The sequence below is a fragment of the Aulostomus chinensis genome, chromosome 12 (genome assembly GCF_037954235.1).
Source record: "Aulostomus chinensis isolate RoL2024-O1b breed Wild chromosome 12, RoL_Achi_v1.0, whole genome shotgun sequence".
Taxonomy (NCBI): Eukaryota; Metazoa; Chordata; class Actinopteri; order Syngnathiformes; family Aulostomidae; genus Aulostomus; species Aulostomus chinensis.
Genome location: NC_141331.1, coordinates 16,440,144 through 16,499,092, shown reverse-complemented (window position 1 = coordinate 16,499,092; position 58,949 = coordinate 16,440,144). Strand labels below are relative to the sequence as shown.

The window sequence follows — 58,949 nt, the reverse complement described above, 5'->3', positions numbered from 1 at the left end:
AAAGTTGAACATTTTCTAGGTTTCAGTGACCACAAAATACAGAAAACCCCCAAAGAAGAATAGACACTCCACTCTTCATCACACTGCAAGGATTTTGTATCATTAGGGGGGAAAAAAACAAAAAACAACAACAACAAAAAACAGTGCTTCCCTAACGTGACGATCAAAGTGATAAGAGCTGAGCTGCAGGTTGGTTTTTCTTGTCCTGTCTTGCTATTTCCCTGCTCTTCTGTCTTCATTCTTCTATGTCTGAGATGGGCCAGGGGGCAAAATGTAGCCCGTTGTAAAGTTCCATCGGCCGGAACATGTAATTAATAAATGAACCAATAAATAAAACAATTAAATTACAATAAGGCTAATAATCAAATACATACATATATATATATATATATATATATATATATATATATATATATATATATATATAATACAGTCAATTGCTCTTGATGTTGTTTTGTTTTCTCATTTCATAATGTGAGCCGAGAGGCTGAGACAAGAGCGAGGTAAGAAGAACATGTATGAGAGATGGATAAAAGGCATCTTAACAACATAGTATGCATTTGCTCTTGAGCCGTAGCCCACCAAGCACAGACGCTACGGCGCTACTGATTTAAAACTTGAATCAGGTGACGTCACTGTGACTACCTCCGCTCCTTCACAAGGCTTGTGGCTGAAGCACGCCCCCTGCTGGGCCACAGCTGAAGCTACCTGCGAGTGCGCCCTGCCTCCATGCTGCCTCTCTCTCTCTATCTCTCCACCACAATGGCCAGGCTCGAGTGAGGAGGGAGCGGAGAGAAGACGCGCCTCTCAGCTGCGCAACGGCGGCGATACACCGACACGCAGGAGACGGAATATGACACACTTCTGGTGGAAAGGTGGGTGCATGATTTGATTCTTTACACCTAGAACAGCTTTAGACACGATATCACACAGGAATTATTTATGAAGTTCAATACTGCTGTCGTGGAAAATGGTTTCCAGTTCCTACTAAACATAGCCGGTATTAAAATGTGCGGACTAACATGCTTTTTAACGCTCGTGTATATGCGCAGCCTGTGTGCTCATTGTAATAGAGAATGCATGTATGAAGTGGGTTAAAGGCGTACCTGAAATGAGAGTATAATAAAGCTCACCACTGGCTGTGTGTGGCTGGTGGGTGTAATCGAGGGCGTTTCAGATCAGGGTGCCTCTGCAAGATGATGCTTTGTATCGCAGCTGTCTGGAGAATGAACACTAACACAGGGATTCACCTACACCAGAACGGCCATCTATTATTGAGCAGAGAGCTTTAAGGACCGGTTGGCGAGTAATGAGTCACCCCTCGGAAGAGATCAGCCGTAAATCTACAAATCAATTCTTTCTTCATTAGTTTGAATTCATCATAGCAGACAGGAAGGTGTGTTCAAGGTGGAGCTGGATCACTTTAGTGGCCTGCAAAGCTCCAATAGCAGAGTGCACTGCAGAGCAGAGCAGAGTAGTGTATGCATGCACGGACATAAAAGCATTCCTCTTAAAGTAGGAATGTATCTCCTCTCCTCTCCCCTCCTCTCCCCTCCTCTCCCCTCATCTCCCGCTCTACTGTACTTTACTTCCACATGAGCTGATCGGAGGGAACTAAGTTTGCATTCCAGGGAGCTGTGTCAGGTTTCTAGCTCTCTCACTGTGCGAGAGGGAGTTGCTGTGACTCTCGCTCCATATCACAGGTTTGCTCCGTGTCTCTCTGCCAGGACTCAGATATCAAAGCACATTGACTATAAAGGAAAACAGACAGGATATTAGGTTGTAATGTCATCATCTATCCAAGTCGGCTGAATTAAAAATAAAGAGTGCTGTGGGAGTTTAATCTCAGTAGATCTTTTTGGAGTCTTTGCTTTGTGTAATTTTAGTTCATCAGTTGATAATGTTAATCACCAGCTGTTCCTCTGGGTTATCTGAAGTCCACGGAGGGATTATTATCACTGTACATACACACAGTCAAGCACCTTTTTTTTCAGAGAGGTTTTACCCATTGGATGATGCTACTAATGTGTACTTTGACAGTGTAAATACAAAATAAAAGAAGCACTCAAACACAACAGTCTGCCAGCTGCTGTGGCTGGTAGATTATGGCATAATGACACAGTGGCGGCGGGGCATAGATGAAGGAAGGAAGGCACCGCCAGGGCTGATGGGAGTTAGGGAGGTACGCAGATGCCATGGTAACCAGCATGCACTGCAAATGAGGAATGAGGCTGATCTGTAACCATTGAGGGTGCCAGCACTGCATCAGGAACACTAATGGAGTGTAGAAGCCTCCCTCTCTTGATGTCCAGGGTCGAGACCAAATGTTGCTGCACACACACACGCACACGCAAACACACACACGCAAACACACACACGCACGCACGCACGCACACAAACACACACACACGCACGCACAAACACACACACACGCACGCACACAAACACACACACGCACAAACACACGCACACACGCTTTCTGCGTTTTGTTATTATTTGATGAGCAAGAGGACAACTACAAAGAAGTTGCAGATATGTCCGAAGTTGCAGATCATAATTCTTCCACTCGTCAGTGTTCTCTCAGCGGAATAAGACGAAAAAAAAGAGTCACACACCCATGAGCCTGTCCATGCGTAATTACTGCAGTTCCCGCTGTGCAACAGCCTCCATCCACTAAACAAACACATTAATTAGTGTTTGTTTTGCATTAGTGTCACTTTCCCCCCTCAAGAATCTCTTCTCGGTGCAGCCAACCAGAAAAGTCTGCAGCCATGCAAGAGATTCATCAGTGGAGAATACAGTATTTTCCATGAAGCCCCTCCCTCCCTCAGGAATACTTGGATGAATTGACATTGAGCAACCAGGAAGCTGCACATCTCTGGCGCTGGCTGTTATTCCAGCATGCTTTATTCATATTTATCCTTTGGTTTGTAATTGATAGTTTTTCTTTCCCCGTGGCTGCGATTTTCCACATGGCCTGGTTCACTATGCCTCTTCATGCTCGTCTCGTGGATGAGTGGTTCTCATCTTGGCCCACATACCACCGCCACGCGTCCAGAGATCAGCACTCAGGGAGTTAACAGCTTTTATACAAATCAGTGGCGTATTCATTTAACCGTACGGGTGCCGGGTGAGACACCATTGTTTGCTCCTCGTGTTCTCTCACTTTCTACCCCCCCACTCCCCACCCCACCCTCACATGAGTGTATTACACACATTTACTCTCAGCAGGGGTGATTGATTGTTATTGCTGAATGAAGCCCCCCCCCCCCCCCCCCCTCCCCTTTGCTTCTGGTGTTACCCAGGCAACAGTGGACACTCCAGATGTGGGTCGAGGTGAAAGATGTTTAAAATTTCATGCCACAAAAACAGTTTCGATGCCGTGAGTGTGTTCAAGTATGTTCCAGTTATGTTCTAGTCCATCATTTATTTACGTCCCGCTGCTCCGCCATGTTCACTATCACGTTATCCTGGTGTAAATGGCAGCAGTAGTGGACGGTGATGGAGGCTCAGGTCAACTGGTGATCCTATAGACAGGAAGTGCTAATATTATATGATATAATATTATCTTACGAGGCTTGATGGAAAATCTGCAGCGTCTAATATTCTTAGAAGGGCAGTGGATGTAGGAAAATAATGTAATCCATCCATATCATCTTGATGGAAATCAGCCGTTACGTCGTTTTTCCGAGCACGATCGTCACGCTGTATCCTCATTTGCTGAATTGGTTTTTCTGTGTGTCTCTGGACCACCGGGCACAGAGATAACAAATAGCTTATAAACGACGCAGGGAGAATAATCCCTGGTACTAAAATAGGACTGGGCTGGAGGATGCTGATGGGCCGCTGGTTGTCAAGACAACAGTTAGGAGACAGACAGTTCTAGATTGAGGTCTGAATGAACGGTCATGCATGGAGACGCACAGAGAACCTCCTCAAACAGCATCCATTAGAGGCCAGGAAGTGATCTCATGATAACTCAAATGCCAGTGACAGAAAGAGGAATAAATCAGCCATGTTGCTTCACATGTCTGAATTAGTACAAAGGTCACATGGTTGCTGTGCTTTTTTTATATTCATGTGACAGGAATGTTTATATTTTCTGCAATTAAAAACAAACTTTGTCAGGCAATCACATAAATCCCTGTTCAGAACTAACTATCTTTCATCTACAATAAACGAATACTTTATTTAATCCAAAGGAAAAGAACATTTCTCTCATGTATTATATTCAAAATAAAAGCACGTTTTAATTTACATAACTTCAATTTCATCGTCTTGTCTTCCCATCTTATATGTTTCATTTTATGTTTTTATCTAATATGTAATATCTTATTATATTGTATGTTTTATTGTATATGATTTGGTTACATGTGAAATGTAGGTTTTATCATTTTCAAGCACGTTGAGTTAATACTTGTAGAATAAAAAGTTCTGGGCGGCACGGTGGTGCAGTGGTCAGCGCTGTCGCCTCACAGCTAGAAGGTTCCAGGTTCGAGTCCCGGCTCCAGCACAGGATCTTTCTGTGTGAGTCTCCATGTTCTCCCTGTTCCTGTGTGGGTTCTCTCTGGTTCTCTCTGGTCCAGCTTCCTCCCACAGTCCAAAGACATCAAGAGAGGACGAGGCTGATTGATACTCTAAATTGACCGTAGGTGTGACTGTGAGTGTGAATGGTTGTCTGTCTCAAGGTGTTGGTCTTGTGATGGACTGGTGACCTGTCCAGGGTGAACCCCGCCTCTCGCCTGTTGACACTGGGATAGGCTCCAGCCCCCCCGCGACCCTTAATGTAGGAATAAGCGGAAGACGGATGGATGGATGGATAAAAAGTTCTTAATAAATAAACTTGACTTGACAGGAGAGACCTGCAGTGACAGCCTCATAAAAACACTCATTAACCAGAGGGAACACATTCCAAACGTTGCCTTTACACAGTGGTGTTGTGGATTTAAGTTTTGTCAGATGGCTCAGAAGTTTGTGTTTTGTCTTCATGTTGCCACTTTTAATAATCGCCGCTGTTTCTGAACAGATGTTATCTACTTTTCTCTTTTGAGATGTGAAAACAAACTGGTGTGCGCCATCCACTGGCTTCTCCTTTGTGTATTTTCACTCAGCGGGCTCCAAATGCAAAGTTGACATCCAGAACGTACAGGTTTGATTGGTTGAGTCGCGGTACATGAGATGATTGAAAAACCCTCAACTGTTCTGTGAGTGTCCTGGAATGCTGAACCGGTGCTGCCCATGCTAGAATAATTATAATAGAATAGAGAAGAATATATATATATAATAGAAATCAGAGTCTTAGAATTCTCCAAAAGTCATTGGTTACAGGTTGGGGCCTGGGTAGGACCTCACCTTTTTTGGATGCTCTTGTCCTTTAGCTCAACCATTACATTACCTCTGCCACGACGATATGATGTCATCAGATCCTAGAAATTCGATCATCACAACAAATTTCACAAAAAAATCCATCTTTATTTGTTGTTTGTTTATTTGTTATTTGTTGTGCTGCCAAAATAGAGGACGAACAACCATCAGGGTTCATATTATTTTGGAGGCCCAAAGGCAAAATATTGACTGTTAATAACAGTTACATTCCTCATGAAACTTAATTTTCACAAAAATGCAGTTGAATGATATAATGTGACAACTGGTGGATAAATCAGAGCCAAGCAGAAAGAATGCATCCAGTCTGCGAGGAGTCGTCTGCAATAATGAGATTGATGACGAGGCTAATAGCTTGATCAGTGGTGGCTCTGTCCCTATTTGCAAAAGCAGTGCAGGATAAGCTTTATCACCATCATCCTGGAAGAGTCTAAAAGTGTACATAATGCATTAATTGGGACCTAAATAAGGCCCCCCCCCCATCTCTCCATCTCTCAGGTCAATGTGGCTACCAACGCAGCTCTCTGGGGTTGTAGTCAGTAGTCGCACATTCCTGGGGTCTTTTATTGGCCTGTCTCTATAGCAACGCCTTCCTCCTCTTGAGGACTGCTGCCAACCTATCCTCTCCACCACAAGACCAATCTCTCCTCTCAACGGCCTTGGAATGGACACTGAGTCGACCCACTCGGGCTACTCCAGCCGCTCAGGGAGGTCCAACCGCCACGGGTAGGTGACCTGTATGCTCCCTCATCGCTCTCTCTCTCTCTCTCTCTGTCTCGCTCTCCATATGTTTCTGCCAGCTCACGTGGTTAATATCTCATTCTCAGGCTCATTCTATGGTGAATAGGTTGTCTTCACAGCGCGTCTTTGAGCCGGCCACATGTTGTGGTTGCGGTCAAATGAATTAGATGAGAGACTAAGAGACGGGAGAACAAGGGGGAGATTGAGTCGGACAGAGATTGTGGATTAGGGTCGTCACAGCTGAGTGGTTCTAACCTATTTCACTAATTCACTTGGTCTAGTTTGCAGAAAGAATCATTCGCTTCCCACCTTGTGCATTCATCATTCGTTTGTAGCCATCGCAGGGTTGAAATGTGCCATCACCAAAAAGAATGACCGCTATTTCTCTGTGGATCAATTCATTTTTTGGCTTGAATCTACAGTTGGACCAACTGTAAATCTCTTGGTTGATACCCGTATTGAAAAGAATAATTTGGTAGATAAACTATGTTTTGTTTGATTTTCTACGAGTTTGGTTGTGTATTTCTTTTAAAGTAAATATTCACAGCCCCTTAGTGCCAATGAAATGAAGAAGTCTTAACAGTTAAAACAGCAAAGCAAACAATATCACTCTGCATCCTTTGTGATGCCTTCAAATGTCTTAACTTGTGTGACAGTAAGGCCACAACACAGACGTATTTAGTTTAACTCTCCAAAAAACTTGAGAGACCAAAACTGAATTTCCTCTCCTTTCAATCAATTAATCAATCAAAAACAAATCCTTTTAAAACTGCTTATCTTCTTATTTAGCTGGATGGTTTTCTTGTCTACATGAACATAGATCTGAAAGGTTGAGTCAAAACTACATTTTTGAATTGATGGATAATTTATTGGCAGCTGTTTTGATAGCTGAATCACTGTCAAAAAGGCAAATATAGATTTAATGGTCTTCTGATTTAATTATGAGAGAAAAACTAAGTAAAGAGGGCATTTTAAAAACATTTTAAAGGCGAGGCACTTTAATTTATATTTACACACCAGCAGGGAACTTAGAGTGATTTACAGATCACAAAAGAAATCAAACAAACTAACAAATAACAAAAAAAAAGAAGAAGAATTAAAACTGAAAACAACAAAATAAGGGAGGGGGGACGTAGAAAGATAACCCCTAAACAGCAGCAAAAAAAAACACAATAAGCAAAATATGGATTTAAATGATTTTGATTAATTAATAGATAATGAGTAAGGTTTTGAATGATGATCTTTTTTTTTTTACATGATCTTTCTTCATCTTCACTTTTTTCACTCTTCGTCCAGGGATCGTAGCCGTGAGCGTCACAAGGCCAGCAGCAGTAAAGACAGCAGTCGCTCTGAGAGGTCTGTCGTCATCAATCCCCCCGACACGCCGTCCCAGGAATCCCCTGTTCACAACGGAGAACCACTGCCAGGAGAACCAACAGCGGCAACAGAGCCTGGAGAAGAAGGCCAGGTACTGATTCCATGAACATTTTGTAGAACCCATGAGAGCACTGGGACAAAATGTTATTGTTGTTTTTTCAGATACCTATAATACCTTCAGGCTCTCAGCTGTAATCACAATCCTCATCTGGAATAAATCGGAAGACCCAGTAATCCATCTGTGAACCGGGTGCCGTGGCCTTTTAAACTCGTCCTCACACAGTTGGCAGCCCATTGCTGCTGTGCCTGACACACAATGGTGTCAAGGGATCAAACAGGCCAGAGGATTAGCGTTCCTCTGCTATAGTGTGTGTGTGTGTGTGTGTGTGTGTGTGTGTGTGTGTGTGTGTGTGTGTGTGTGTGTGTGTGTGTGTGTATGCATGCGCGCGTGTGTGTGTGTGAGTGATACTGGGTATAACTGTCATGCATAATAGCTTTGAATGCAAGTAAATTGGTGCCTGTCTGTTATGGCTTTCAGTCATGTAGTTAAGCCTAATGGATGTCTACAGGGACTTCAGTTCAACGAGCTTCCATAATATCCAGGATGGATACAGATGGGTCGTACATTAGAGGAGAAACCGACGTAAAGTCTCTCAGTCAGGTGATCGGCCGCTATGCAGGGATGAACGCCATTCCTCCAAAAGATATCCCCTCATATTTGGTGTGTTGGTGCTGGACAACATTCAGTCAAAACGACCTCCCAGAGGTCTTCAGTTGGATTGAGATCTGGAAGCGTTAGATTATTCAGCTGTATTTCTGTCTCTATCATGTCTTCGGTTGACCTGATTCTGACAGAGGGTCTAGGTTTGGTCTGCTGCAGCAGGGAAAATTAAATGATTGAGTGGAAGAGTGCATGCAAATGAGCAGTATGTTAAGGCTGTTAATTAACTCCGAGCCCGCCACCCAGCTTCGAGAGGCTAAGATCAACTGCTCCAGTTTCCATGTAAGTGGCATTTGTGTGACCTTGGGAAAGTAGTAACCTCTACATGCTCTTTCCTGACCTCTAATCACTTTACTTTTCTGCTTAAAACGAATATCTTCAAACTGATTCTGCGCATACATACAGAATCTATGGTGACAATGGTTTGTATGTAGGATGAAGGAAGAAAAACTGTGTCTGTTGCCTGCAGAAGATCTACTTTCCCTGAATAATAGCTTCATTTAATGTGATTAGGGTTCATCCAGACTTTCTGACCATCTCTGAGAGGCCTGACCTATTTTGCCATATCTGCCTCCCAGAGAAAAACCACATTCCAGGATGTCATGTGATTGTCAGCTAGTAGCTTCCGTCCATTGTCCGCCTTGTAAGGTAATCTACTATTGTGTGCCATTAACCCTGCAGACAAACGTGTCCAAATGGCACAACAGCAACGCCATTAGCGCCACCAAGTCCGCTCCAGACAGTGTTTTTGGAGCCGTGCTTGTAGGGTGGTAGAACTGTTGTAACACTAACAGGCTCCGGTGCTTGGTGACATTCTCACAGATTAGTCACAGCGTCCAGCCAAACAGCACTTTGAAGAAAGCTGATATGAATAATCCCCCATATTTACACGCATGGCTATGACATAAGGTTAGGACCACAGCTTCTCTGCGTGGGTGAGTCATAGAGAAAGCGCCAAGTCTGTTAGTGAGACTACCCATGCTGCTTTGTGAGACTTTGACGTTGGGACTTATTTCTGCCAGAAGGCAGCAGCTTCAGTTTCCTCATGTTAGCTCTCGCTAACCCTTAGCTCACAGCACATGTTCGGGAATATCACGTCTTTCATCTTTGCCCTTTTTGTTCGTACTAACAGCTACACACAGCTTTTTTATATCATGTAAAAGGATGAGAGACAATTGAAGGAAACCTGCTAATACTCAAACCAGCACAAGCACGCCTGGGTGTTAATGTCGTTTTTTTCAACAGCAGTGAGGCTTAGCTATTGCAATTGACAGCTGTTTGTGTGTGTGTGTGTGTGTGTGTGTGTGTGTGTGTGTGTGTGTGTGTGTGTGTGTGAGTGAGTGAGAGAGAGATACAGAGAGAGAGAGAGAGAGAGAGAGAGAAAGTCTCTGCAAGCGTTACTAATCAGTCTCTTGTTGTGTTGTTGTGCTTTGTGATGGCGGAGCAACCATAATCCATATTCACACTGTGACAGACGAAAGGACCGCCAAGCAGGCAGCATTCTCTCTCTGTCTTTGCTCCTGTCACCCTTCTCCTCTTCAGGCTGACTTCTTGCTCTAAACGTAGAGATCAGGACTGATTAGTGTAGTAATAATCTTTGGGATTAATCCGCAGAGGGTTAATGGCTGGGTTAAACAGTGTATTAGCTCTGTCAGAGACATTGTTGTGTCTCGCTAAATGAGACATTAGCATGAAAGCTAAGCTTGTCTTTACCAGCGCTTTGGCAGAGGAAGTGTTTGGGAGGATATTAACATTGATTATCCCACATAGAGGGTGATTTATTAGAGGAAGATGTAGGATGTAATTTCTTCATACTGGCTGGCTAAATGATCTAAAAGCACTGATCCAGTTTAATATGAAAATGCCCGTGACATGGGAATAGGATTCTCTGCTCTCAATGATGAACATTTGGTTCACATGTACAAGTTACATGAGAATACTGCTCTCATACTGTTCTTTTAATGTAAACCCACCGCTCGCATTCACTGAAGAGAGCTAAATGTAGATTATTCTACCATATTTTAGCTTAGCTTAGCTGCAACTCATCCAGTAGAGGTGCCCAATTAAGAAAGGCTTACTTTTAACCCGCCATTGCCATTTTTTTTGCAATTCCAAGTTGATGGATCGAGCTGGCTAGCTGTTACCATCAATTCACAGTCTTTATGCTAAGCTATGCTATGTGGCGGTTAGCAGTTGCTCATATATATATATATATATGTATATATATGTATATATATATATATATATATATACACACACAGTATATACAGGTGGTTGCATGCTGTTGATTCTTTTCTAACTCTCTCTGTTTTCCCAATATCACAATATTGTTTTTATACTGCCAGACTAAATGTGTTTATTCTCATGTGCGTAGTTGTATTTCTGTCGTCAGATAACCGAACGTACAAAAAGCCGTTTACATACAAAGGGATTTGCTCTCTCAGTTTTCCCACTTGTTCACATTCCAGGCTTGGATTGTCCATCTGTCCATCAGTCAATATTATTCCCTCCTATCGGTAGTCAAATCTTATCTCTCAAAGTTAAGGTTAATTTAATTCTGTACATTACCCCCCCCCCCCCCCCCCCCCCGCTTCTCATCGCCAGGGGTTATTTCAACTCTCATCACTAAAAGTCACAGAATATTCATTGTCATTCAGCATCTGGTCACCACATCACTGCTGATCCTGCAGCTCAGACTTGCTCAGAGATTGTAATGATAAAGAAAACTGAATTAGCCTGACGAAGTTATCTGTGTGGATGTGAAATGCTATTGTGACGTTTAACATTACTGGCCAAGGTTTAAGGAAACCAAAGCCTTACTGCAAGTTGCACACATGGATAGTGTTTTTGTTTACATCAGAGTCATAAAAGCTAAATGTTCCTCATTCTCTGGAACCCTTTCTGATTTATCCACACGGGACAGTTTTCTCAAAGCCCGGATTTTAGGTGAGAAAAACATTGGCTTTGTGTTGAGGATTCACTGTTCGTGTGTAAGGGCTTTATGTATTCTTTCACTTTGAAATCTCCACAGTTCCTGTTTCCAAACGCTTTTATGCCGTTAACAGTCTTGGCTCCAGACAGAGGGGAGGAGAAGTGAGCAGAATAGAGATGAGACTGGCTATTAAATGAAGTTATACTTCCAGAGCTGACCTGGGCTTTCACTCATTCATCTGGCAGACGGATGCTCAAGATGAAATACTGCATTTGCTTCCCCTACAGCTTCTGTCTTTCCGTCTCTTGTCATTTACTGCTATCTCACACCTTACCACCCCCACCCCCCACTCACTCTCTATCACTTTCCCTTCCTCTCCCATTCATCTTCTGGTTCCTCATGGCATCCCCTCCTCCTCCTCCATGGCTGACTTAATTAGGTATGAACACTAATGGAGGGCAGAAATCATTTTCATGTGCTGTATTTATGCTGTAGGTAATATGTTAAGATAGGGTGGCTTCCTTATTCCACAAATTAATTCACTTTGAGCAAAATTTTGCATTTTATTGTCAAATTTACATTGCAAATCTAAGGAGGCACAAACAGGCGAGATTTATTGTAAAAGTCTTCTTTACTCAAAGCTTGCGTAGGAGCAGCAGCTTCATCCACGCTTAGACAATCATGATTTCGGGCCTTTAGAGTAGTTTGATGTACTCAGGCGTGTGTGTGTGCGTGTGTGTGTGTGTGTGTGTGTGTGTGTGTGTGTGTGTGTGTGTGTGCGTGCGTGCGTGTGTGTGTGTGCGCTTGTCATTTTTCAGTCATCCCTCTATCACTGTCAGCTGCTGCTTGGTTGAGGGGGAGAGATAAATGATGCTCCGAGACTCTGGGGGACAGTGAATGGCTAATTACAGGAATTCATGTCAGGCACACAGATGTCTCAGTAGAGCAGTCTTGTCATGTGTGTTTCTCTTTGTGTGCCTTTTCTAGAAAGATTTACAGTGCCAGACAGTAAGAAAACAAATGAGTGATGCAGTGTATGTCTGTGTGTGTGTGTGTGTGTGTGTGTTCTTCTACTTGCTACATATTGAGGACTAGAATATGTATTTAACCAACAGAATGAGGACATTTTTGGAAATTGAGGACATTTTAGCCGTACCTCACATCTTCAAAGGGCCGTTGGAAGATCAAGACTTGGTTTTAGGGTCAAGGGTACGATTAGGTTCAGGTTAGGTTTAGGGTCAAGGTTAGGGTCGGGCAGTCAGTTGAGATGTTAGGTTTAGGGTGAGGGGCTAGGGCATGTATTATGTCAGTGAAAGTCCTCAAAAAGATATAAGTACAAGGATGTGTGTGTGTGTGTGTGTGTGTGTGTGTGTGTGTGTGTGTGTGTGTGTGTGTGTGTGTGTGTGTGTGCTGGGTACATTCATTTGTCAATGTGTGCATCTTTCTTCCAACAGCAACATTCCTGTCATCCTACTGTACATCAATAGAACTTCAAATGTTTTATCATGTTGAGACAATAGTCCAAAAGAATAAAATCTCTCAAAATAGCACAAAGGATTCAATGTGTGCATGTGACTGCTTGTGCAAAAATGGGAGTCAAACAGGATAATTGAGGGGATGCTGCCTGTCTGATTCAGGTAAAGAGTTATTAGTTGATTTGCTATTTTCTCATACATTTTACTGTAGTTTTATGCAGGAAAATTACTTAAAAAAAAAACTATTGTCTTACCAAACCAGACTGCAATAAAATAAACACAAGTTTCCTTTTTCCTAACTTGCTTTGCATCCAGTTAATATTACAGTATAGCAATCGGAAGTTATATGAAGAAGAATCATGTGCCACCTTATGATTTTGTGTTTATAATTTGAAAAAGATCATTTGATTATCTCCTTACACTTCACCCAAAAATTTGGGTTTTTTTGTCTTTGAGTAATCACAGTTGGTTGACTTGAGCTTGCAGAATGTTTTTCCCTGCTGCATCACTAAGGAAAATAGAAGCCCTCGGAAAAGCTAGCCATGTAGCTAATGGCAACTGCCTGCCAACAACAACAATTCAACGGCAAAACTGCCCAAAAGTGTCTGGTTACAAACTCTCAAGTATATTGTTCAGTATTATCAGTGTCTTCTTTATCCAGCTTTATGATCAGTGATCTAAAAACACCTTGGCTTGAGCTAAAAACAAGCTAACCATAAACTCTCTGGGTACAGAGGGAGCACGAGTGAGTTGGTTCAAGTGAGCAGGTCATCTGGTCGTGCCAGAGGGGTTGGAGTTTTGTTTGTTTTTAGTTCATGTTAAGGTGCTTGGGAATTATCGATGTTTTAGGGCGGTTCTAATCGTTGTTTTGTTGCAGAAGTTGTTGTTAGATATCAGTAACCACTAGTGTCAAGCTAAATATACATGGCTGGCACTTTCTGCATTCTAGAATTGCAAAGGAGCGATGCAGGAGACGTCGTATTTGTGTGAACTCGAAAAGCAAAAAGTACTCTTTTTGGATGTAGTATTACTTTAATAACACAGATTTATAAAGACAGATATACACCAACTGTTTTTAGGTAGTTTTTTATTCTTGCATCATTGTCTACTTAAGTCAGGTCAACATGAGGTCAGTGCACTTCATCAGTTCATCACTGCTACTGAGAGTGACATTCAGAAGGATCAAGTTACTCATGATAGATTCACAAGTAGGGTTGTTGTTTTTTTTGTTGTTGTTGTTTTTTGTTTTAATTAAAGTTCACTACCCCAACACTGGTGACCCAACTTATCCAGATGTGACACAGCATCTGCTCTCTGTCTTTCCCCGAACAGGATGATAACTGGGGGGAGACCACCACCGCAGTGACAGGCACCTCTGAGCTGAGCATCTCCCAGGAGGAAGTGGTCGGATTGGGGAAGGGAATCCAGGACCGGACTCAAGGCTTCCGGCGCTATCTTCCCCTGGCTGTGGGCCTGTGTGTGGGGCTGCTGGTGCTGGCTACACCTCTGGTTTTTCTGCTTCTTCCGGCCATAATATGGCCAGAGAGATTGCAGGCTTGTGGTGCTGCCTGCGAGGGTCTCTTCCTCTCCATCTCCTTTAAGCTCCTGATCCTCCTGCTGGCCATTTGGGCACTGTTTCTCCGGCCGGCCCGCGCCAGCCTGCCAAGAGTGTGTGCCTGCCGCGCCTTCCTCACCACACTCACGCTGCTGCTCACCATGTCTTACTGGCTTTTCTACGGGGTCCGGATCCTTGATGCACAGGTAGGCTACAGAGAGCATCAAATATATTGTAGTTATTTTTCTTCAAACAGTACTAGTAATTGTTTGGTACAAGATATGTTTGTGAGACTTTGTTGACATTAAACATTAAAATGTCAGCAAAGTATCACAAGTGGTGCAGTGGTCAGCACTGTGGCCTCACAGCAAGAAGGTTCCAGGTTCAAGTCCCAGCTCCATCACAGGATCTTTCTGTGTGAGTCTGCATGTTCTCCCTGTTCCTGTGTGGGTTCTCTCTGGTACTCCAGCTTCCTCCCACAGTCCACAAACATGCAAGAGGGGACTAGGCTAATTGGATATTGGGTATTTTCTACCACTTATCCTGTTAAGGGTCATGGGGGGGGGCCTTTGGGTGAGAGGCGGGGTTCACCCTGGACAGGTCACCAGTCCATCACAGGGCCAACACATAGAGACAGACGACCATTCACACTCACAGCCGCGCCTACAGTCAATTTAGAGTATCAATAATTTCAAAATTGCATTCAAATTTTATGACTTATTTTGTGTTTTAAGTTGCCTTTAAGGCTGTATTGTTGTTGTTTATCTCAGCCAAATAAAACTTCTTCAGTAATTTCTTCATCTCAGTGTTCATTTCTTGGTGAACTGAAGCATAAATAAAGTCAAAAAATAAGTGTTTTCTTCATTAAACCTGAGCCCTGTGGTCTGTCGCAGGATGAGGACTACCACGGTGTCGTCCAGTTTGCTGTGTCCCTTGTAGACTCTCAGCTGTTTGTCCACTATCTGGCTGTGGTGCTGCTGGAGCTCCGTCACCTCCAACCCTGCTACAGTGTGTGTGTCATCCGCTCCACTGACGGAGAGACACGTCACTACAACATCGGACAGCTCAGGTGTGAATATGCAGTCCTTTATTTATACCTCCAACATGTCCCTGATATTCAGTGGTGCATAAGCCTATTTTAAACGTGACCCCAGAGAACATGGAAAGGAAACAGCGGTACGCTCGACCGTCTTAAAGAATGTGTGTAATTTGAGGCCCATGTCCATAGGGAAGACACTGGCACAGGCAATAATTGAGTTACTCATCACTCTCCTCGTCTAGTTGGCTCCAGGCAGGCTATTCTAGGAGTTTGGGTGGTTGGGGGAGGGATGAGAATGTGCCGGACACAGGGATTCATCCACTGGCTGTCTTACTTTTCTCTGATCAAGTGTGAGTCTACGCCACGAGCAGGAGACAACAATGGTAACTAGATCTGCTTTGTGTGACGAGATTTTGAGTCACTTGGAAGGGGTGTGTGTGTGTGTGTGTGTGTGTGTGTGTGTGTGTGTGTGTGTGGGTTGGGGGTGGGGGGTAAACAAGAAGGTGAGGCGCTGAACGTGAGCAACAAAAGTCATCTGTTGCGCCGCAGTAAACAGCTCGTTAACTCGCAGTGATTTTTAAGTTGATCATCCATGAAAGTAACTTGTGCTCCTACTGTCTCCCTTCATCTCATCTCGCAGTATTCAGAGAGCTGCTCTGTCCATTTTGGAGTATTACTACAGAGATTTCCCCCTCCATAACCCAGCCCTTCTCTCAGCCTCCAAACACCGAGCTGCCAAACACCTCGCCGGGCTAAAGGTCTACAACGTAGACGGTTTGTCTTCCTGTTTGCAGTATTTCTGCTTGCTGGTTCCTTGCTTTACCAGATCTCCTCCTCCTTCTGTGTTGTGATGCTCTGTTTTTTTCTTCCATTCCCATCTCTGAGCAGCTTTTAAAAACAAACTGAGAACGTACCTTTTGGACAGTAAGTACAGATAAAAGTCCTCGCCATCCCTACACAGCACTTTGTCACAGGAAGCTGCTAATATCACGCTTCACTTCCTTCAATCTTTACGGCTCTCTGAAATGTACACACACACACACACACACACACACACACACACACACACACACACACACATATATATATATATATATATATATATATATATATATATATATATATATATATATCATCCTCAGCAAGCACTTCTATCCCATACACACATTGATGCACACGTACTAGAACCGTGGTTCCTCCATGCTCTTGATATGTTGCTTCCGTGCACCCCCCACTCTCACGTGCCACATATTGTATCCTTACCCTCAGTTAGAGTCTTTTCACCACACCCCCACCCTCTCGCTGCACAACACTGAGGCTTTGATGATCTACGCCTGGATACACTAGTGTCCTCACAGCCCCTCCTACCCACCCACCCCACCCCCGCTGTATCAAAGTGCAGCAGAAAGGCCTCTAGGGGGGCCGTGGAATTTCAAGCTTTAAATAATTCATCACTCATTCCTCACATTCTTCCACATTTCTTTTTCACTCTGGCTCATGTGGCTTTTCTTCTTTTTTATATTTCTTTTTTCTCCTTTTTTTCTATCCGTCTCTTGTCATAGCTTCAACATGTAGGCTAGACCGTTGAAGAGTTTACCCCTATTTTAGTCTTCATCTTAGCGCGTTCTTTCAGATTAAACACGATTTCATCCGTGTTTGTAATTCAGTTGTTTTCACCTGTGCACATGCGTGAACACACGTATGCTAATCAGATCATTAATGATTTATATTCCTACCTGAGCTGCAGGGATTACTCCTCATTTCATTCCCCAAACTGTGGTAGTGTTCATAAATATGGACCAGGTTTTACCCCCACACACCCCCCATAAACTAAAATATAAGCTTCACTTAGCTTTATATGTTTGTCACACACAAAAAAGGAAATTCACAGTTCAGACTACAACTATGGCCTTTGAAGTGCAAAGCAATGAATGTTTAAATATTCCTCAATAAAAAGGTTTCTGCTTCAGAAACTTCCTGTAGAAATTGCCTCTTTTCTTAGAGCTATAATTAACACTGTCAGACACATGATCTGGCAGGATGCCCCAGATAGGTAACGTAGATTCATATAGAGGCATCAGCCAATCTCCAATTTGGAAAACGTAACATTAGCAAAGGTTAAATGCAAAATGGATGCAATGCTGACCAAAAAAAGTAGATTAACAGTTATTTTGGGGCCCCAGGTTGAGCCTCCAGTGAGCCCTGATTCAAATAGAGATGTAGCCCATTAATCAGAGTCTTGTGGGTCAGGATCTGCTTCTCTCAGCTCAAGTTTTTGGTATCAATTTGCTTCTGTGTTGTGGTTTGGTTGCAGCCCCGGGGAACACAGCGGGGGCTCAGCCCGGTAACGGAAATCAATCACGGGCGATGGTTGCAGCTGCTGCCAAACGCAAAGACAGCGCCCATAATGAGCTGTACTACGAAGAGGCTGACTACGAGAGAAGAGTCCGCAAACGAAGAGCCAGGTGAGAGACAAATGAGAGCATACCTGCATGTGCTGGCAACCAGGAGGGAGAGAACAGATGGTTCCACTGTGTTGCTTCCTAATCAGTGTGGATTAAAATGTAGAAAATTACCACTAATCTAATGTGTGTGCGTGTGTGCTTGTGTGTGTGCTTGTGTGTGTGTGTGTCCTCTGTCAGGCTGGTGGTGGCTGTGGAGGAGGCCTTCACACATGTGCGGCGCATGAAGAAAGAAGATGAACGTGCCTCTCCCTCTGACATCATGGATGTTCGGGAAGCTGCTTTGGCCATTTTTCCCTCTATGGCCCGGGCCCTGCAGAAGTACCTCCGCACCACCAGGAGGCAGCACTGCCATAGCATGGAGAGCATCCAGAAGCACCTGGCTTTCTGCCTCGTCAATAATATGAGCCCGAAGGTAAGCTAGGTTTGTAGTCCAGTTTAACCTAGTAGAATTAATGAAGGCTCAACAGAAGAATCATGTATTTTATGAGTTGCAATAGCAAGGATTTATATCCGGTACTACGTGTTGGAGACAGTTGAAGTACCATGTAACTGTAGATATATGCTGGTGGTACCATAAGCGCACAACTCATCCTGAAAACTGAACCAGATCAAAACAACAGAACCTTGAGTGTTTACCAGAACCTGGAAGATCTGCCTGGATACAACAACATTCTTTAGGAAAAAAAGGACCTTGTTGTTCTGATAACTTGATCACCAGGCTACACATCACATGACGTGATTCCTTCATGACTGAACTGATGGTTATTCATTTTATCGAAGGCCATTACTGTCTGTACCTCACACACACACACACACACACACACACACACACACACACACACACGCACACACACACACACACACACACACACACACACACACACTAATTAATGTATAGGATGGATTGTAGGATTTGTGTTCTTGGAATCAGAGGCTTTTTGCGTTTTCTTTGTCCAGGCCTTCCTGGAGGCCTACCTGGCCCCTGGTCCGACCCTGCAGTACGGTTCTGAGCGCTGGATGGCTGACCAGTGGACTTTGGTGAGCGAGGCTTCTGTTACTAGCGGCATCAAGGAAGGCAGCGAGTTCCTGCTGAGGTGTCTTGACTTCAGCTTAGCTGTCACCATCAAGAACATTCCGTACATCCGACTGACTGAGGAGTACGTCGACCCCAAGTCTCACAAGTTTATACTGCTGCTCCAATCAGAAACCTCGGTTTAACAGCACACTGGAGACGCTGGACTTACATGACTGTTACAATTGCTACTCACTCCAATTTTGTACTGTTTTTTTGTACTCATGTTTATGTCCTTTGCTTACATGAACTTTTTTTCCCCCTGTTTTTGTTCCAAGAGACATAAAGAAAAAAACAAAAGACAAAAACAGAGAGAGAAAGCTCGGATTTCTCTGTCCTGACATTTGCAGAACGCCGTTCAGGTATTCCTCTATGCACTACAAGAGACCCTCACAGATTCTTTTATTTGCATGTGCCAGTGTGTGCCTGCGTAGCAGAGTTTGGTATTTAGGGAGTGTGTGATTTAGGATGCAGTTTTAGGTGTTGTGAACACTTGGGGTCAACCTGTCTTCTCTTTCTTCAAACTAGAGACATTTCCCAAAACTCTCTTCACCAAATCAGCTCTTCTTTTTTTTTTCATTCTTAGAAATGCTGATTTACTGTCACGTGTTACAGATGTATGTATAGTATTTATACACGAACATTTTTATATCAAAATTGTGCATCGCTTGAAGGATTTTTAAACCTTGTCGAAGATTTTTTGTACCTTGTCTTTCTGCGCTGTATTTGTGTTAATAACTAGACTGTAAATAGCAGTTTGTAAATGTCAGACACTGGAATCTCTTGGACTGAAGGACGAGCACCGCACAGCTGAATACACTCTGTCACTCTTTGCTATATCTGAGTTTGTGCGGGTGAAGTGTTCATTGATCTTTTTATCGGCCAGAAGAATGACTCACTGTTGGAGCTGTGAGATTGTTTCGATTTTAAAGCTTGTCAGGTGGGGATGTTTCTTTCTGGACGTTTGCGCTCGATTTAAACTTAATCTCGTACATAGTGACAGACATTTTCTGCAAAACCAGACGTATTATATGTGAATATGTGAACAAAAACAAGGATTTCACTGTTAAAATTAAAGTCTTGCCAAACATATTTCTCAGTTTTAGTTATAAAAAAAGTTTCCTGCTGTGTTTTTTTTCCCCTTACGATAGCTAATCCAATGCAGAATGCAAAACTGATATCATCTTAACTGTACTGTGATTCTGAGCTGTAAGATTTAAAAACAAAAACAGGAAATTAGACAAATATACCTGGCAAGACTTTTTGCAGTGTTAACTTTCTCTATGAAACAAAACAATAAACATTTATAAAGATATATCTCCTGCTGGTAAGTGGGCACACAAGCAAGAGCTGGAAATGTTAGTGTTAGTATCTCTGCTGTCAGTATTTAGTCCGTGCACACCAGCGTCACACTGCTGCCACCTATCTACCACTCCTAGAGTAGCAACTCTGTTCAGAGCATCAGCCGAACATACTGAAACAAGGAAATGAATATCGTGTGTGTATTTGTGAGGCTGGTTTGTTGTACACAAACGTTACTATTGATGGGGTAGTTTAGTGTCGATTTCAAGTGTTGGTGGTTGTTTATACTTTTTGACTACACATGTGCCTCCGTTTTTGCATATTTAGGATGTGCTCAGCATACATGTGCAGTTTTAAGTGTGTTTGTGCGTGAGTGTGTGTGGGCGCGCGCGTGTGTGTGTGTGTTAGGAGAGAGAGAGAGAGAGACAGAGAGAGAGAGAAACAAAACATATTTAAGAAAAGAGACTGAGTGTGTGCAACTGTTCCGACTTGTCCATCTTCTTTCGTACAACAACAGAACATAAACTCACAGCTGCACATGTGTCAAGTCACATTTTTGAAATAAACATTTGTACATCATTGCTGTATTCTTACATCACGATGCATTCATGTTTTGCTCCACAGTACAGTTTTTTTGAAGACTGGTCTGGTATTTGAGATGGAAAACATGGTCCCTTCCATCGTAGGAACAGCTACTGGTATTTAGACTCACTCGTGTGACTGCGGAGGAGAGTTCACTGATATAAGGTTACTTCTGCGTATTACGTTATTGTGTTAATGAGGCTTCCATTTTAATATCCGTGTGTTCACCAGTGTGGAATTACCTCAAATTCATTATTATGATGTGTTTATGGGATGCAGAACGTAAAAACTTGATGACACTTTGTAAATATATACATTTTCAATGCATATATTCTCAATATTTAGTTCGTTTTTAAATGTCATTTAAGATCAATAATTTGAAATATTTATGCGTGAAAGAAAATTAAAATAAAATCGTAATATCGAATCAAAAGGTTAAATCTAAATACAGATTTTTTTTAAGGTAAATATAAATGCGAAATATCAATGTTGAATCTAAATCTACATGTTCAACCTAAATGTTAAATCTAAAGCTAGCGTTTTTACATTTGACATTAAACTTAACGTTCAGAGTTCGTTTTCACATTCCATCAAAGAAGCGATAACATAAAGACAAACACTTGTGTGGTCCGTCCTAAACAGAAAGTCTGGAAAGCTCGGAAACCGTAAGATAAAAACACAGAGTGTGTGCATTTTCTGTTGTTGTCTCCAAACGTTGTCAAGAGTTTTCCGTCATTGTTAAAACCTAGCAATCAGTCACAGAAAAGACAGCCGGTGGAAGTGCAGAAACTCAAGAGTGGAGAAAGAAAAAGGAGCTGAGAATGAGTTTGCCTGTGCTTATTGTTTAATGAGAATATGGACTCTGTGTGCAGCTGCTGCCTGCAACAAGGATTCGGGTGGGAAAAAAAACCCTGATAACTGCCAAGAGATGAGAAAAGACTGAGAGATTTGCTAATGAAAGGGAAAACTGTCACGGTGTCTCAACAATCGCCGACCTGCCATCCCCTGATACACATTTAAACTGAACGTTAAATCTGAGTTAGTTTTGCCTGAAAAGAGAATGCAGACTGACAGTAGATGGGAACAGAATACACACACACACACACACACACACACACACACACACACACACATTTATGAACCACCCAGGCTGGTTTATTGAACCACAACTCATGTAATCGAGCAGCTTTTTGTTGAAGGTTGAGCTTTTCACATTTTACTGGATTTACAGAAGAAATACATTTGACTACACTGATAATTAAAGTCGTTTTTTTATTAGTATGACTAAACATTTAGAGATTTGTAAATGAATGTCATGTGAGATAAATGTCTGGTGCAGACATATTCAGTATTTGTTTTCATAAGTGTTAGTCACAATTCATATTCCAGGCTTATTTACATTTGTGTGTGTTAAATAGAAGCCGACACACATTCAGTACATATTTGGAATTGCATCTGCAGTCCGAGTTCAGCTCTGAAGATCAGTAAATTACTCATCATCCTCATCTTCATCGTCCTCATTGTCACCCTCTTCATCATCGTCATCGTCGTCATCTTCATCGTCGTCGTCGTCATCATCATCGTCGTCGTCGTCGTCGTCGTCGTCGTCGTCATCCTCAGTGTTGATTTTACCAGAGAGAACATCCTCAATCCAGTCCTCCAGCTCTTGAGCGCTGGGCAGATCCTCCTCATCCTCCATCTCCATCCAGATGCTGTCGGCCTGCTCACACACACACACACACACACACACACACACACAGAAGAGAAATAACATTGCTAGACAATCACCACATCAGACAGCTTGTCAGGTTTCTGTGGACTCACATCTGTAACGTTGACAACTCCGATCTGCGGTCTGAACAGGTCCACCTTGAAGGTCTTCTCCCAGTAAGGGATCATCTAAGAGGGATCAATTAATTAAACAACACATTAGCTGAATGTTTTTTTGTTTTTTTTCCACAAGACTCCCTGTCTGCTGTCCTTTCTGTAGAGGAGTTATCGTTGCTCACCAAGGGAAAGTCGTCAGGGTCGATCCAGACAATACTAAGCTCAGGTAGGTGTGTATTTTCCCGGGCAACTTCCTTCAGGATCTCCAAGAACTCATAGCCATCTGGAGGGCAGTAAAACCTTATAACATCAATAGATGAGGAATTCCGATACATCAACAGTTTGGGATTCATTCGCTGTCTTGCAGTTGAGTTACAAGAGATTCGAGGAACAAATAAATCGCTATTTCCCATCAGTCATACCTATGTGACCACGTGTAGCCAGTTAGCTTAGCATATGACAGCAGCAGGGGGAAATTATTGGCTTCATTCTGGTAACAAAATCTGGCAAAAGGACCATTTAACTTGATGCAACATTCATGTTGTCCTGGGGTCAGATTTGACTCCTTCTCTAAGTTTTGTTTTTGTTTTATTTCATCAAAAATTGGGTATAAATTTAAACGAGGTCTTTTGACCCTGAATTCCAAAAAAATAATATCAAACTTGTGGTTATAAGTTGAAATGAAGTTGACTAAAAAGGTGTTACACAGAATTTGGTGATAATCTATACTTTATGCCTTACAAACAATCAGCAAAACTAAGACAACACCAAGGTTTGAACTCAGAAGCTCCCTCTTTAAGAGCCTGCTTTTGATTGAAAATCATGTCATTTTTTAGACTGTATTTTATTAGTCTTGTCATGCATTTTTCATGTCCGACACCTGGAAAGGAAAAAAAATTGTTACGGTTTGATAAAAATACAGTTTATAGACTGAGTTCTTCAAAAAGGCCGCTCAACTTCATGTTTAGAGCAGAAATGTTTTGAACTTTTGTTAACCTGTCAAATAAAAAGTAACCTGCTCTCACCAGGGTCCTCCTCCTCCGCAAATGCCACAATGTGGATGCCCTCGATGTCATCCTCCTGAGAGGGAGGGAACAAACGTCAGTGACATCTAAAGTGGTTTTCCTGATGTTTCGTCTCGGCGCAGGTTCTCGTCACTCACCCAGGTTTCAAACATGTCTTCTGCGCGCAGCTTCCTCAGCGTCGGTCTGATAACACAGCAAAGATATTTTTAACCGCTTCAAATGCACACCAGCCACAGGAATGTGTCTAGTTTAGCTGTTAATGTACCGCCTGTGCTCAGTTATAAATTCCACCAGGTCCTCCTCGGAGTGCGGCTTGTTGGGGATTGTGATGGGCTCCTCCATGAAGGGCTCATAGAAATCTACTTCGTTCAACTTCAGAGTCAGCTCCTTGGCCACCTGAAGCATCAGAATCAGGTCAGTCGAGCGGAGTGGTTTGTGTTCACTGCAATAATTTGTGTTTGTTTATTACTCACAGATTTCTCAAAGGTGGCAAGGAACTTGATGTAGGGCTGAAACTGCTCTGCAGCTTCTTTGAAGGCCTCATAATCTGGGGATAAAAGAAAAGGCTTTCTTATCTCACATCTGTGTGCTGTTTGAAGGACATTTGCACATCAGGGAGCGGAAATCACTAAACTTTGACCTCCACTTCCTCCCACAGTTGATCAGATGAGATACAGCAGTGGACTACCCCAGACTCAATTCCCCCGCAGCATGTGAGAGGGGAAAAAAACAGTGGCAGCTGTGTGCGCGGCAGTGATAAAAATGGATCTGTAAATCCACGGAGATGACGGGGTTAAAGTGCGCTCAAGAGAGAGTCCATTGCTTAAGATAACTAAGAAGTTTCAACTCGTAGCAGCGTCGTGCACTCACGCTCAGAGTCTTCATTCTTGAAGTAACCCACGACGCGAATGTCTTCCTCCATCCTATCAAAAGCTCTCAACTCCAGGGCGTTTCCGATCACTTCCACCGGCTCCTCCATCAGCTGGAGACCGACAGAGGAGAAAAGAACTTTGGTTTGACAGGTGCTGATAAGTCCAAGCAGCTGGACCCTAATTCAGTCCACTCACATCTAACAAAAACTCCACCAGGGTGTTAGCAGAGAGCCAGCCGTCAAACTCGATGACCCGATCAGCCTTGAAAACATACACGCTGCCTTCCTCTTCCAGGCCTGCCAGGAGTGGAAAGTACAGTTATTCCATTAAAAGTCTTTTTTTGGCCCCGTGATGATTGACAGTTTCTGTTTAATTGTCACCCACCCAGTTTCTTTGACACCTTTGCATCTTTGTGGGAGTCAACCATGCCAAAGCCGATGTCTTTCTCTTCCAATACTTGAGCAACAAGCTGCACCCAAAATGAAAAAGTTAAGGATCAAATGAGAAAACTGCACACTCTTAAAGACACAAAGCAAACCGGATGATTCAGTCTGGGCTCTGAGGTTCTGACATCAATGCAAAAACAATAGCTGAGGCTGTTTTGTTGGAAAAAGACAGAGCTTCAGTGTCAGGTAAGGTCTTGAGAGCAAAAAAAAAAATCCCAAACTTGGCTGTAAGGCCAAAGGGCTCTAGCTTGCCTGGAGGACATGGAGACACTGTTACATAATTATCCAGACAGGCTCGGTCTAAAAATAAAGTAACAGTATTAGAGTGGATATTGTTCTCTGGAGTACAGTATTGGTGGACTCCTGCACCGCTGCTGATCCTACACGGCAGTTTACAATATTTTTATTCAGCATGTATGTGCTCCATTCAAAACCCAGGAAATTATTAGACCTGAAAACTAATGCAGGACTGCGGATAAATGGGATTAAATCAAAGAAATGTGGGATTAAACAATAAACGGGTTGATAAGAACTGCTCCTTACCCGGTCACTTTAACGCACCGAGCTGGTGTTTACACGTTAATCTCGGCAGTTTTCCACCTCTGCTGTGAGTGAAGCCTCAGACTAAACGCAGCACATCAGAGAGCAGCTCGGCCGTGTGAAACCTGAGCTGGAGCACAGTGCACAGTGTTTCCTAGCTGGACTGAGCTTCCGTGTAAATTACATTTGTGTTTGACAAGAGCATCAGAAATTCACATGCTAAATTTAAAGGTAAATTCTGATGAAACAAAAACAGAGACAGTCTGCTGGGTTTATGGCTGGTTTGTGTGTCCAAGCGCACCTGCTGTTTCAGTTCAAGTGCAACAGCGCTCGGTGAAGGTGAATAAGCTTGTAGACGACAGCTGAACAGTCGTCGATCGAGGGGTTAAGGTGAAAAAAATCGGAGCAACCAAACAAAGTTGGCGAGCTGAACTTCGGAGCAAAGGGCATTTATTGACAAGGGGTTTTTTTTCTTCTTCATTTATTCTATTTATTCATTCCCCTTTTTGTGCCAGGAAAATTCAATTAAAAAAACAACAACTTCCAAATGAACCTCCTTTCACATCTCGTTTTAAACATCATTCATGTTATTTCCTGACAGGCTGATGTCAGTTAAGCGCATTTTGAAGGCAGACAGCAATGTATTACCAGTAACTGATTCTCATAAAATGAACATCTAAGGACTGTGGCTAACGCTACTGTTCACTCAGATCAGAGGCTGCAGACATCCAAGGAATCTCTCCTATTCTGACCTCAGGAAACTCAAGACAACCCTGGAGTACATTTGAACACATAAACCATAACTGACTTTTGAAGCACAAATGCTAACGTGAAGCAATTTGCAACACTGTATTGAAAAAAACAAACAAGAACTGTCATGTCAATGGACTGGCATGATACATGTGACTCAATTTCCACCAAAAGACCGGTCACATTTCCTGACTTGAATGACCCTCCCACCTGCTGGCACCTCTCTTCCTACCTGCCCTTAAATCAGTCCTCCCTCGTGCTGGAAATGCTACTCAGGCAGGCAAAGCAGGTTTCAAGGTCAAGAAAATACCAAGCTGCCGGAGATCTGCCCGCGCTGACCTTTGCACTGCACATGAACTCTTGAACAGTAAGCAGAGCGGCGCCACGGGAGGCCAAACAACAGAGATCATTTAAAAGGCAGCGTACGACGGAACAACCTCACTGTGTGACTGCAGAGAGTTTGCACATTCGCAGCGACCTTGTACTGATGTCATAATGGATGAAGGTTAATTCTCACAAAATGGTGATTTCTTTGCTTTTGGCTGTTTCTCTCTTATTCAGCAACCAAACACGCCCTTTCTTGTCTTTCTTTTACATCTTTCGTCTTATCCTCACTCCTCTCAACCTGCTCATTTTCTCCTTGACCTCCTCCACTTTATTGTCCTACCTCAAGTACCAGCTCCGTCATCTGGTGTTGCTTTTGCAGCTCCTTGTTATCTGGTATGGGCTCATGGTAGAAAAGACAAAGCATGCTGTACTTCTTCAAGGCTTTCTTGTAGTTCTTATCATTGATGTCGAGAACGCGATCTTTCCCATCGTACTGTGGGAACTCGAGGCCCGTTTCAGCTGGGGCCAAAGGCACAAGGCTGATGCATGGAAGCAGGAACAACCACAAGGAGAACATGGTCCAGAACTACCACACAACCCCAACAGTCAGTGTGGTTGTCAGTTCACAATAGAAAAGAGCAGAAAGGGTCAGCCAGGCCCTGTGAAATGGTTGAGCGTCAAGGGATGCAGGAAATGCTGCTGAAGATTTGAGGGTAAGAGAAAGTGGGTCCGTCAGTGGCAGTTAGCGGGCATCCCAGAAAGTCCACGGAAATCCCTGTGCATCCTCAGACGGCGCGACTCCCACTGCTCCCACTGCTGTCCTGGTTCACGCCTTCACAGAGGAGAAAAAGGGAGTCCTGTCAGGCCTTTGAGGGACTGAGAGTGCGGTGCTCCACCTCCAGCCATGCAGGGCAGGCCCTTTTTTAGGAGACCAGTTGTTTGAAAGCTAAAAATAAACCTGCAAGTGAGAAAGAAAGATCACAGGGGGTTTAATACTGAGTTATGTCGGGGCAATTTCTTATTACAATAGACGTTCTAAGTTATAAATAAAGTGTCTGAAACATAAACTGTCTGTAGTGCTGTTTTATCTGTGCGAAAAGGAGATACAGAGTCACTCCAGTCCGTAGGAGCAGCTCAAAAGAAACAGGAAATCACACTCCTCTCTTAAAGACTGCGACTGTGACTGGGAGTTGACCTTTATTTGACATTCAAAAACTCCATATAAGGAATTATTATGTGTTGATCATGCAAGATGCCCACAAGTCAGCGCATTTCTTTCATATGGCAGGAAATCACAAAGGGGAAGTAGATGCAAAATCCTTTTCCATCACATTTACAGCAGTTGATGTTTCTCTGAGGGACTCAGCGATAAGGGAGATATCAGTCGAGCCCCAGAGATTTAGGGGTTCAGTTATTTTGAGAAGTTCGAGTTTGCGAGGACCAAAAACAAAGTGGAAGTGGGATTTAAAACCGGAGGGGAAAATGGTGGTGTATTTTAGGTGACAGCTCAAGAGACAATTTGCCAACAGGTGTGTAAAGGGCAACTGGAATTATAACATGTGAGACTTGGTTGTTCCTACTAGGAGCATGTGGCATTTGCTGTCTCACCATAGGTTGAATATATTGTAATATAGCTGGTTTATATATTTCATATTTGTAGCCTGCACTGAACCCCCCCAAAAAACCTGAAAATAATAACTGGAGGACACTGGGAGAACACAGGAGAGCCACACCCAGTCCGAACAGAGGCAGAGGTGAGCGGACCCACACAGAGTGTGGTTGTCCAGTGGGAGAGAGAAGGTGAACCTTTTAATACCTGGATTTTGCATGAAATAGCAGACTAATGCACCACCGTGTTGCAAAAATCCCTTCCTGTGTCCACTTGGTGGCAATAGAGAACACATTTTTACTATATTGTTTTGCTGTACATCACCCTTATACCCTGCGGTGTCACTGTGATGTAACATCAATCGTCATTCGCTTACTTCCTATAACCACTAGGTGGCACATTGACTATGGGCCGCTTGTTATGAGTTCTCTGGCGTCGGGCGTTTAACGTGTGGCGCATGTGTGTACCGTCTGTTTGGCCATATTCAGTTTCAGTTGACAATTTAAAACCTAAACACCAAAATCCAACCTATTAAGCAGAAGTTAAACAAAGATAATCAACCAACTAAGTGTGTTTTCACGTTTCATAACATTGCTTCATTCTGTGCCTGATTATGAGCCCGTCATCTTACTTCCCTTCAGGTATACAATTATGCTGTTCGTTCTGTATGTGATTCCCCTCCAGTTGAGCTCCAAAGAAACAGAGAAGACAAACAGTGGTACATGTTCTAAATAGAAGTCAGGCTCTTTGAACACAGTACATCAACGAACCCCCTTTGGGAAGTGTACCTGGATCTGGGCCAGGGAGTTTAATGTGTAAGCTCTACAGGTAAGTCTGATGGTAACAAGACAAAAGAATGTCAATAAGTTACAGAGGATTCAATTCTGTTCTGCTTCGTGAAAGTCCTGTGTGTGACTTATTGATCTACCATGAACTTCCTGCAAGTGGACTTTGTCACTTTTCTCAACTTCCTGAAGTCTTTTTGGCAGAAAACTCACTCATCTGGACTTAATCTCTGAATGCTGCCACCTGTAGGTGGAAGAGTGCATGAGCTGCGGAACCGTCGGCACGCCGCTTCTCCTGGAGGTTGAATCCTTCTGCAGTTTTGCAGAAGTGGAGGTAACTGTATCCCGACAGGTATTTCAGTTCTTCCCGCTGGATAATTGGAAATGATTTGGAGGGGGAAAATCATGTCGATCAAGTCACACTTAGGACTACAAAACGTGTGGTGCTCTTTTTTTTATTGATGATAGGCCTTTTTCACAAGAGATATTTTGACTTTTCATAGTAGGAAAATATTATCCTGACAAGGTCCCTAAACAATCATCCAGTTTTCAATCGGTTCATCACTTTTATAAGCCGATACTAACCTTCAGCGATTGGGAATGAACCTCATATCAGACTTACGATTTCAGTTCAGTTTTATGATTCAAATTCCATGCACACTTGACCACCGTGAACAACATTCACTACTGCTGCCATTATCCAGCTGCATAGTTGGTGATGACGCCGCCCTGAGGGATCTGAGCGGTCCAGTCCTCCTTGATGTACTGGTGATAGGGATCATTGGAGTGCTCGGCCCTTCTGGATTTCACTGTGCTCACCAGGATGGCCACGATAATGAAAGCGAACATGCCGATCATCACCGCCAGATACCAGAGGACGTTCCTGAAGTTCTCCTCATCAAGGGTTTTGTCTAAAGCGTCCGCCGCGGCTGTCGCATTATGGCTCCAGCGTTCAAGGAAATGACCCAGAGCACTGGATAGGGAGTCCTCCAGGTGAAGGGTCAGGTTGGACCAGGCACTCATCTGGTGGAAATACAAGTGGAGAATCATGAAGTCTCACATTTCGTGCGAGAGACTGGAAATTGTTTGTGCCATCGATGAGGGTGTTCTTGTTAAAAATCTGGCGCAAAGAAACGCTCCCTGTTTAGAAGAAGAAGAAGAAGAAGAAGAAGAAGAAGAAGAAGAAGAAGAAGAAGAAGGTACTGTGTCTAGTTTTTCTAATGTACCAACCATTGTCCGGATCTCTGAAGGCAACATCATAAAGGTGATCAGGGTATCCAGTCGACAGGGACTGAGAGCAGGACAAAGACGCACGACTCCCCGAGTACAACACTTCACAGGTTATTTACTTTTTTAATCTTTTCCAACAGGTTGTGTGTGTGAGCATGAGCAAGAAAGATAGTGACTCATGACCTTGAAGATGTTGATATGAAAATGCCGTCATCATTAACCACCACACAGACCAAAATGTAATTTTTTTTTCCTAAGTAATCGCAAGAAATAGAGGTCAGAAATAATGGCAGGGTGACCTGATTGATTTTGAGAGAGGGTCCGTTTGTCACATGTCATACCAAATGTGTCCACATGGGGGAAGCACTATATCAGATGATCAAATTATCTGATTGAAGCAGGTGTCGTGGGCTGATGATATGGGAGTGAAGAGGGTCAGTCACCCTGGGGGCTTCACCCAGGGGGCCCAAATGTGCTCTCTAATGATTGAATAATCTGTAATCATACTTGGTCAAATCTAGAGAGAGTCTCTCAAGTGGTGTGATACATTTTAAGCGATGTGAGTAATTCAGTAAGTTAAGACTGTAAGTTTATGTCCTGTTGTGTGTAAAAAGGCAAATGTATATTTTCATGTGGTGGGAGTATCAGTATCTGCCACAAAGCAACACCCCAGAGACATCTGAGACACATTGTCTTGCTCGAGGACACTCAAGCATGGTATCTGTTTGCTGGCGAGAGTGCCCGAAACTAGATCTTGTGTTTGAAAAGGCTTTGTTCACAGACAGAGCCACACTGCAGGAGGGGATGACTCCCACCACTTCTGATCATTCCCAGATCATTTATGTTTTGCTCTGCAGAGCAGGCGGGTGGGCCCGATGCTGACTTTCTGCTCTGTCAAGTGAAACAAGAGAAAATGGAACAGTATGAACAAAGAGCACAAACACAAAGAAACAGATGCGCACATGAATACACACGCAGAAAAGTTGAACCCAAAATGAGCTTGTAAAATTCCACGGAGTGAAGGAGCAGAGAAGAGAAAGCAGCCCAACTAAAAGGAGAAACAATTTCAAGACTGCAGCTGGTTAATCTGATGCAATGAGTGCAGGATGTTTTGTGCTTCTAAAATATATCACAAATAGACAAATGCAGTGGTCTTCTAATGCAAAAACTGGTGTGCAGAAGACAATTTGCATGAGGAAATATGAAAAAATTAGATTTTGATTAGGAGAATATTCAGTCATTCCTAAACTTCACGGTCTCATGATATCTGGACTTGTTACTTTCTGTTTTTCTCCATTTCTGGAAAGTTTTTTCGTATCTGCATATTTTGGATATTAAGGCATCTCAATAATCTGATGTTTCTGAACCTCGTGACTTTCTTTTTTTTCCACTGCAGGAATTTCTCTCTCCTGGCTCTGCGTGATGAAACAATGTTACGATACAAGGTGGGTTTTAATTTACTGACTCCGGGGAACCAGAATAGCTGACACTATTCACATGAAAGGAGAAGAACACCTCAACAGTCTCTGCGAACATTTCTTTCAGTTGAGTGACTGACAGCCGCGTGTTACATAACACCAATCTTTTGCTGTTGGGCAAATATGGAGGATTCTGATTAAAGAGCCGAATGAGAAATCAAAGCAAATATATGCATTTGAGTCAACGGTCCAACATGTTTAGGGAAAAAGTTTTCTAATCAGAAAATATAAGAGTATCACATTCCAAACATGTATCCAACAATAAGAAACCATTAAAAACAAGCTTTTGGTAACCGGGTAAACTATCATCAAATGCTTATCAGCTTTTTCACTTCCCAAACCACATGCAAGTAGGTTCCATTGCTTTTGCTGGAAGTTTTTTTTTTTTTTTTTTTTTCTGTCTGCATAAACGTGCCTCTTTGATTTGTGCAAGGATGTAGGGTGTGATTGAGGAAAACGTGCAAAAAGCCCAAATACATATACAGTGTTTCACCTGTGACAAAAACTAGTGTGCAAACAAGCTAAGGAGAGTGTAGTGACGACTGAAACAAGGAGAGGGGCTCTGACATCATCACAAGCTTGGTTGGATTTAGACAGACCAGCACAGGGACAGAAACCCCAAGGCAAGACTGACATATGCAAAAGAGCCAGTGGACCATAAAGTCCTCCAAGGCTTGAATGTTACATAAACTCTGGATTGCAAAGTCACACACCGTGTTATGTGCCTGCTTTTTGTTTTGTTTTTTTAACGCACATAGAATCAGCATGTTTCTTTACCTCTTATATGCTAAGCATGTATTTTAATTTGTGTATGTGTGTGTTCATGGAGCACTGGAGCTAAGCCATCCCTGAATATAAATCAGTGTTGGGCAAGTCAGAATACATGATCAAAGGACCACGTTTCCTCGATGCCGCTGTGCGTTTGTCTTCCCTTCTGATTGGTTTACAACTCAAGTGCAAACATTTGGCTCTACTTTTCCACACGTACACAGATGTCACTTCTCAGCCCACTCCCTGTTATCTTGCTGATCTACTGTGAAGGTGAACACACCTGATAAGAGTTTGCAAAGAGAAAGAAAAAAGGGTCCACATGTTATTGCAGTATAATGGATGAGATTTATATTTTGGACATGTACAAGACTGCAGCCTCTCGCGGATCAAACAGATTAACTCTGAGATACTGTGACTGCGATACTCAGTCCAAGTTTAATTGTTGCAGCATGACAGAGCAAAAGCTGAAGAACACTGACAAAAATGGGAACATCTGTTGTGCATTTTCTAAACTGAGATCTTAATAGAGTGTATCATTGCTCATTTTCTTAAATTTCTCTCTTGGGAGGCCACAATGTGATAAGCCCACGACCGCAATGACACAGAAGATAGTTTAGGCTTCCTTGGTGGTTTTGAACGCCACTTTGGCCATGTTCCCATCAACCTCCTGCACATTAGTTCCCATACATTTTAGCAACCAACTCCTTAAAATAAGGAACACTCATGACTGCCAGTATCCCTGGAGGTGGCTAGATGCCAAAGACAAAGTGTGTTTTGCAATACAAGCTAATGTTGGTCTGAAGCTAACTGCATGCGAACTTAAATGCTAAATTGTTATGCGGACGTGTTAGTAAACACCAATACAAAGTAGCTTGTGTGCTAATACACACTTTGTTAGAGAAAGTTTCTAGTCGTTCAACTATAAACCATTTTTAGTACGACTGTTATAGTTTGTGAAAGCAATTTATCAAATTGAACATTTTGTTGCGAGCTGATTTTATCAACTGAAGCTAGCTAGTCGGCTAGCGCAAGATGCTAAAGTTAGCATCTTGTGAACTGAAGAAATTATAATGGTAGTTGGAACCAAAAAATAAACCCACAGAAATACGTCAAGCTGTAACCTTACTAAATTTTTTCTTGAAGAAATTTTAAGTCAAGTCAAGTCAATTTTATTTGTATCGCGCCAAATCACAACAAAAGTTATCTCATGACACTTTACAGGTAGAGCAGGTCTAGAACCACGCTCCTTCAATGAATTTACACCCAACAGTTCTCTATCAGCAGCACATCCTGCAACAGCGGTGACGAAAACCTTCCTTTAACAGGCAGGAACGTCGAGCAGACCCAGGCTCAATGGGGACGGCCTTCTGCTTTGACCGGTTGGGGGGAAAGAGAGCAGGAGAGCAGGGCAGGGACAAAGACAGATCATGGAGAAAGACAGATATACAGAAGGAAAGAGTGGGACAGAGATAAAGAGGGAAAGGGAAGAGACTGATGGACAGATGGGGATGTGAGCAGGTGGAGCTACGGGTGGCAGCTTGAGCCTCTTCAGGTCTGCAGCCTCCTCCAGCAGCACCCGGGATCTGGGATGAGGGGAGCCCAAAGGCTCCGGAGAAGAAGATGAGTTAGTAATATGTGTGAGTATGATTTATGTATGACAAATATAGGAGGACAGAGAGGAGTAGAGAGAAGCCCAGTGCACCATGGGAGATCCCCAACAGCCTAAGCCTATAGCAGCATATCTAAGGGCCAGCCGAAGCAGCCCAACTATAAGCCTGATCAAAAAGGAAGGTCTTAATTCTGCTCTTAAAGGTCGAGAGGGTGCCTGCATCCCGGACCAAAACTGGGAGATGGTTCCACAAGGGGGGAGCCTGATAGCTGAAGGCTCTGGCTCCCATTCTACTTTAGAGACTCTAGGAACCACCAGTAACCCTGCATCCTGGGAGTGAAGGTTTCGAGCTGGATAATAGAGGACTATGAGCTCTGTCAAATATGAAGGTGCCTGATTGTTGAGGGGTTTGTATGTTAGAAGGAGAATTTTGAATTCTATTCTGAATTTGATAGGGAGCCAATGCAGAGAGGACAGTACAGGAGAGACATGGTCTCTTCTACCAGTTCTTGTCAACACGCGGGCAGCAGCATTTTGGACCAGATGGAGAGTCTTTAGGGACCTACTGGTGCAGCCTGATAGGAGGGAATTGCAGTAATTCAGCCTGGAAGTGACAAAGGCATGGACTAGTTTTTCTGCATCCTTTTGAGACAGGACGTGTCTGATCTTAGCGATGTTACGTAAATGAAAGAAAGCAGTGCTAGAAATTTGCTTAGTATGGGCATTAAAGGACAGATCCTGATCAAAGAGAACTCCTAGGTTCCTTACGGTGGTGCTGGGGGCCAGGGTGATGCCATCCAGGGTACCTATCTCATTAGATAGGGTGTCTCTAAGATGTTTTGGGCCCAGGACAATGACTTCGGTTTTATCTGAGTTTAATAAAAGGAAATTAAGGGTCATCCGAGTTTTTATCTCCTTTTAGTAAATTACATTTGTGCAGAAGATTTCTAAGGGGAGAATCAGAACATGTGAAAACAGTAAAGTTTGGAGCATTACACAGATTTTCATCTGAGGAGTCATTGCCACACGTCTGGGTGTTGAAATTTTCCACAGACCTTCACCTTTTATGTCCTGAAAGTTGTGACAGGGAGTCCATAGTCCCATCCTATAAATCCTTAAATGGGAACATGTGAGGAGAGGACTGATAAGGACTGTTTTTTTTTCTCTGCTTGATGATAAGATTTACTTTTTTATATATATATATATTCTAACAGAGAAAACTGAGCTATTGTTTTTTTTTTTTCCTGCAACATAACATTCTGTTATCAATGACACGTTTTTTTCCGTATCAGCAAACCCTTTATCAGAAACTCACGCTTGACACTTTGGGGGCCATTTATAACCAATCAGGCATGTTGTTGTTTTTTGGTCGGTTTAACAAATATAGAAAGGAAAAGGCCGCACATGTTCGCTTCATTGATTCTCATTCATTATGGCGCTGCCCTAGACACTATTCTTCCTGCTGTTTGTACTAAAGGTGGTAAATATTTCCTTATGCCATTGAAGACCTACTCCATGGATTAATGTCAGAATCCCAGGCATGCCGCCCATAGTTTAGTCGGGTCTGTGTATGGGGAATGACAGGAATGCATTGACTATGTGTTTGTGGTATATTTGAAAGGTCACACCACATTCCCTACATGGTTATTTCCAGTGTCACCCCAATAAGAGCGGATAAAAGAGATGTTTTTCATGTTCCAAAATGGCTCAATAGTAGCAGCTCTCTGATTAGATTAAGTTGGGAGGGGGAAAAAAAACAAATATAATATGCATTTTACAAAAATACATCAATTAGAAAAATAGATTTCATAAAGAAAAGCAATATTGCAGGCAAGGCTTCTCGCATCAACATCCTCTGACTTCTTGTCTAAATTGCTGTTGTTATAGCAGCAAATTGCAAATATCCTGGAGGGCATTTGAGGACATCCTAACAAGTCTTCCAACCAGTCAACGCTAAAAGGCATTTGTTCCAACCCTGTGATACAACACATGAGCACATTTCCTGTAGGCCCACAGCCAAAAGGAATGTTTCTTTTGCGTCTCAGCCAGCAACAAATAAGTGTTTAAAAATAATAGTTTCATAACCACTATGGTTAAGGTCTGGTTGGGTTTAGACATAAAACACTTGGTTCTGGAAAGGTCAAGGCAATCTTTTCAACCATGGTTGGCAGTACGGTTTGACTCACTGCCGTCTGTGACAAAGACTGCTGCTTGTTTGACCCGTCCGAAACCTGCCACCTTAGATGGACTTTCTCATTATAGATCGTCATTGCCTGTTACCCTGGTTGTAACTCCAGTTGTAAGAGTATGTGTAAAGCACTCTCACGGGCTTTGTCATTGCTTTACCCTTCATGCAACCCAAACTGAGTCCAGTCTGGCCCTAACACAAATACAAAAAGGAAACCAACAGTTGAGGACCCCCTACCTGATGGTGTTGAACTCAAACTGGTGTCAAGCATTGACTGGGACATGGACCCAACAGTCATGTCCCTACGATATGACCAGACATGGATCAAGGTGGAGGACAACCTGGCGGTAGAACAAATGTCCTCAACCTGAACAATGTCACATATGACAACCGGTGGAGTGTGCCCTCCTAAGGCCTGCTTTTGTCATAAAATTTGTGGATGGACTCACAAATCCCAAGTCCCTGTGCAGACCAAGAGGCCACCTGAGTCTCACCACAATCATAGGCAAGCGGACCCCCCAAAGGCTACCATACAGACCATAAAGTGAGTGAGCATACCTGGAGCACAAAAGACTGGAGGACTTGCCAGTGTGAGGAGAGGAAAGAATGAGCCACAACTGATACGAGCTTGCAATGATCTTGTGGCAAAAGGACGAACTGGCAGCACTGACCCCCTGTCATCAAACAAAGCATGCAGACCGTTCACCTTTGGTGGTCTTCAAACAACACCCGACTGGCAGAAGTGCCATCTCTCCACCCATTGTTGGTAGAGCTAACTCTGTTAAGAGCCCTGGGGCCTACCCCAGCTGTCGTCAGGCAAGAGGCAGGGTAAATCCTGGAGAGATCGCCACTCCATCACAGACAATTTAGAACCTCCAATCAATAACTTGCCTGATTTTGGACGGCGGGAAGAAGGCGAGCACCTGGAGGGAACCCAAGCAATTGGCCCTAGCCAATCGTTGGCTTCAAACCCCAAATTTTCTTGCAGGAAAGCAACAAAGTGACCTGCAATGCGGTCACAAATGGTTTTATTTTCAAGCACATATTCACCCTAATACACAGGCATCTCAGCATGAAAACTTAGTAAAGACATTCCACATGCTTGCAAAAACAGAGTACAACACCAGCGTCACTCTTTTGAACACCTCCGATTACATAGATTTGGTGCTACATAAATGAACGAATTGAACTGAAATTTGAATCTGTCTTTAACACAGACAGCGCCATCAGGAACCTTGATGCCCACGATGCTCTGGCCCTGAGCTCATCAGTCTAAACCAGCTGTACTCTGGTCACTGCTTCTCTATTGTTAGAAACATGGAGATTGAGGTAATCTGATGCATATGATTTCATAAAATGTAATACACTCATGGCCCTTGCTGCTGTGCAACTGTGCTGCCTATTGTACTGAATTATTTTAATGGCTTTTGTTTTTCTTCATTCTCTTTGTTACATCCTCCAGCAGCACCTTCATTACTCGAAGAGCAACCAACTTGTCTTTTTAGATGGCGTTATTTTCGTATCATACATCAGGAAGAACAGAAGAAGAATAAAATAAAATCTGCAGCAACAGAAGAACAGACAAAACATGGAGACGATCAATGAGCTCCTCTTGACTTTGCAGTGCTGTCCTAACTGAATTAACAGTGAGATGTTACAGTGGGGAAGTAATGAGCTCACTGCACCTGGCTGATGTTCTCTACATTTCTATTTTTGCAAACCAGATACATGTTAATTAATACACTTTATGAAGGCTGATAAGCAAATTTTAATGGCAAATTTTAATTTATTATTAACTTAATAATGTACTGTACAGTGCAGGACAGTCGTGTGTCCCAAGAGGGCAGTAAGAAGTAAACAATGATCCAATGTGATAATGTCTTCTTTCATTTAAAAGACAAAAGGAAAACAACTGGTCTTTTTCACAGCAAAATGTCTGAGTAGGAAAAGCACGTGACACCGTGAAACTGAGCTGTCATGCATTCATTATGTAAAGCTGAGTTTTCCCTACTGCGACTGATCAAAAAGGCCAGTCTATTTATATCAAGTGCTTCCTCTCTTTTTTTTTCTTTTTTTTTTGGTAACAAATACATGTCCTTGAAGTCTGGTTGCTTTACAGCTGTATGGAAATAATCTCTGTTAAATGAAGGACAACTGTGGCATCTTGCAACTGTGCGATCAGCGTACAGATACATGTCTCCTGCAATGTGGGGGTAGAGAGGTTGTGCCTTTTTTTTAGGTTAGAGCCCCTCTGATTATTCGTGCACATCCCTGGTTACAAGAGTTACGCAATAAATTATTCAGTCTGCCAGCCCAAATCAGAATTTTTGAAATATCCAGATTGATGTTAGACAGCCTGGACAGCAAAAGATCTACAAAAAATGTGATTTTTTTTTTTGCATTTTTATCGGTGCATTTTGGTCTGAAGGCATGTTTTCTTTTTCCTCCCACAGATATTTCCAGTGTGGACAGAAAAAAAAAACAGCAGATTTGAGAAAAAATCTGATTCAGTCATTCTTGGCTGCGGTCTGAACAAGACAAACTTACAGGCGAAAAATGAATTCAAACCTGTGCAAGAGAAAATATTTGAACAAACTGAGAGTTGTCTTTCTTTTTTCCCTTTATTTTGTCAAGTACCCCTTCAGAAAAAGAAAACACAACAGCTCTGTCATAACTAGACACCTGCTGGATTGGTAGAGCTTGTTAGACAGCATGGCAGGAGGCAGTGCCTCAATAGATCAAGTCAAGGCATGAATTTTCCTTTTTATACCTCTTCGATTCCAATACCATCACCATCTTTATTGTAACTACGTTGTTTACACTGACGTCATGATGATTCATCGGGGAGGTCCTGCGTACGCTGTTTAGCTGGGAAACTACGCTCATGGGATCAACAAATATCAACCCTGCAATGGCTAATATCTTAGAGAACATTTATATTAATTAATCCAATCTAATAATACCATCATGACAATGCTGTGAAGTCATTTTGAGCACTGTTTCGGCATATTGTTTATGTTTTCAGGGTCCAAAATAGACAATGAACAAAGCTTAGCCTAGATGCCAGTACTTTTCCAGTAGAACAATATCATTAGTTTCCTCTAGGGAGAGAGGGCGGGTGAGTCGGGTGGAGGTTGGTGGAGGAGTGAGCGAGATGTGCTGGGGAGGTGGAACGATGAGGGAATTCGAAGAGCTGTCAAAGTGAGTGTGCTTGTGTCTTACAGCAGTGATGTAAAATGACCCCAGCAAAACAGACGGAGACGCTGATCCTGCAGTTTTAATACGACTGGAGGGAAATTCACGCATGGGGTGTTTTTGCACGGGTACAGAAGCTATAAATGGTAAATAAAACATTCAGGATAATCCTTGCGTGAAACTAAAAAGAGTATTATCTCCCCCCCCCAAAAAAAACATTTAAATGGGACTGACGGCACCTGAGGAATATCAGACAAACATTGGGAGGTATTAATTTTCCCTTTAATCATTAACATGACAGAGTGCCGGAAGGGTGTACTTGTCCTCCAACAGAGGTGCAATACAGTCACATTATATTACAATAATTTCCTTTGCTGAATCAACATATATCTATTTATCCGAAGATTAATTTACGCCCATGGTTGCACTGATGAAGCACGTTAACATTTTCCTCTACATGTCACGCTAAGCAGAACAAAAGGTTGTTGGGGTTCTCTTTTCGAAATAATTTATTCAAAGCAGTTGCTAATACCCTTCAGTGAAATGATGTTTTTTTTTGTTTTTTTTTTAAATCTCCCGCCGGAGGTGCATCTGAATTTATGAGGAGTCATGGGACATCATTGCAATGAGTCACTGGCTAAATAGGCATTGAGATCATGCCCCGTGAATGCCACCCTCTGACTGAGAAAGAGGAGAATTAATTCAACGGCTTATTATGTCCAATTTAAAAGCACTGATTGAGTTAACACATAACTCAACCATGTGACATTGCTTAGTCGACCCCTGTGCTTCCCTGTGGGTGTTTTTAAAAACAAAGGCCGTCCCGGTCATCTACAGAGGTGTGACGTTTCGTTGATAGAAGCGAGACGAATGTATGAGGCTGCAAACAACGAATGTTAGCTTCTCGCTTTTTGTTTGTTTTTTGGAAAAAACCCTGGAACCAGTCAATCCTCTTCTGCTCCTGAGCAGATTAATAAGGCCTTGCTGTAGTTTATGTAATCCGGTCACTCATATTTGAAAACATTCCAAATGTAGCTGGATATTCTATAGAGCCGTTACAAAAGGAGTCTTCACAGTGTGACGGGAGTTGCAAAATAGGATCCAGTCAAGTTGGAGCTGAAATCCTTTTTGCTGTATCATTGGAACAGATGCTTAAAATTTCCCTGAGTTTGGAACCAGCTGATAATCACATAATCCATAGGAATTTTTCTGGTGTGGCCATTTTCTTTAAGGCGAAAAAATAAAAAGATAAAAAGTCAACAAAGGCCTCATATGCAAGAAGCACTATAAAATGTCTTATTTAAATGTTTAGCAAAGTTTCACCTTTGCATGAATGCAAACATTTACGCGTGGGAGAAGAGAAAAGTGAAGGGCAGGTACTGCTGTCCCCTCCTGTCAATTCATTGTGTTCACAGTGTGCAAAAATGAAAACACATCTTTTTTTTTTTCTCTCCACAAAAATCTTTATTTTCAATCTCTTAAAATAAAATTCATAAAAATAACATTGTCTTTTCTCTCTTAAAAAAACAAAACAAACGGTTTAAAGCTCTTACCCCAAACAGCAATCATTGTTTAACTAAGCCTCACATTTTCACACTTTAAGGATCATTGAGATAGCGATCAAATACAAACAATACAATACAAACACCACAAGTTTTCTTTATTTTTGCTCTTTGAAGACGGTGTTGATGTCTGTACACCTTTGTGGGAACAAGGGCCACAGTCAACCTAACGGACCTGGTGGAATTGGAGTGAAATCATCCAGTGATGTGCTAATTCTACCGCAAATGTCTGAAATGTCATTTCTGCTTTCGCGCTCTCCACTGAGACGCAGCTGAGTGAAACTGTACTACATGACAAAGCTGATCCATCAGATGTCTTTAAAAGGAATGTGATATTCACCGCACGAACGTATCAGGGCATAAAATGAAGCCGTTTTATTTTTGTTTGTCTGACTTTTCTTTTTCTCTTTATTGTTTCACACTAAGACACATTTGGTAGGAGGTTTATAAAAGATGCACTTGAAAACGACATTTAATGACATTGTAGCGCTGCAGTGCACTAAACGTACATTGACACACAGTAGATACACAAGAGTTACCCTACTAGAGAGGAGATGTATAATATGGGGTGACCCAATGAGCCCAAAATTATATTGTTATTCTAATTCAACAGACTTTGCAACAATGTGAAACATGACATGAGACATGCGTCAAATATAAACCAAGAGTCATGAGTATTGGTACCTGTGGCTTCATGTTATGATGCTATAGTAGTGCATTCAAAGCTGTATGTTGCTTTAGAAATGTAACACAGAATAGCGCCGCACACACAAAAAATACAATATTAGAAACACAATATAGTATCTATTAAAAATAGTAGCACAGCTCCAGATGTAACTGGGATTTGGTCATCCGTGACAACACTTTTAAACAAGAGGTGGACTAGAATACCACGTAAGCTTCCTTTAAATCTTAAAATCATAATCATTTGTGTTGTGCTTGTTTTCATTTTGATCTTAGTACCATTTACTTCGAGGATGGATGCAGTATGTCCAGTTGGTTAAACCAAAGCTATAGTTATAATAATAATAACAATCACCATAAATATGCAACAACAGCAGAAGCAATGCTTCCTAGCATTTAATAAAAACCATCTCACAAACCTCACAACGATCCCTGTATGAAAGACAGGCCTGGTTAGTTTTTACACATATTCTTCCCAGCTGAATTTGATCTTGAAATGACCAAATAACAACCTTCAAACGACTGGCCAGGCTAGGGTTGTCCCAACGTAGGATATTTGCTAAACGTTTATTGTATCACCAACAACGTACATTGCAAATGTAAAGTAAATTTAGGTTTTCTGTGCTTTTTTTAAAAAATTTTTTAAAGAGCAATCGCGTGGCCTTTATGTCGCGAAAGACGAGTCGCTGGTGCTGGATCGTTCTCAATATTATAATTTGTGTATTATTAATTAGGGATGCACAATTATATCAGCATGTCATCTGCACATCAGCAGGTATTGGTCTAAAAAAAACCAAATATCAGTATCAGTCTGATGGCAACTATTAAAAATGGCCCAATTCCTCTCGGTCATGTGGTAAATATATGCTTTATGGGGTTTGTAGAAATTGTAGAAACTTGTTTCTATGGAGATCAGAATATTTGGTAGATATAAGCTGTTGGACAAATCAGTTGTACAATTATCAGCAGATGTAAGCGAAAATTGCAATTTTAAGCATCCTTATTAGCAAAATCAATTTCAAATATCAGCTATCCCCAATAGCACTACATTGTGACATCCTTAGCCCAGGCCGCATAAAATTCATTCATCATTACAAAGTTCTACAGATATAATGCAGTGATAATCAAGGTGTTCAGCAGCATAAACAAAACCCTCATGGCCTACAATCTAAAGTAGTTTTGAGTAACTACAGAAATATGCTACACCAGTCAACGGTGAAAAGAAAAAGAAGCTTAAATCACAGAGTTTGTTTTTTCACCATACTGAATAAAAGACAAGTGCATATGTCAAATAAGGCAAATATTAAATTCACTTAGAATACAACGGTTCTAAAAATCCCACTAGATGTTCTGAATGCGAGATTAACAGCTAGCGCTGTACAAAATAGACACACAGGTGCCAGATAGGATTCATAGTCTTGTTTTTTTTTTTAATCATTTCAAAAAAAATGATTAGAATAAGCTTAGATCCCTGTTAGAGAGCTACAAAAGACAACTGTAAATATTACAGATTTTCTCAAATCTTTGAAAATTCAACAGTTTGTAACACCCCCCCCCCCCCCACACCACCACCACCACCCGCCCCACATACGCACCAGTCAGTACCTGTAAGTTTATTGTGCAGGGTTTGACTACAGTGAGAAGTAAACAAACATGAAGACACCCACAGAGCAGACGCAGAGCAGACCCACGTTGAGGAGCAGTTTAACTCTGGGTGGCTCGTACAGCATCTCTGCGATGACTCCTTTTTCATCCTGCGCCAATGTTTGTTGAGCGCTCGGCAGACCCTCCTTATAGCCACAAAACCAGTCCAGTAAACGCACGCACTTGTTAGTTTCACCGTTAGCACGACAGCCTTCCTCTGCTCTGATCTCCATCTTACCGTTACCAAACCGCTCTGCAGGGGTGTTAGCAGGGGATGTTTCTGTGCTGGGGGTTGCCGGGTCATGGTCGGTAGATGAGACCAGCAGTTTAATATCTGCCCCGTCTTGACAACCCTGGTTCCTCACATCTTGGGGCATCTCTTTACGCAGGCCTCCATCACCATTGTAATGGCTCTTCTGTGTCAGCCTGTAAATTTGCTCTCTGTCCTTAACAGGAACCATTTCAATGTTGCGGAGCCCCCACACTGTAGTGGTGCGAACCTGCTCCTCATCTGGTGGAGAGGTTAGGAGACTGACTACCACAGCCACCAGACCGGAAATCCAAAACAGACTGGCTGCCACATACATGTAGTGGATATGAACAATGAAGGCGGGCCTTGTATCCGGTTGGTCGCAGCGAGGCTGGCGGTAGGTAAAGGCTAAAATAAGTCGTATGGTGCCTAGTGTGAAACCTGTCATGCCTCCCCAAAACGCTCCTTTCTCATTACACCGTTTCCAGAAGACACCAAGCAGAAAGAGGGCGGCGATAGGTGGCGTGAGGTAGCCAGCAACTTCCTGGATGTAGAGGTACGTTTGTCCACCTTGCATTTCAATAATGACGGGTACCCAGGCGATGCTGATCCCCACCATGAACACGACAAACATGCGTCCAACAATCAGCAGCTCGCGCTGAGGTGCCGTCTTACGGACAGTTTGGTAGATGTCCAAGGTGAAGATGGTGCTCGCGCTGTTGAAGATGGAGTCAAGGTCACTCATCAGGGCAGCAATCATGACTGCCATCATCAGACCCCGGAGTCCAACAGGCATGACGGCCATGACCAGGCGTGGGTAGGCGATGTTTGAGCAGCCGGCCTGTGAACCGCACACAGCCATGCAGTGCTCTGGCCCAATGCAGGCAATCTCATCCGCAAATAAGATGCGGGAGATCATTCCTGGTATAACTATAACAAACATGGGCAGGATCTTGAGAAATCCAGCCATGAGTGTTGAGCACTTGGCATGTGAAATGTTCTTTGCTGCTAAAACTCTCTGGACAATAACCTGGTCTGCACACCAGTACCAAATAGATGCCGGTGTTTGGCCCAGAATGAAGCCTGGCCAAGGGATGTCTTCATCCAAAGGTCCGCGAAGGATTCGTAGAGAGTTTGGCTTCGGCTCAATGCGACAGGAGGGAGAGTAGGTGAAGTTTCCAGTGGCGATGATAGCTGAAACATTGGGAACTGCTTGCATGTACTTAGTTCTGACACCCTCTAGACCACCAACCTTGATAAGGCTGATGATGGTTAAGGTTAGGGCTCCACCAATCATCAGCACGGCTTGAAGGGCATCAGTGTACAAAACCGCCACTAATCCACCAGTCACCGTGAGCAGCGCAGTCATACTGATGAGCAGGACAATCGACAGGTAAAGGTTCCACCCCAGGGACTCCTGAATGAAGAGAGCGCCAGCATACAAGTCCACTGATAGCTTGGTGAAAATGTAAAGCAACACAGACAAGGAAGCAAAGTAAACCTTTAACCTGTTGCCACCGTAGCGTTTGGACAGGTACTCTGGCATGGTGAAAACCCCTGAGTGGATATACACAGGAATAAACACCCAGCCAAGCAGCTGCAGAAGTAAAAGTGCATTGAACTCCCATGCTCCGACAGCGAAGCCACTTGCCGCTCCAGACCCAGCCAGGCCTATGAAATGTTCACTGCCAATATTACTGACGAAGAGTGATGCACCAATCACTATCCACGTCATGGAGCGTCCAGCCAGGAAGTAGCCACTCACAGTGCTGCGATTGGATTTCCACATAGCCAAACACCCGATGACAAGCACCAGGATGAAATACAGCACTACCACAGCTATGTCAGCTGCCTCCATTCCAGGACCCATCTTTGCAGGTTACTTCAAAAAAGGAAAAAAAACTTCTTGGGAATAACTGTCACAACTAAAGAAATCCTTCCAAGAATGGCATATAAATTGTCAATGTTAAAGATTTTGTACAAAAATGAAGCAATGGAAATGCTCTGCTTTGGTTTGCTGTCTGGATGGAAGCTGTAGTATCCACCGTCAGGTCAAATTCACTAGCTGTGCCTCGGAGGGGGTTATCCACCGGCACTGAGGTCGTTCTAGTTTTAGAGGAGGAAGTTGTAGGCCTCTGGTCTAGAAAAGCCTAGAGTTAACATTCCTGCAAGACAGCAAATGCAAAGAAAAACACCTCATTAGAGCTTTAATTTGAGGGAAAACAGACAAGTTGGAAACACAAACTGAGGTTTAATATTGCCACACTCAGAATTAACATAACTAATACAACATGAAATCATTATCATCATTATTGTGGCCCCTTGCATACATGAAGACTGATTTAAAGTCATTCAGTTTTATAATCGCAGTGTGGTTTAGCCCACTTAAGACTGTCCAGATTAATCTTTTTAGCACAAAAAAGCTTAAGTAATGCAACTGTAAACTTCAAAGAGCTCTTAATAACATTATATAACAAATCAAGGAGTCAAGAGGGACAAAAATGTGTGGCCAAGGGCTTTGCGGTTCCTACATTACTCAAGATGTGGCCTAACTTGTGTTCTTAAGAATCCTGGGATTACTTTTAAATTATAACCATTCCTGCATGTCTGTTGTTTACGGTCAGCTTTTTTGGGCAAAGCTAAACTCAGTCATTAAGTGTTACGTAAGGGCTATGAATAAATCAAAATATGACATCAACTAAATCACATCAGCCGCAAAGTAAACATCATATTTTAATTTGAATAATCATAACACACAAGTACAGTACATCTGTTCTACCGAGGTAACCAAATCAAGATGTAAACCCTTCCCGCGTCTTCTGTGTTAATCATTCAAATTTAGAAAATACTTGTGAGACGGACCAAACTAAGAGAGGCAAATTCAGTGCATTGTGTGAGCACATCTGTTTTGAGTCAACCTCACTTTTTTTGGGGGGATGTCTGGACTCTCTTGAGGCTTCAGCTTGCCATACATGATAGAAAATAACCCCACGCCTTAAGTCTTCACAACTAGGCTTTATGCAGGAATAACGCTCTCAATAAAAGAAACCTTTGTTCTCGTTTTCCCCTGTCATCACCGAGCCCTACACATGTGCTCGCCATCATGAACTGCTATGCAATGTCATTCAAGAGACGAATAGAGTTTAAACTGGACGCAAACACGGGTTTTGCCTGCAGTGCACAAACTTTAACATGATACTACACTCAAAACGGATATTTGGTTTATCAATCACTCACTCTTACAGGTTGCGGATTCAGAAATCAAAGCATACTTTTTTTGCTAGAAGCTACTGGAGTCTCATGATTTAACCAGCAAAAATGTACAAAAAAAGTCTGTTTACAAATTTACAAATGCATCATCCGATATCATAAATCACGCTGAATTGAAATCACGCCTCCCAGCTCATTCTCTTGCCAGGACTCAGCAACCAGGAAGTCCTGCTACACACCCTGTAAATGACCAGCAGCCGAGTCTGGCCAATGAATGAGCAGCAGGGTGGCAGGATTCCCCACCCCTTCCCCCTTTTTTTTTTTTAGTTGATCAACTTTATTTTGAACGTGCACAAACATGTCTGCATCAACAAATCAAATCCTCAGCAAGTATGAACTTGATCAAAGTTCATACTTGCTGAGGTAGAAATGGATCATCCAGAACAAGCAAAAACTCAGGTCATACTTAACGATGCATTTGAGAGTTTGCAGACTGACGTTTTGTAAAGTTTTGCCGGTGTTAATCGTCACCTTCTAGAAGCTCCCGTTAATTATTTAGTTGGAGTTTTCTGAATTCTGGATTTACCATGAAGTCACTCAAGAGAGAAGCATTCATGAATTAAAGATAGTCTAAAAAAACAACAACAAACTGCTGGAGTTTTGCAGGTGCATCAGTGAAAGGTGCAAGAGGAAAAACCCACACACTGTCTCATTTACTGCTGACATAAACAAATACTGTAGCAGTTACTGAAAGCGTGTGTGAGTGCTTAATTCCTGGATTAAAGACATCTGTTAGGGTGAAAAACTGGAGAGAAAAAAACAAGAACAAAGATCGTTTTTGGAATAAGTAGCATTTTTGACAGCCTTGACCTAATCCAATTCATATATACTACCAATATGGATACTAGCTTCAGCCCAGGTGTTCTTCCTCTTGCAGCTACAGGAGGATACTAATTCAAGTGCAACTACCAGCTAACTCACAAGAGAGCTGCTGAAACTGCTGCTCTGTCCAAAGACGTGCAAGGTATTCACGTGCATTTCCTAGAAAGAAGTAAGTTAGATAAGGAGGTATAAAAATATGTATGTAACTGCCAAAATGATCCCTTCTCTCACACTGCTGAATACATCACCACCTCCAGAATGGCTGCAGGTGACGCCGGATGGAACCCGCGAGGGAACAAAGGCATCATGGATATTTAATGGAGAGAAGAATGCTTCTTTAATTTAAAGCCAGATGTGTTTGACAGCCTGAAACCGCCTTTGAGGTCTCAAGTTAAGACGCTGCGTAAGTTGACGGACGTGCATGCAGATGGATAAATGCACCTACAGTAGCAGGCGGGAGAAAAATTCTAGAATATTCATCCTCCTGCAGAGGCTGCGCATCTTCAGGGAACTCCTCGCTTATTGTAGAGCACAGCAGGACGCACATTTGAACATGTAACCCTACTGTCACGTACGATGTATGATACAAGTCTATAATTATAATAATAAGGAAGAACATTCATATCTGTTCGATGTTTACGTTAAGAGCTAGGCCTGATTTTACGTTTGATTAAGCCGTGATGACTTCACTGACATCACCACAAACACAGGTTCGCACTCGCAGCACAGAAATGTCGTTTAATGATGTTTGTCATTTTGAAGCGTAGAAGCAAAAGTAGTGACCTATTCATCGGCTCTACCGTTTCAAGGATAAATACATAATAAATGTACCTTAGCTAGTTAGCAGACAGATGCTAAAACAACATCCCTGAGAGGAGATGTGGATGATGAAGAGCGCTCCTCCTGAAGAGCCGTCCCACAAAGAGCGCTGCTTCCTGCCTTCCCTCTTTCCTCTCTTCTTTCCTCCACACGCTGCTGCTCCTGCGTGGATACGACCTGGGATGGAGGTTATAGTCTGCGTGTGTCAGGAGTTTACTGAGCTGAAGGCACCGCAAACCAACCGCCTGGCCGTCGGTCTTCCTCTCCTTCTTATAGTTAGTGGCACCCGTTGACGCCACGCCCTCCCGGAGCTCACCCCAACGTTTGGCTCCTCAACAGCTCAGGTTTAAACGTTAAAGTTGTTGGGTTTGCTCCAGCTAATTATGCCAGACCCTTGTGATGACCTAAATTTAAACCTCCTGATGTATGCTGGTTCGTTGCATCTTCACTACATGCAGAGATACATGTTGCCAAAACGGCCCAACTTTATGTCATAAACAATCTTGTCAGTCACTCAGCCACCAAGGTGACTGATCAACCAGCAAGTCTGAGCTGCTGTAAATAATAGAAAGCACCAGAAGCCTCTACACTGACCGATTAGAGTAATCTGATTTCAGGCTGGTGCATAATCTGGATCTAGAAATTGCTAGCAACTGCTTATTTGAATAACAGTTAAGAACTTTTTTTATGTATCTATTTTTGACTTGCTGGGTTTTAAATTTCCAGTCATGAAATATCCCTAGAGGGGAATTTACCATATGTATGCAAATAATGCACAATAGTCACATTTAAATAATACAAAATGGGTTTTTTTCTTTCTCTTTTGCAGATCTCCTGGAGCAATTTATTATTACAGGAGGAGGAGGAGGAGGATCATCAGTGAAGGCAGGTTTTTAAGCTGGGAAGAAGCGCACCAGCACCACCACCTCCTGATTTACTGAAAATATTGAGGTATCATTGAATAAGGTTGCAGCATAACATTGTCTCTCTGGTCAATATTTAATGTCTAAAGATTAGTAGTAGTAGTAGTAGTGGTACTTCTATTATTAGTAGTACTAGTATTAGCATTAGTATTATTATATTAGAATTGCATACAAGAATGTAGAATATATAGAATATAAGAATCAATTTAGTGATCACTTAATTAATGCCCTCAACCTCATCAGTTTGTAGAAGATTGGATTACAAGAATGGTTGACTTCCAACAAAACATCCTGCAAAGCAGACACGGCTCTGCAGTTTACGGGGGGTGGGGTCGAGGAGGGACCGGAGTAAAATTCCACTCACTGTAGACAGCTATATTGGAAAATTCCATTTCACGGGGAACTACATTTCCCTGCAAGCCTTGCGCCTGGATGTTGTGTAAGTCTCGAGCGACAACGAGTCAGCCGGTGCGGAAGACGACATCGGCGCCGAGGTTTGAGATGAGAAGGATGGATTACTGGACCTTTTCGTATTTAATATCCCTGGCAGTAACGATGTGCACTTGTTTGTTTAGATTGTAATGGTAATTTGTCTAATTATAAAAAATATATATATCTGAGTGATAGAGGAAGGTACATATTATAGTATTATGTATAGTATTGTCTCTGTTGCCTATTATTATACAATATTGTGTTATTTTGGTTACGGGTGCAATAGAATCTTATTTCCCAACCGACATGGGTGTAATGCAGTGTGTTTCCTGACGTTTTCTTTCTATTTTTTCAAACAATCACATTTTATGAATTTCAAATTATGTCCGTGGACTGTGACGGGAAGCTGTTCCTGTAATCAGTCTATGTGGGTTCATTACTCCTGATGAGGCAGGCCTGTCATGCGGTTGTCCCAGATCAGGTCCAGGTGTGTGTGTGTGTGTGTGTGTGTGTGTGTGTGTGTGTGTGTGTGTGTGTGTGTGTGTGCGTGTGTGTGTCTGGCAGCAGCGACTGATTTTTCCAGTTTTATTTCCATTACCCCCTGGGATCGTCTTTCAGTGAGATCCCCTTCCCAGTCTGCAATCAGGTACAACTCCCCCTGAACTGTACTGCCTATCAGGACTGTTGACATACAGACTTTACACAAAACAAAACACCTCGATAATAATGGTAAAATAGTCAGAATGGTACATTTTTCAGTCAATAACCTGTTCAAAAAATGTCATGAAGCTTTACCTTTAAAACTTACTAAAAAAAAGTACATCAAAATATATGCATGTTACACATTTGGGCAATGACGCTGTGGTTATTTTAAAAGAACAAATCCTGAAGTATCAGCTGGACAGAAATTGAGAAGTTTAGCCTCAGTCATACAAGGTCATTGATGGAACATGTAAGTCAGGTCAACCTGAGTCAGCCTGATCGAATAATTCACCATGACCTGGGCAATGAGGGACTGACACTTGACATCCGCTGGCTGTTCTTTCTAAAAACAATATATAAAGATGCAGCTGCAACATTTTCATCTGTTTCAGCTTACCTGGGACTTGTCATTACACTCATAATATGAGTGAGCAGCTGAGCAGCTGGCTTCTATGACCAGATACACATTGCATCTCTGAAGGCTATAATTTTCACATCATTTTTGTATATTTGAAAAAAAATCAGTCCCTTTGAGACGTCCCTTAAATTAAGTGCGCAAGTTAAAAAAAAAAAAAAAAAAACCCTGCAGAGATAAGTTCAGTAAGACTGACAATCGTGTCGATCTGGAACACTGAAATTTTGTTGGATGGTGTAATCTTTTCAAATGAATTTGCTTCATGAATCTGTAGGAGATGACAATCTATGCCTCAGTAGCAGTAATTGTGTAATAACATGGTTGAGGTTGCACAACATATGAAATGCTTAAAACACTTGAGGTTAGCATAGCATGAAGAAGCTTCGAGAATTAGGCAACCAGCTGTGGTTAAACGGCATTGAAAATAAATGGAGAATTTTTTTTCCCCTGAAATAGGTTGTGCCAAATTTGGTGAAAGTTGAAATTTTGCAGTAGGAGGTTAAAATAAGTTAGAATTCTTCACATTCAATTTTTTTTTTCAAAAAGTGAGTGGAGAACTTTGTTGGTGCCTATGCTCTCCAAAATATCCAAAACCAAAATGGGTTGCTCTTCATTATTCAGGAGAGGAGGCGCTATCCATCAATGTCCAACCACTTATTTCTTGAACATATTTTCACTGAAGAATGGTTTATAGAACTGAGTTTTTTTTTTAAAGCTATCCTTTAACTAAAAGGCAACCAGTGAAACTGAAAGAAGGAAAACAACCCCCTTGGCGAAGGCAACAATAGACCCATTGTTTTCCTCCCTCTATTTGGCTGATGAGAAACACCAGCATGCACGGCAGTCTTCATGTGTGCAGGCAGTGTATATGCATGATCAAAGCTCCTCCTATGTAATAAAAAGCACACTATAACCCAGCTGTCTTTGAGACTGCTGACTGTGCATTATTGAATCTGACTTTATAGGTTCTACTGGACCGGAACCTTTTCTCGAACCAGCCAAAATCTTGCTTGAGAGGTGACATTCAAAGCAAATAGGCCAGTCGCATGCATATCAGGTGTGGTGCGGGTGATGTTGATCATAAAACCACCACAAAGGCAGCACAGCTCTCTCAATTCATTGTTGCTGCTGTTGTCATACGTTTTTTATCTGCATCAGAACAGGAACTGATGAATTATGGGAAAAATTTGAGGAATGTCGAGATGATTTATGCAGAAACTGAGCTTCATGCCTCATTGTGGAGTAGCATCGACTGACGCAATGACATCATTTCTGAAATCTTTTGTTGCATTTGGACATATCGCGGTGTTTGTGTTAATTAAAGTAGAATCAGTTGTACACTTTATAGGGTGCATACTGTCACCACGGCATTTTGACACAGGAAAAAAAATTGTGAATTAACGCATTTTTTGAACAAGTTTTAAATTTGATCAAGAAATTTGGCTAAGATTGGTAAAATATTTGAGATGAAAGATGTTTTTTGTAGGATGACTGGGCAGACAACTAAATAAAGACCGAGAACAAAAAAAAACAATCAACAAGAAAAAGTGCCTGCAAACTTTCAGCCCCTTGCACTTTTCTTAAGCAATAAAGCCACAAGCAGTGATGAGCGGGCCCTCACACCACCCTCTACACACAGAGTCAAAGTATGTGGTTGCTCAGTAGAGCAAGAGGGACGTAGAACCTAAAAATATTTGAATCTTGCATGAGAAAGCTGATGAATCTAGGCCCGTCGGTGCAAACATCACCTCCTGTGTCCACAAGGTGGCGCCAGAGAACATAAACTGATGATATGTTCCTGTACGGGCTGTACGGTGGTGCAGTGGTCAGCACTGTGGCCTCACAGCAAGAAGGTTCCGGGTTCCAGTCCCGGCTCCAGCACGGGATCTTTCTGTGTAGAGTTTGCATGTTCTCCCTGTTCCTGCGTGGGTTCTCTCTGGTACTCCGGCTTCCTCCCACCGTCCAAAGACATCAAGAGGAGACGAGGCTGATTGATACTCTAAATTGACTGTAGGTGTGACTGTGAGTGTGAATGGTTGTTCGTCTCTGTATGTTGGCCCTGCGATGGACTGGCGACCTGTCCAGGGTGAACCCCGCCTCTCGCCCGTAGATGCTGGGATAGGCTCCAGCCCCCCCGCGACCCTTACTAGTAAGGAATAAGCGGAAGATGGCGATGGATGGATGTTCCTGTACATCAGGTGGCTTGAATTCAGGTTGTCGATGTCAAGCTATTAAACATGCGAGTCCACTAACATCAGTTTTGTGTTTTCTCGTTATTAAAATTCACCTATTGTTAAGACCCGCCCCTTAGCAGTCTGTTGCTCACTCAGAAAAACAATTGATACATTGATCTGAGAACAATGGAAGCTGTCAGTGCTAGAATGATAACCAAAGAGGCTCCCAACAACTTTTGGAGACAGCTGAGTCGACTGCTTGCCCTCCCGCATAGTTTAATCCACCAGAGACATTTGGTTCTGTTGAGGTTTGAGGAAAAGGATCAAATATACTCCATTATACTCCATTATCTAGCATCTCAGGATACCTCGTATCAGAGTTGCATTTGTCCCATGGTCATCATTTAACCTTTTTTAACTTATAAAAGCAAGTAAAACTGGACAAAATGGACTATGGCTAATGTTACTAATTCAAGTCTTTGGTATTCTCAACTCAGGATGTCTGCGTGTGTTGTGTAGCAGATACAAACTGTTAAAGGCTTGCATGTATTCATGGGTGGGTCTGAGCCAAAGGTCAATTGGCCATCTTGCCACGGTAACGCCATTTAACAAAAAAAAACCACGGTCTTCACAGTAACCAATCACCAAGTTCGTAAGGCATTTCTGACCACATTTGTGATGGATCTGATAAACTAACGAGAAGGAGTACAAAAAAAAGAACACCTATTCATTTCTTGTTGCCACCAGTTAGTGCTATGATTAATCCGATCCAATGGCCTAACAGCCATATTTCACAAAAACAAGATCTGAACAGTGACAATCGCATGAGAAAAAAGGTATTCAGGCATTGACGTAAGCAGGACAGCTTTGAACATGAAGCGGACAATTCTCCATATAAAAATGTCAAGTCATGTCAAGTCATTTTTATTTGTATAACGCAATATCACAAAAATGATATTGCATGACTCTTCACTAGAAAAACGTCACAGTTTCCTACTGGAAAGAAAATAAACTTACTACCTCAGTGGACAGGTACTTTCTAATACAGTGCTTTTTCACAGTCTATATAAAGATTTTCTATTGTCGGGCATACTTTCCATTGGTCAGCACTGTATTATCCCATTGGGTCTATAAAAAGATTTACTTCATAAATGCAGGCTTATTGTCTTTGCCACCGCATGAATGAAATTAGTGGAAGATTCCAAATTTAGCAGAGCTGTGCAAGAAATAGTGTAACGAAGAAGCAGTCCATCTTTGTGACTGATCATGTATAATAGACCGAATGCAAGAACAATGCTGCATGCATTCGTAGTTTTAGACTTACACCAGCTGAAATGTAAAATGTTACACAACAGCGGCTTGTTTCCGATGTGTTTATTACTTTTGATTACATGCAAACAAGAGGCTATGAAACACTTTGCTGTCAGCTTGTTAAAAAAAAACACACACACTATAAAAAGGCTCATTATTTGCTGCGTTTATAATTATAATAAAGTGTGGAATATGCAGCTTGTTCAAAGACATTTAAGGGGATGGAAGTAAAAGGCAGTTGCTGTTCATTATAAATCAATCTACATGTCCTAACACGTCGCATTCATGCCAGGAAACTTAAAACTTGTGAGGGAAAGATCGAATGACTGTACTGATCTATTCATGATTGACGATGTTGCAAAAATACTTTGTTTTTGCAGTAATGCTGTCCTGGAGGACTATCCCCTGACAAGGGTAAAATTAGCAGACTCTGTGGTAACAAGGAAACAGCAGCACATTTCAATCATTTTTAGTAAATTAATCTATTGGCTTAAAGAAGATTTCTGATGTTCCAAAAGTTCCCGTAACCCTAACCCTTGATCCAAGTACAGCTGTCAAAAATCTTGAGTAACTCTCCTAATTTCATCCATGTCCTTGTGATTTATACCACATTATTAGTGCAAATGTGCAAACGTGTGATTTTTTTCAGAGGAGCTGAATCCACAATTGTAATATCCAGGGAGCTTCTTTTTTTTTTTTTTTTTTTTTTTTTTCCGTCTTGGTTAATACTATAAATCATGGGTGCCCAAACTTTTTCCATTGGAAAGGCCAAATCTCAAACTTCTTGGTGGGCCGCGGGTCAAAAGCAAACACCAAACAGACAGAAGATCTCATGTTTCCTTAAATAATATTTTTTAAGATTTTACGTAGTCGACCAACAACTTAACAACTTGTCTGAGTGAAATAAAATAGAATCTTTTTCAGATGCCTTTATTACTTTAGGGGTCAGCTTTTCAAGTGCAGGTTACCCTCTTTAAATCATTTAGAACCATAAGAATACAAATGTGCTTTAACATAAGAAACTAATATGTAATGTCCAGTGTGTGTCTTACTGCAGAATCAGTCTGATGACTGATCAAATTATGAATAAATAATTAATCATTTCAAACGTAAGAGCCCTTCTACCTCATTGAAAAAGAAAAACAGCATAACAGTAATTTACAATATATTTTCAAAATGATGATGATGATGATGATGATGATGATGGGGATGATGATGGGGATGATGATCACTGTTATCAACCTGTTGTTTTCTCAGCTCAGGATTGATTCAGAATCCCGTCTTCATCCTTCACCTCGATGTTGATGCTGATTTCCTTTCAACATGTCAGGAGAAGCACAAGGGAACAAGACCTGTTCCCATTACACATAATGCTTTCTATATTCAGATCATATGTATCCACAAATTACAGTCTTTGAAATGATTCATATTTACTCATACTTTCAACCTCAAACACCCTTCTACTTGTCCCTTACACTACCTGAATTAGCCCCACTCTGAGATCCAGCAGTTACAGTATAATACAAAATGCTTGAAGAATGCAGGAGCTCTATCTAGAGGCAAAACCTAGTATGTGCAGGTGTTGCATGTACTTGTCATGATCACATATTATATTGAAATAATCGTAATCATTTTTTTCAAGATTTAAAAAACAACAACAACATTGATTTAAATTTTAAAATTTTATATTTCAAGATATTTTCAGCCATAAAAATAATAACCTGTGTGTTCTTGGACATTTTGAACATTGAATCGCAGTAGATGATTTCCATTGATCATCATTAGAGAACTATGCTGATGAGAGAATGAATAATTCACAACTATACAGTAGAAGTAATAAAATATCAGTTCTTTAGGAGCAAATGAAATGCAGTCGGTGGAAGTTTGGCAAGTGTCAAAAGTATAAACCTGAGTTGTGTCTTCAGTCACCACTAGAGGGAGCTATTTATCCACTTGTGACGGCCCCGGGCCGATGATGGCTGACGCGCTGTCTCGGGCTCCAGTGTGAGGTCGCTATGGCCCGGTTACTGGTCCTTCGTTTTATGGGGTGTGTGTGTGTGTGTGTGTGTGTGTGTGTGTGTGTGTGTGTGTGTGTGTGTGTGTGTGTGTGTGTGTGTGTGACGGCCCCGGTCCATGGGAGGGTCTTGGTGTGTTGCTCTCTCTCTCTCTCTCTCTCTCTCTCTCTCTCTCTCTCTCTCTCTCTCTCTCTATCTCTTTCTCTCTACTTTCAGGCTCCCCTGATTGTCTGACTCCTCCCACCTTGTCAGACCAAGTGCTGTCACCTGTGGGTGGCCTTTATAAGCTGGCTGGTGCCAAGATGTTGGGTTCTTACTGCTGTTTTCCTCCTTGAGGGCTGCTGTTTTCCAGGAAGCCCCCGCCACCCCCTTTTCCAGTTTTTTGTGTGTACCTTTGGTTGTGGTTAGTATAGTTGAGTTATGTTTGTTTACTTTCATAAATTACCTTTGTTATTTAACTGATTACTGTGTGGATCTCCCTTCTTTGTTGCGACCTAAGAGCTGGGTCATAACACTCTTAATAAGAGAACACCCCTGTAACTGGTGTTCAATCTTAGACAGGATCAAACATTTGTGCAGTTTCAGACTTCTTTGAAAGGTGCAGCATTTTACTTACTCATGCAGTTATGCAAGTCTGATCAAGAAAATGGCCACAGTTCAGCCAATGATTGACCAAGATAAAGACATAAATGGCAGCCACAGTGCCAGTTTGTTCATGGGGTTTAGAAGAATATAACAGATGCCTTTCAGAAAATTCTTTGTCATATGATAATAACAACTCTGAAAAAGATAGCTTCCAGGTTGGTTCAGTTTGGAGATTTGGAGAAATTCCAGGAGTAAATGTGTAACAAAACATTTAACATACAGCGAACACCACTGAGCACAAAAAATGCCTCTTACAACCAAATAAGCTGATTTTACTGTTGTGTGGTAACACAGAAACAACAGTTACTGCTTGGATTCAGAGCATTATCCCTGAATGTAGGGCTTCATAAATTTCCCATTAATAATTATATATTAAACATATGATGAGTCTATTTGTGTTGGGTGATATTAGAGTTATTTGCAGTTGTGCTTTTTGCACACACACACACTTTGCATTTTGTATAACTTATGCTCCATAGATTGTTTGCTAACATTTGTTTTAAATACACACCTTATACTGTTTAAGATGTGTATTTTAAACAACTGCCATCCCAATTGTGCGCTTACAATTATATAAATACCTTATATTACCAATTTTTACAGACATACGGGAGCAATGAGGACATTTTGTTATGTATGGAGACAAATATGATGGCTCAGGCCGCGACTAGCGACACCGTCAAATATCTGACAGCGAGGTGAGAGGTTTGTAAACACTGCACATCCTGGACTGTACCAAAGCCGGGGATGGTGAGTTCACGCGGAAGTCTACGTCTCCGTTTTAAAGCTACACGTTGGGAAACGGATTTATTTATGCACCGACTACGGTTCTTTGTTTCTCTCTTCATGTACGGATTTTCTGGAGTTCTTGAAAGAAAAGGCTTCTGCTGTCACTATTTAAATCATCCACACCCCACCCCTTCTGATTCGTGAAGTGAACAGTTCGTACTCTCCGCTCTGTATCAGCTGAGTTTGAGGATACCGCCCCGTTATGGCCATTATCTCCGCTGGTTCTCTAGGAATAATTGATGATAAACACATCTTTTGCCTGTAGACGGAAACAAGACCCTCACTGTCTCTTTCATTAGAACCACGGTAGCGTGGAAGATGCACCAAGAAGGGGCTGTGGTGTCTTCCGGGCGGGCTGCTTTGAAGAGAGTGAGCTCTGGCGCATTTTGCGTCTGTTTCGCATTTGGTGAGTCATTGATGCACCTGATACTAAGCTAGCTAATTTTGTTTTTCACGGTTAACATGATGCTGACTTCTCAAAACCTCTTGTATACTGTGTCATTTTCTGAAATTCTTATTGTACTTAAATGTTCGAAATATAGTTATTTTTAATTCATAATCAAGTTAGCTGCCCAGATTTTAAGATGAATGGAACATGCTAGCTTAATACGACTGTAAAATCACTTGTCTCCTAGCTTTTACAGAAACGGGGACATTTATAGTCTGTGGTTTGCTGTCGTGCAGTTACATAATAGACTCCTCCATTTATCTGCGATGCTATTGATGCTACGCGGCTAAAGCTACTGTGGCCAGCTGACATGCTGCAGACTCACTTTAAAGCCCCTGGTGTCAGTCAGGTGACACGGCCCACGGCGGGGCTTGTGGTGGGTCACCGAGAATTTGTCCATTCCACCCTGAAAGTACACACTCCTCTTCTTCTTTATAGCATCCTCTTTACGAGCAGGGTTTTATTACAGTTGTCATGCTGATGCACACCATGAGGAAGTTTAATGAGAATATCTAACTACCACTGTTGCTTAATGCTTTTACTGATATAATTTTTTTTAAAGAAGTGAAAATATCTAAACATGGTTAGCTTGTTTGACTAAGTGTTCTTCAGTTATTGTCTTCAAGAACAAGCCACTGTGTTGTTGTTGTTTTTTTAAAAAAGCAAATTGGAAAAGTTTCATCTGCTGCAGAGACAGGGATGTAGGATTTTGCCAGGTCAGGAGTCTGCAGCTGATTCTGGTAACAGCA

General features: G+C 42.2%; 4 protein-coding genes across 6 annotated transcripts in view; 2 read left to right on the top strand and 2 right to left on the bottom strand.

The window, feature by feature from the left end:
- Positions 1-5,965: 5,965 nt before the first annotated feature.
- On the top strand, positions 5,966-20,614 carry LOC147252267 (vang-like protein 1). The gene is made up of 8 exons (XM_086220519.1): positions 5,966-6,108; positions 7,420-7,591; positions 13,961-14,389; positions 15,077-15,252; positions 15,863-15,996; positions 17,537-17,687; positions 17,865-18,099; positions 18,645-20,614. Exons 1-8 carry the CDS (start codon positions 6,047-6,049, stop codon positions 18,903-18,905), a joined length of 1,620 nt encoding a protein of 539 aa, XP_086076645.1. The 5' UTR covers positions 5,966-6,046; the 3' UTR covers positions 18,906-20,614.
- A 961-nt stretch (positions 20,615-21,575) lies between these two features.
- casq2 (calsequestrin 2) lies at positions 21,576-27,008 on the bottom strand. The gene is made up of 11 exons (XM_086220520.1): positions 26,771-27,008; positions 24,752-24,836; positions 24,563-24,663; positions 24,366-24,477; positions 23,969-24,042; positions 23,761-23,891; positions 23,633-23,678; positions 23,496-23,550; positions 22,653-22,753; positions 22,468-22,542; positions 21,576-22,363 (listed from the first exon to the last, which is right to left on the bottom strand). Exons 1-11 carry the CDS (start codon positions 27,005-27,007, stop codon positions 22,133-22,135), a joined length of 1,248 nt encoding a protein of 415 aa, XP_086076646.1. The 5' UTR covers position 27,008; the 3' UTR covers positions 21,576-22,132.
- A 16,107-nt stretch (positions 27,009-43,115) lies between these two features.
- On the bottom strand, positions 43,116-48,884 carry slc5a3b (solute carrier family 5 member 3b). 2 transcript variants are annotated; one of them, XM_086220518.1, is made up of 2 exons: positions 48,359-48,884; positions 43,116-45,317 (listed from the first exon to the last, which is right to left on the bottom strand). In XM_086220518.1, the coding sequence occupies exon 2, from the start codon at positions 45,303-45,305 to the stop codon at positions 43,173-43,175; it is 2,133 nt and encodes a 710-aa protein (XP_086076644.1). In that variant the 5' UTR covers positions 45,306-45,317; positions 48,359-48,884; the 3' UTR covers positions 43,116-43,172. The 2 variants fall into 2 exon arrangements, with proteins under 2 accessions (XP_086076644.1, XP_086076643.1); XM_086220517.1 differs by having other exon boundaries at positions 43,116-45,600; positions 48,359-48,883.
- A 9,047-nt stretch (positions 48,885-57,931) lies between these two features.
- Positions 57,932-58,949, top strand: part of dop1b (DOP1 leucine zipper like protein B) — a 22,156-nt gene continuing 21,138 nt past the window's right edge. For both annotated transcript variants that reach the window (XM_086220516.1, XM_086220515.1), the window contains exon 1: positions 57,932-58,158. The gene's annotated coding sequence lies outside the window, so the exon portion shown is untranslated. The remainder of the gene's footprint in view (positions 58,159-58,949) is intronic.

What these genes read in the sequence shown, in the direction of transcription:
- LOC147252267 (XM_086220519.1), top strand. Translation starts at nt 6,047, where the DNA reads ATGGACACTGAGTCGACCCACTCGGGCTACTCCAGCCGCTCAGGGAGG. An exon ending in TACAACATCGGACAGCTCAG is followed by an intron (nt 15,253 to 15,862) that starts GTGTGAATATGC and finishes CTCATCTCGCAG; the next exon opens with TATTCAGAGAGCTGCTCTGT. An exon ending in GTCCGCAAACGAAGAGCCAG is followed by an intron (nt 17,688 to 17,864) that starts GTGAGAGACAAA and finishes GTCCTCTGTCAG; the next exon opens with GCTGGTGGTGGCTGTGGAGG.
- slc5a3b (XM_086220518.1), bottom strand. Translation starts at nt 45,305, where the DNA reads ATGGGTCCTGGAATGGAGGCAGCTGACATAGCTGTGGTAGTGCTGTAT.
- casq2 (XM_086220520.1), bottom strand. Translation starts at nt 27,007, where the DNA reads ATGTTCTCCTTGTGGTTGTTCCTGCTTCCATGCATCAGCCTTGTGCCT. An exon ending in AAAGGTGTCAAAGAAACTGG is followed by an intron (nt 24,664 to 24,751) that starts GTGGGTGACAAT and finishes CACTCCTGGCAG; the next exon opens with GCCTGGAAGAGGAAGGCAGC. An exon ending in AAGACATGTTTGAAACCTGG is followed by an intron (nt 23,551 to 23,632) that starts GTGAGTGACGAG and finishes CCTCCCTCTCAG; the next exon opens with GAGGATGACATCGAGGGCAT.